This window comes from Limanda limanda, chromosome 21 (assembly GCF_963576545.1).
Source record: "Limanda limanda chromosome 21, fLimLim1.1, whole genome shotgun sequence".
In the NCBI taxonomy this organism is placed as follows: Eukaryota; Metazoa; Chordata; class Actinopteri; order Pleuronectiformes; family Pleuronectidae; genus Limanda; species Limanda limanda.
The window spans coordinates 17422668-17473303 of NC_083656.1; the positions used below are offsets into that span (position 1 = coordinate 17422668).

Consider the following 50636-nt stretch of genomic DNA (forward strand, 5'->3'; position numbering starts at 1 on the left):
TTCCGATTTATAAAACCGTGCGCACGTACAACTGAACGCAATGTTCGCTTTAAAAATCACAGTCCACTTGGAAACGTTCGTACGTGGATCTGCCTCCAAATCCGCCCTCCACACGCCCACTTTCAACCATAAATGGTCAACGCAAAGCACAGCGTGAATATTAAATGATGCTGCTGACCAATGGGTTTCCACCGTGAGTCCTGACGGAGTCACGGCATCAAGCGATGTGAAGACGAAGTGAAACTTTCTGACACTGATAGCGGGGTGTTTGTTAGTGAAGTGGAGGTGAAGAGCGACTTTATGGGACAGCAGCGATGTCACTAATAAAGAAAATACACTGATACTCTGCTGCTGCTGCTGCTGCTGATAACACACTGTGTGAGATCAGAGATCGCTGAAACCTCGCTTCCTCCTCGTCCTCCCAGTCACATGCACACATCGAGCAGTTCCCCGCACCGGTGTCACGGCAGTATTTATTTATTTAGAGCATCGGACCGATTCCCTCACATCAGTGGATCCTCACCTCTTCTGGGATATTATTTGGAAAGTTTCCTCATTTCTTATAAGTGATCTCCAGTGCGCTCTGTGCGCTCTGTGCGCCCTCTGGCTCAGTCCCGTTCACTGCAGCGATCTGATGATACACGCACAGTGTTAGAAGATATTATTAAAACCTATTAATGACTCGGCACCGTAACTCTGCTGTTAAATCGAATCTGAACATTATTTGCTTAAAGTTGTTTTATATTTTTTTAATTAAAAGGCTCATGTGGAGCAGATACGTCGCGCGAGAAAAACTGTTGGTTTTAATGTAAATGATGAATTGGATCAATAATCTGCTGCAGTTCACCACCTCACGTCTGTGTCGCCGTTTTCCCGTCTCCCCAAAACGCTCGTACAGGAGGGTCTAAGTTTGCGTAGAAATACGCACATTTTCCCGTCAAGTTTGTTTTTATAAATCCCAACGTTGGCGTGAGAAGTGGCGTACGCACGTTTCAGGCCCGTTTTGTGCGTACGCAACGGTTATAAATGAGGCCCCAGGTACGTTCCTTTATACACGTGAATCCATATTGTACGTATTCATCCAACCACTTTCCTTTTTTGCTCGAAATAGTTAGTATGAAGGGATTGAAAAATTAAAAGAAAATCACAAATGACGTACAATCGCAACAGCCACAAGTCGACTACTGAGCGCACCAAGTTCCCTGCAGCACAGATATCAAGCGAGAGGTGGCGGTGCCTCCTTCTCCTTCTACGCTCTTCCACCCCCCTCCGTGCGCCTCGCCGGTCTGCTCCGATGTCAGACCTGGCAGCGAGGCGCGTCAGCGGAGGCGGGGGAATGGCCGAACCCCTGAGAGTGACTCACCTTTCGATCGAACCCAGGTTAAGAACCACTGGTTAAGAGCTTTATCTTACAGATCATAGAAAAATACAATATTAACATTTATGTGTGATGTTTCTTTTCTGGTGCAGGACTTGTCCATGAATCCCCAGAGGTTGCAAGGAAACCCCTGGAGCCAACCTCCAGAGGGCAAACTATTGGTTTCCAGCTGCGTTGCTCGGCCTCAAATGCCATGTCTGCATGCCGCAGCCTTTTACTCTCATTCCCTTCATCAACATTATCCTCCCAGGGTACTGTCTGGGTGTTGGACCTGAGTATCAGTTCAGGTCTTAGGGTGGTAGTGACAATATCAGTCTCTGGCCTGCTCCTCCTGACCGCTCCTGGTGAGTGGAGGAGGCCCTCTCTATCCTGCAACATATCGTGCTGAAGATAAATTGTTGGCAGCATTGTAATTCACAAGAACATCAGCAGAGGGCATACTTTACTGTCAGTTCCAATGAAACAGTAAGATAAGTACAGACAGGTTGACAAGTATAATCAGATTTTAACTAGGAGCTTAGATGAAGGAAATCATGTAAAATGATGTACTCTAAAACATAATTGCAACGTATTTACCCCTCAAGCTCACCAATTGTCAAAATAGCTCTTGAAGCTGCTTTCAAAACTATTTCTTTCTCCACATGCATGCATGCATAACACAGAACAATATTGCTAATTTAAAGCAGATATATCCCCAGGATGTACTTTCTGTTGACTAAAGTTAATATTTTTCTCATTTATTCTATGAATATAGTTTAAATCAAAGGTCTTCAACAGGGGGTCCGCGACCCCCAGGGGGTCCGCGGATGTACTGCAGGGGGGTCGCGAAATCTTTGGTTGATTAGACCTTTTTTTTTTTTTTCACAAATTTAAATGTCTTTCAATACACATTAACATGCATCCAACATATTGTGAGGCTGATTTGACCCTCTGTCTGACAACCTCCATCCATCCAAGATTAGATAAGTTGTGTGCTACCCATCAGGGTCTGACATCTCACTAATGTGGGAGTATGTGTGCCATCCACAGATAGCTTGAGGATTCACTGTCTCTTCTACATGTATGTTTAAAATAAAAACATGAATCTGTGACTTACTTTAATAGCTCAGTGTTGTATGCAAGATGTACAGTGGGTACAGAAAGTATTCAGACCCCTTTAAATATTTCACTCTTTGTTTCATTGCAGCAATTTTCAAAAATCAAAAAAGTTAATTTTATTTCTCATAAATGTACACTCAGCACTCCATCTTGACAGAAAAAAACAAACGTAGAAATTTTTGCAAATTTATTAAAAAGAAAAACTGAAATATCACATGGTCATTAGTATTCAGACCCTTTGCTGGTTATACTCCTTCATTGGGGTCCAGCTGTGTTTAATTAAACTGATTGGACTTGATTAGGAAAGGCACACACCTGTCTATATAAGACCTTACAGCTCACAGTGCATGTCAGAGCAAATGAGAATCATGAGGTTGAAGGAACTGCCCAAGGAGCTCAGAGACAGAATTGTGGCAAGGCACAGATCTGGCCAAGGTTACAAAATAATTTCTGCAGCACTCAAGGTTCCTAAGAGCACAGTGGCCTCCATAATCCTTAAATGGAAGAAGTTTGGGACGACCAGAACTCTTCCTAGACCTGGCCTTCCAGCCAAACTGAGCAATCGTGGGAGAAGAGCCTTGGTGAGAGAGGTAAAAAAGAACTCAAAGATCACTTTGGCTGAGCTCCAGAGATGCAGTAGGGAGATGGGAGAAAGTTCCACAAAGTTAACTATCACTGCAGCCCTCCCTCCACCAGTCAGGGCTTTATGGCAGAGTGGCCCGACGGAAGCCTCTCCTCAGTGCAAGACGTATGAAAGCCTGCATAGAGTTTGCCAAAAAACACATGAAGGATTCCCAGACTATGAGAAATAAGATTCTCTGGTCTGATGAGACCCAGATTGAGCTTGTTGGCGTTAAGTCTAAGCGGTATGTGTGGAGAAAACCAGGCACTGCTCATCACCTGCCCAATACAATCCCAACAGTGAAACATGGTGGTGGCAGCATCATGCTATGGGGGTGTTTTTCAGCTGCAGGGACAGGACAACTGGTTGTAATTGAAGGAAAGATGAATGCGGCCAAGTACAGAGATATCCTGGAAGAAAACCTCGCCCAGAGTGCTCTGGACCTCAGACTGACCTTCCAACAAGGCAATGACCCTAAGCAGACAGCTAAAATAACAAAGGAGTGGCTTCGGAACAACTCTGTGACCATTCTTGACTGGCCCAGCCAGAGCCCTGACCTAAACCCAATTGAGCATCTCTGGAGAGACCTGAAAATGGCTGTCCACCAACGTTCACCATCCAACCTGACGGAACTGGAGAGGATCTGCAAGGAAGAATGGCAGAGGATCCCCAAATCCAGGTGTGGAAAAACTTGTTGCATCATTCCCAAGAAAACTCATGGCTGTACTAGCTCAAAAGGGTGCTTCTACTCAATACTGAGCAAAGGGTCTGAATACTTATGACCATGTGATATTTCAGTTTTTCTTTTTTAATAAATTTGCAAAAATGTCTACATTTCTGTTTTTTCTGTCAAGATGGGGTGCTGAGTGTACATTGATGAGACATAAAATGAACGTTTTTGATTTTAGCAAATGGCTGCAATGAAACAGAGTGAAAAATGTAAAGGTTCTGAATACATTCCGTACCCACTGTATGTTTATAAATGGCAGTGGCATGGCGACCCTGTACCTTGCACATGTTTAAATTAAAAACATGAATATACAAACCCGTGTAATATTTGAATAGCTTAGTATTGAATGCACAATATCAGGGTAGTTATGTTTATACATGGCACTAGGCCCAGTTTAATATAAAACACAGTAGTTCTGTGTTGAAGTAGCTCTGTTGAATAATTCAACTTTCATGCGATTGCCACCAAAGGTAAATGTCGTATTACTGAATTGTAATCCAGGCTCAAAATCTACTAACAATATTTTCAAACATGTCTGTCTGTCTTGTCGGCAAATATCACATCCATAAGCCTAGAGTACTTCAAACCAACCCTAATATCTATCCATTCCATGCTGAGACACAATATCTCTTCTAAGATATCAAGACATCTCAAATAACCCGAACAAGTAACTTTCTGGGTTTGCATGTTCTCCCTGTGTCTGTGTGCGTTTTCTCTCTAGGTACTATTTCCCCACACAGTCCAAAGACATGCTAGTTACTTGAACATTGGTGTGTCCAGGGTGTAACCCGGTGCGAGGTCATTCAACCATCTGATGTGTGTGAGAGAGAGAGAGAGAGAGAGAGAGAGAGAGAGAGAGAGAGAGAGAGAGAGAGAGAGAGAGAGAGAGAGAGAGAGAGAGAGAGAGAGAGAGAGAGAGAGAGAGAGAGAGAGAGAGAGAGAGAGAGAGAGAGAGAGAGAGAGAGAGAGAGAGAGAGAGAGAGAGAGAGAGAGAGAGAGAGAGAGAGAGAGAGAGAGAGAGAGAGAGAGAGAGAGAGTTAAAGGGGGGACAGGGGAAACAGAGACAGACAGAGAGAGACGTGCTCCAACAAAATCAAGTGTGATATAACATTGAAGAGGGCGGGGCTGAGGTGAGATCAGTCCACCACAACCCTTGCGACCGTAAGTTAGTCTATGTAAAGCAATCAAAGTGTGCAGCCTCAGTGGAATCAACCTGTTTGCTGAAGCTGCTGCACACGGCTCGTTGTTTTTCTTCTTGAACGACAGTATGACTGAAGCGGACTTGTACACGCTGTACAAAGGGGTGTATCTGCCTTCAGGGCTGCACACTCCACACAGCCTGCAAAACTACGAGGACTTCATGTTTCGCCCCGATGATATTATCATTGTAACATATCCCAAGTCAGGTAAGTTCACACCTCTGCATTGTGTGCATCAGATGCGCAAATTATGTCGACAAATTGTGTCAAAGTTGAGACTAGCTGTTTTACTCGTAACACCCCATTTTGGATACACTATTATTTGTAAGCATTCCATGAACGAACAAGAAACACAGAGAAGAAAAGTCTTCGATCAAATGCTCCTTTCATATAAATAATATATCAAAAAGGTCATCCCTTTTATTGATTTCCTTTCTTTCCCCAAATCGCATAAAAAATCAGTTATACAATAATCAATAGCAATCATCACAACATAAATATTACTTAAATAGGTCGTTTTCATATTTTTTTTCCTATTTAATGTAGTGCGTGGATATGGACAAAATTTTTTACAGGGTTTCAGAAAAGCAGCTTTAAATATAAGCAATAAGTCAACCACATCTTTAACCTTTAACCCATGTGACTTCTTAAACAGTTTACTGCTATGTTCTCTTACATTGACTTCGATTTTAAGGCTTAATACTCTTTTCTGTAATACAGTAAACAGGAGGAATTATATACCCTGGACTCTTCGCTAATTCTTTTATAGGAACACAACTCAGTGTGAATAAAACTCAGACCATACTGCGTCTTTCTGGTTTCCTCAACAAAATGGTTAATAAATGTAGAACTACTGTACCGCAGGTCTACGCCCACGTATTGTTTCTATCCTGCAGTGAGCACCATTTCTGAATGTGGAATATTCTTTGCAAATAAGACGAGAAATCCTTAGCAAATCAGTGTACATAACCGGTTCTCACCAGTTAATAAAGCAAACATTGTGGGTGATTTATGGTATCAGTGTCACTTCTCAAAGCTACTTAGCTGCAGTCGGTTCGTGTATGTGCACGCTGCTGTCAGTACTTATCACAGATAATCAGTGAGAGATCTGTAACAACTTTCTCAAATCCAAAAGAGTGAGTTATCTTCTTTCCAGAGGATCATATGATAACAGTCGTTTACACATACTAATGCAGTACCTGTTCTAAATATACCCTTTTGGAATTGGCTGTTTGCTTAGCCTGCCCTCTGAAACCTGTTTTCTTTATTTAGGCACAACTTGGTCACAGGAGATTGTCCCACTGATCATGAGTGGAGGTGATCCGGCCTCCGTTGAGTCTATCCACAACTGGGACCGAGTGCCCTGGTTAGAGATGCATCGGTCCTGGGACCTTAACCTAGAAAAAAGGCCATCTCCTCGAATGTTCACGACTCACTTCCACTACAACATGATGCCTCCGGGCTTCTTTGAAGCAAAGCCAAAGGTAAATCTGTCTTATACAGAGAACTACAGGTCAGCTGCAACTCTCACTTCTATTAAATCAAGGGTGAAGACTTAACTGTTTGCAGTTTGAAGTCCAATTGTTGCTAATTTCTTATGTTGATTTGACATTTTGACATAATGCCTTTTTTATCTTATGTGAAGCACATGAATTGGGCTGCTGTGGAAATGTGCTTGGCAAATACATTTGCCTTGCCTTACGTAGGTACCATTTCTCTCTCATTGAAATGACTTGTAATGTCAACATAGCTGTCATGAAAAAGGCAAAATACTCACTCTAGCCTTTGTACAGCCTGTTCATTTTTTCAATCATACGAGTGCTTTCATTTGCCTGATTGAACTCCCAGCTATTATAGAAACGTGATACTTCATAGCTCTGTGTATGTTCCAGTAAGAATTACAGGGTAGGTGATCGCACCACTGAAATCCACATGGTCCGGAGGTCAACCTCTCAGGTTTCAGGATTCTACTTTTCCGAACATGTCAAATCCTCTAAACTCAACTACATCACAGGCATTTGTATTTGCGGCCAACACAGCTACAGTAAATGCTATGTGAGAAATTATAACAGAGCAGATTGAAGTGTAATTTTGATATACCGAAGGTGTACTTGAAGAGTTCCATGTACCATAATTGATTAAGCAATGTCATTCTCACTACAGGTCATCTATGTCATGAGGAATCCCAAAGATGTGTTTACATCTTTCTTACATTATTCTGAAGTGGCCTCGTTCCTGGTGAACCCAGGCCCACAGGAAGAGTTCCTCCACAAGTTCCTTGATGGAAAAGGTCGGGCTAAGCGTTACACCTATGCAATACAGTATTCAAAATAAAATACAGAAACCCTCAACTGATTATAGATCATCGTAATATATGTTAAATACTTCGTATGATTTTTCTCTCCTTTCTAGTTTGTCATGGTTCATGGTTTGATCATATAACGGGTTGGCTGAATGCTGAAGATAAAGATGGCATCATGTACATCTCCTATGAAGAGATGATAATGGTGAGATTTAGCAGTACTCCTGAAAACGTCTGTCTAAAATCTCTTTACAATTTCTTTTGAACAATTCTGACCTCAGAATTCATGATAATTAATGAATTCTTGTAGGAATGAGTGCCAAGTTGGTTTCTTTTCGTTGGTGCAGGACCTGAAGGACTCTGTAGCCAGAATTGCTCAGTACTTGGAGAAACCTCTGACCACAGAGGTGATAGAGAAGATAACAGACCGATGTTTGTTCAAGAATATGAAGCAGAACAACATGTCAAACTACTCTGCTGTTCCTTGTGAAATAATGGACAGGACAAAGTCAGAATTTCTCAGGAAAGGTGTGTGTTTCATTAAATAGTACATACAGGAATGTTAGTAGATGTGTTCCACTGTCCATTCAAATAAGGACATATTTTCACAAATTGTTCCCTCAAATGATTCCTCTTGTGTGTTGTGTTTCAGGAATAACTGGAGACTGGAAAAACCAACTGACAGTGGCAGAGGCAGAGTACTTTGATGCTGTTTACACAGACAAAATGAATGATATCAAATATAAATTTGTATGGGATCAAAATAAATTTGATGAGCACACTCAATGATAATCATCCCACCATACAATAATGCACGAAATATACATCTTTCTTAGAGGCAGATCGTTAGTATTACTGCCTTTACCAGCATTACTTTCTAATTAATTATCTTAATTAGAAAGCTGCAGTCTCATCTTCTTGACTTTATTTCAAATCCTTATATATATATATATATATATATATATATATATATATATATATATATATATATATATATATATATATATATATATATCAAAGGCTTTCTCAAATATAACTTTGGCTTTCAGCATGGAATGCTAAGCCTATGTGTTGCCAAGATGACCAAGGCAGGCCATGATGCCTCAAAGCCAACTCAAAGCTAACTATGATATAACACTTCCATCTTCTGTTCCTAAATATATTCCTAATCTATTTTTATTTGCTTCCTCATTCACTACAAGACGTCTTTTAAATGCCCTGTCTGAATAGTGGAACAAAGGGATTGTGCTGGTTGGGCAACAATTTAAGATCCAATTGTTTGTTTGTATTTAACTGTATGTTTACTGACACTGTCTCCTAAGATTGAATTATAAAATGTTAAGAATGAAAAAGAGAAAGTTGAAATGTATGGTAATTATTTATTCTACTTTATAACTTAATAATGTCTGGTGCATTAAGGCATCGTGTTGTAATTTTTGTCAGATTACTTTTTTGGGTCACACAATTTAAGGCGGTTTGCTTTAGGAACTCATATTAATATGATATCTGTGCTAAAATTGTATTCTGCCATCTGAGCTTTAGTACTCGCGTGGTACAGTTTCGATTCTGTAGAAAATTATGTCACTTTGTTTTCAACACAATGCTGCATTCACGGTACCTGTGAGAAAATGTCTCTGTCATCCATCTTAAATTAGAGTAGCTCTGAAACCTGTGAACTCTACATAGTTGTTCGTGTTGGGTCCCCTTCTGTTTTACATCCATAATAAAAACATAAAATTGGGGATAGGGACTGACTAAAATTAACCAATATTTTATAATTTACCAGGAAGAAAACAGCTTTAAACGTCCACGAATCATAGGGGACAAAACAAAACTCAAATCCTCATGAAGCAGGCGTCTACATGAAGCTGAGATAATATATTCTGTGTGATTGTAATAATAATATTGATTCAATTTCTATTTTGAACGGACAATTCGGAGTGGAGTTATCGTATTTCCTATGTGCGCCATTTGCCTTGAATGCAGCACATGGTTAGCTAGGCAGTCGGCTAGCATTAGCAAACAATAGCGTTAGGTTAGCGAGTTTCGCTTCTTCCGTATCATATGGCGCTTAACCTTAGCAGTGCTAAGATTATACAACTTAGATACGGTGACAGCGGTTATTAAAAATCCCGCTGTTGACCGGTTAGTGCGATTAATGTAAAGTTAACCCGCAGCACGCCTGGTTTTGTTTGCTAACGGTTGCTAACGCTTGCTAGCACGGTCCGTCCGTTTAACGCGCTTCCGTGTTGTGGTCCCTTCAGTGCGGAGAGAAGTCAGGGACTCAGCCGACAACTGCAGCAAATGGGAGGATGCCTGGCTCAGTAACAGGTAGATGGAGGGAGTCCGCCACATTTAACTCGGGTTTAAATCAGTGGTTCAACTCGGTTTAAGGGTATAGGGAGATAACACAGTTCACCGGTACTTTACCGGCTGCTACGATTGGCTGTCACAGTAATAATATTAATACATGTTATTTATACAGGACCCTTCGTGCATTAAGTGCAACGCCAAGTGCTTTCCAATAAAAATCAAAGACATGAGTTAAGATAGATCCATAAGAACAAAGGGTTTAAAAAATAAGTTAAAAAAAGAACCGTTACAGTTACTGTCCGACAGCCTGTAGTTTGTTGTTCGTTTGACTTGATATCAGAAGTGGAGAATGCCGTTTAGGCGATAGTGAAAAACAAATGTATGGAAAAGGAGATGTATATATCCTATACTTAAATTCATGTATAGTCATGTGTGTCTGTAAATGTATTGCATGAAACGTATGACTTGCTGATGCCTTTTTGACTCTTGCTGCTGTAATACTGCAAATTCCCCCATTGTGGGACTAATAAAATAATATCTTATCTTATTGTCGTCTATGTAAAGGAGTCTGTCTAGCCAAGTGTGTCATTTCACCCCTTTTCGACCATATGTGTAAACACTGAAGCACATCCATAGCCCCTTTTCCACCTAGACACTCGAAGTGCAGCTTTGGAGCCAGTGCCTGTAAACTTTAACCAGTTATTTTGAGTTTGACAGTCAAAGAACTATCTCTTGGCCAGAAAACCTGGTTCCACTCGGACACCAGTACTTTGCTGGACTGGAAAAATAATCACTTAAGTCAGGGCCTCTGTTGAGACTCACTGAAACAACACCACCATTGTTGATGTCAGATCTAGCGTTGTAGAGTGATGTATAGAGTGATGTGTACAGCGACGTAATGACGTGGCTCTATGGTGGCTCAAACCATATTTTCAGTCTAGTAAAACCAACTCTGAACCAGTCCAGCACTACCACCAGGTTCACCCGGGTCGAAAAGGGTTTTGACCCACTTGTCATGACTCGACATATTGCAGATTCCTTTGATTGTCAGACAGAAATCCTGCTGTCAGTTGTTGTCATCATCATCATCCCCTCTTGCATGCCCCCTCCTCCTTCTCCTCATCATCTACATTGATCTCCCCATGTTGTAAGGTATGGCCCTAACAGTGAGGAGAGAGAAGACATCAAGCACTGACAACATAGTTCCAAGCTGACCAATACAAGGTATGTTGCTGTGGCTTGGTTTGTCATAAACCCTAAAGTAATACATTGTGAAAACTGTGGCCAGAGGTACATAGAGAACATGAAAACACTGCCGCTCGTTCAATTCAAAATTGCATTGAAGACACAGCCGTAGAGTGCCCCTTAAATTGTCATCCTCCCAATATCTTGTGGCAGTCATCATGTCATTGTAACTCATAGATCTGTGCAGCAAAGGGCACGGTGCCCTGTTCAGGATCAGGTTGTGAAGTCATCATTAGCTGAGTAACGTAAGGAGGACATGAAACAGCAAAATGTGCAAAATCATGCGCAGGAGCAGGGCAATAACAAAGTATGGGGGGCAGGAAGTGTGCTAACAAGTGTCTTTTACATTAATATACAATTCGTGCGTAGTACATTTTCTAGTCTGTTTTGTTTACTTAGGTTTAGGTTTGTCCTTATCAGTGACACATTGCATGGGCTGTGGCTGAAATCAGATCACATGGTTTGTTACTCAGCTGAGGGAAATGGGCGGGGACTGGCCAGGAATGTGAAACTCAAAGCTTCACCCTCACTCTCCTTGTTTTGTTTTCCCTTCTGTCTCCTTACATTCCAGCTTTACTCACTTTCATCAACATGTCGGCTGAATACTGTTACATTAAGTCCCAGTAAATATCATTTGAACATTAAAAGCACGGACATTTAGATGAATTAGTGCTTCAGTAAAGTTTGGTTTCTGCACTGCAGGTTATGAAAGACTGAGTGGATGTTGCTTGACTGCCCCCAGCAGTTTTTTGGTTGCCTCCTTTTATTGCCATGTCTGTGTGTTGTGGCATAACCATTTCCAGGAATGAGGGAGTGTGGCTGACACAATAGACTTGAATGAGCCTGCTGGTTGCTTTCAGTTTCGTTTCTCTGCCATTATGGTGAGAAGGAAACCGCAGGGGAGGGGGTGGGGTTATAAAATAGATGGGGAGGTTGTTACGGGTTCATATGATAGTTGAAACTCTGAGGGAGATGAACAACAGAACTTGTCCGTTGAAACTCTGAGGGAGATGAACAACAGAACTTGTCCTACGAAGGAATAGGTAAGATCAACCTGCCTCTGCTTTCTGCTTATTCTTCATGCAAATTAGACTCTAGTTTATCTTTGTGCTTCAATATATGCTGCTGATATTATGACTAAAGACTAAACAGATTTTAAAAGACTTAATGAATAGTTAATTCTGTTATGTAAAAGATAGGTTTGACGAAATAAAAATACAGTATATAGATTTTATTTTTGAGAAGATGTAGTGTCAAAGGACACAGGATCTTAGACCATATCATTGTAAATACTGTCTGTTTGTGCTGTTACATCTGAATGTAGTTTCATGCAGAGCTTTAGACTCCCTTGGGAAAATTCAAAGTTTTTTGATTGTTGAAGTGAAAAACATACTTGCAAATTGAACCTCTGTAGCAAACACATTAATAATGGGTCTTTCTTCAAATTTGTTTAAAAAGTAGTTGTGGCAAGTACAAGAGTTTTACCTTTGTTTTCCTTATAGCCTGCAGGGCATTTGTAACCAGAGTTTTTTTAAATTGCTGAACAGGTGACACAGTTGACACAGTGTTCTTCTTATCAAAAGCTCATCAAACTGATTGTGTTAACGTAAGTACAATGTTCGACTAGAATATCATAAATATCTGTGTAAACTCCTCCTTGTCAGACTTCTGCATCACAATGTGGTGTTGAGAACTCGGTCCTATCCAGCTGAATATAGGAAATTATTTGTGAGAGAAGTTGAATAAGAATTCTTCAACCAGCAACAATCTCGGTGCAAAACATATTTGCTAAAAACGACATTAATTCGTATGAATAGCGTGTATCCGCCTTAAGTGCCCAAAGTTTTTCAGCAGTTAAAGTCAATTATACCCTGGTCGGAGGGCAGCTCATTCTCCACATGCTCTTTTAACTGTGCTTTTTGTCAAGTTGAAAAATGTCTGGATTGGTGGGTTGTCTTGTAGTCATCTCATGGTGGATGTTCTTCAATCCCTTGCCCTAACTTGTGAGAGCTGCTTAAGTGTAACATGTCTAGCTTTTTTAATCAATGAAGGGGCCAAAGTAGTCAAAATGAGGAGCGTAAAAGTGAAGTAATATGTTAAAGTATTCTATGAATTTGGAAATTTATGGGGATTATTTTGCATTAATTAGGGCCCGAGCACCTACGGTGGGAGGCCTTATTGTATTTCGAAAGGATTTGTATTTCCCTTTTGGGCTTTTTCAGGGCCTAGACATGCTCAAATTCTTACCAAAGTTCGCAGGAAATTCAAAACCCCAAAAAGTATTTGTATTCTGGAGTAATTTGAAATGGGTGTGGCAAAATGGCTGAACAGCGCCATCTAAGGAAAAGCCGATCTTCACAAAAATCGTAACCCAGGTGTAACATGACTAGACAAAAAAATAGGTCTGAGGTGCAATGGGAGAAACAACAGAAGCCCGCCATTCTGGATTTAGTGGCCATTTTGGCCGTTTTCTAAATTGTTTCTTTGACGAAATTGTCCCAGGGTTTTCATCAGATCAACTTCATATGAACATGAGTGTCATCACAACAAGATGGAGATATAAACTACCTCGAATTTCGAGTTTTCATCACACGGTGTGATCGTGGCATGGCGTAAAAGTTTGATTACACGCCATTAAAACACAATGTTCTGTATCTCAGACATACATGGTGCAATCAACTCCAAACGATATGTAAGACAAGAGTCCCAGCTTGATGACAGCTATACAGAAATTATGAATTAAAATCACAGCGCCCCCTGGTGGCAACAGGAAATGTCTTGTTTTTGGAACAGCTTACACTTGGAAGTATTCCTCCTCATCACTGACTGCAACCATGTCAAACTGTCAACAGTGTCTCAAGACATTGATAATGGCATAAGATGACTGTGACTTTTCATCAAACGCCATATTAGTGGCGTGGCCTCAAAGTTCGTCAATTCGCTGTTAAACACGAAATTTATGAAACTCCAGTGTTCATGCTTCAGACTCCCTCAAAATACATTTGTGGAACAACAGCACCCCCCTGAAGATATTTATACGGCTAAGGAATGGGCGTGACAAAATAACTGACAAGTGCCCCCTAGAGTGAAGCCTCGGCACTAAGATTGGCCGACATGTACACAAACCGATAGGGACATTTGTCTTTTCATGACAAACAAATAAGTCTGATGAACTTGTCCTTGGGCTTTCATTAGATCAACTTCAACTTCTGTGAATGTCATCTCAACAAGATGGAGATACAAACTACCTCGGTATATATGATTTCATCACACCGTGTAACCGTGGCATGGCGTGACATTTTGATGTTTCGCCAAAAAAGAGGGATTTATTATAACTCCTCTGTGGATTGTTCTTTCAGCCTCAAACCTTATTCACACATTTACAGTCCCGCCCTGATCAGATGCATATCAATATGGACTCATCATTACAGCGCCACCTGCTGGCTACAGGAAGTGACATGTTTTAAACTTGGATGAACTGATCTTGGCTGCTTTACAATTTACAGCTTAAATGAGCTGTATATATAAAAGAACACTTCAAAGGATTCATTAAGCAAATAATTGGTTGTTGTCAGTTTGCTTTAATGCCACAGTGTCAGTGATGTTAGAATTCTTTGATGTCTTAGATGCAAAGTTCAAAGATTTATACAAGTAGTGATAGCGATAGCACTACCTACTGCCAAAAACAGGTAAGCCTCGTTTTAAAACTAAATAAGATTTAGATAAAGTTTTCACTATGGGGTCTAACTTGATGGGGTGGACCCTAATGCGTGATTAGTGAGCGGGCCTAAGCTTATAACACACAAGCAATTTCAAACTTTCATTTCCTATTTGAACATGTATGAGACATTTGCAGTTCTGGAAAATGCAAATTCGTCCTTTCATTTGTTTAATAATCAAATGTGATTTGGCAGCAATAACCTCAACAAGCGGTAGCTGCAGATCTGACCTGCAACAACATTCTGAAGGGATACATTTTTGTATACATTGCCATTCATACATTTCTTGAACAAACAAATTACATTTTTTTGGGTGCACAAAACACCTATTATCATTGTAAGTCAACTTCCAGGGAGAGTTGCCACAGAACTGAATTGTTTCCATCTTTTGACGTCTATCTAAGTGTAGGCTGATTAATATCCAGTCTTGTGTCACTTAGTGGACTCCAGGTTTGCCAACTCTTCACTCCAGTTAGCTTTTGTTAATACCAGCAGCCAAGGTGTTAAAATACATGTTCCGATCTACACTGTGTTTGAATATTTTTGTTATGGTGTGGACAAGAGCAAAACAATGATTTCTTTGTTCCTAGTTAAAATAGATTGTGCTTGATCAAAATGCTAACAGATGAAGATACGGCCAAGACAAATCTATAATTTTGATGAATCCAGCAGGTTTACTTAAGTTTTCCTGCAACTCTATATTTGCCCAGCGAATCGGTCATTCTTTAATTAGCACCAGTAAGAAAGCATTTGACTATTAATATTGACAGTTTATATTTAAAGTATTTTTTCCTTTTATCACCGTCATTTAGAGTTTTTCTGTTTTAAAAGCACATTAGTTAAACAGCAAAGGTAGCATTGTAGTGAGAGCAAAAACCTTTGCTAAAATACATTGCAGTACATTGTGTTTTCCCATTAACTGTGGTATCTTCTTCCTCTTACAGTTTTAATCAAGATGGAGGAGGTTCTGGAAAATGTAGTGGCTATGGCGGAACAGCACGAAGATGGGATCCCATTGAAAAAACTCACCCATTACTACCAGCAGGCTTACCACAGCAATCTGTGTCTTTCAACTCTGGGCTTCAACTCAACAGCTAGTCTACTAACCACTCTGCATAAGGATCTGGTTGTTGAGGGGAGAAAGGTGTTTCACAAAACCCACTACCACGCGAGGAGGGCTGGATCTGCAGTTTGCGTATACAATCCACCAATGGAGGACAAGGATATCAAGATGGTTTTGGAAAATGTAGTGTCCCTAGTGAAGCAGCAAAAAGATGGAATCCCCATTAAAAAACTGGCCGTAATTTACAACCGCACATACCACAGGAAGCTGGTTTTATTACGTTTGGGCTTTGACACCATGGCAAGCCTTGTCGCCTCACTGCATGGGGATCTGGTTGTGGAAGGGGAACTGGTTTTGCACAAGGACCATCTGTCTGGAAGACAGGGGGTAGCAGAAGCTGGAGATGGATCTGGGACATCATCAGAAACTACAGAAGACAGTGAGATGATTGAGATTGTCCTAGAAAATGTTTTGGCTCTGATTAAAGAACATCCACATGGAGTTCCTCTGAAAACGTTGGCTAAAGTCTACCGTCAGAAATATGGCAGACATATAGCATTAGCCCTTTTGGGCTTCAAAAGTATTTCAGCCCTGGTAGTATTTTTGAAAGGAGATCTAGTTTTGAAAGAACAACTGGTGTTCCATAAGATTCACCAGCCTCAAAGTCAAACGGAAAGTGGGAATTCAACGAATGCAAAGAAGAACTTTTGGTCTGCAACTCCACAGGACACTGAATCACTTAGTGGAGATACAGCCGCTACCCCGACTGTTACCATGCCAAAGGTAGATGTCAGCCCTCACCAGATGCCCCTCACTCAAGCAGGAGTCAGCCATCCGGATCCTCCTTTGCATTCCACTGCGTCTTTATTCACAACCCACTGTCTTCCTGATAACCTAGTCTTGGCTGCATCCAAACCAGCTGAACAACTGACCCAACAGCAGCTGTACCAGAGAGTCTTAGAGGTCAGTTATTTCCACAAACATATGAAACTTTGAGTATTTTTTATTCTGGTTATGTTTATTTCTAGCATTTATTCATTAAGCATACAGAATTAATATATTTGAGTACAATTACTCTATCATAAGCTCATATTTGCTTTGCTGCAGTAGCTTAAACCAAGTTGCTGTGTCTTGTGAAACACACAGTGTGATAAATCAGCCATTTCCTTGAACATAGTTTACATTTGGATATTGAATCATGCCTTTCACCTCATCTTACGTTTGAACCACCTAGTCAGTAACAGTTTATATATGTGTTCCAGGTGATGAAGAACTACCAGTTGAGTGCTCCAACAATCGACCAGCTCCAAACCCTCTATTTTCGTCAGTTTGGTGAGGGGCTTCCTCTGGCACAGTACATGTCCCTGTACGACAACTGGCAAGCCTCTGACTCTAAGAATCTGTTATCTCAAGAGGAAGCAACACCATGTCCCAAACCGGCCGTATTGCCGACAACTGCAGGTAGGATGGCAACACTCCATTACAACATCCCCCTTCTTGTGTAAAAAACAAAGACCGTCACATATCCATGCTTATGAAACAAACAAATGTCATCATGTCCTTCCACAGCAACAGGTAATCTTCCAAGAGAGCCTGAAAAAAAGCAACAGCAACCAGTCGGTACGCTTGACTTCCTCTCCGGGTCTGAATTTCCAAAACTGGGGTCAGATGTGAACTTGACCAAAGCACAGAAGAACAAAGTGAAAGATGCGTCACTGAGAGTGGACACTTTCCCTGTGTTCAAAGAAGCTTATCGTGCGCAGCTCAGAGAGGTCCATGGAGCTAATATGCGGGCAGTAGAGGCCATGGAGGGGGCTGGGGAGGAGCTCACAAGGCGGAGTAGGAACAGGGTCATGGATCCGGATACAGTCAACAGCCTGATGGAGGGTGTGATCCGAGACATCGCTGCAGAGGGAGAGCTGGTCACCGAAGAGAAGGTGAGGAGCACACTGAAGCTTCGAGGATTAGATCAACATTTTCGGAAATAAACTTACACGCTTTTGATAAAATCTTTGCTAACTATGAAGCTAAAGCCAGCAGGCAAGTAGCTTAGCATAACATAAAGTCTATAAGAAAGGGAAATCATTGAGGCAGAATGGCTCTGTCCAAAGGTCAAAGGCCTCCACCACCTCAAACAGATGAACTAATTATCATTAAATATCATGTTTGACATTACCTCTGTCCAGGTGATATCCAAGGCATGCGTGCTGATGCAGATTTCCTCTTTGAAGAACGTTAACATCAGACCCGGGAATGTTCCAGCTCTAAAAGACCTCCTGTACATCATAAGAGAAATCAACATGTTCATAGAGGTTTGCAAACATTTACATTCCCTTCTGACCCGTGTTTATCTGGATGCTTGGTAGCTAAACATTATTTTTTTCCTGTTTCTGTCAGTCCACTGAAGCAGTGACATCCATTTGTACCCTGTATGAGCTGGGTCAGTCCCTGGCTGCGCTGAAGGACAAGAAGTGCTTTGAAGAGCTGAACCTGGGGCCTCTCTGCAAACAGCCACTCATCCATCGCATGTTTAAGATTGACAGTAACACTAAGGATGATGATATACACCAGATTAAGACAATAGACATCTTGAAGGTATGACTCACATTTTTGAACGGCTCTTATTTTTGTTCACAATTGATTTGCATGTAGGTTTGAGAGTTTTATATTACACAGTAGTGTTTGGATAATTACCTGGAGAACTCAAAATTTCAGATTTACGAAATGAATGTCTCAGTTTCTAGAGAAAGTGTTTCTGTTGGATGCAAATGAAATCAAGAAAGGAAGTAAATGACCTCAAGGCATGTCATAATAAATCTATTTGACTGGTTATTGTGGCAAAATGTGAATAGTTGCGTGCAGCTTAAAGATAACAGACTGTATGAGACATGTGAACCTTTTAGAGAATGATTTATATGTCAGATGCACCGAATTCTTTGAATCAGTCCAAATCTTTCTTTCTGTCATGAAAAGTGACTGATGAAAATACCTATTTCACAGAAAAATCATGACTGAGTTGCTGTAGTTGAGAACATGTGCTTTCTGTCTTACTTTTTAACATGTCATTAACTTTTCCCTAAATGTGTCTACTCTGTTTCATTTGTTTAGCAACTTCGCATATTTCGGAAGGAGCAGAGCAAGGCAAGAAGAGTAGACCTGGCTGAGTTCATGAAGTATTTGGCTGACCACTACAACTGTGACTCTCCCTATGAACTTGGCATTAGGATACACAGCATTGGGCTGCCCATATCGGTAAGAGACTCAACCTACCTAAAGCAATAACAGACAATACATCAGGGATATTCAAATAAAATCTCCCTCCTGCAAAGGTCAACTAGTGACTGCCATATCAAAGAAAGTACATTGCGATAATATTCAACAATATTTATTGTCAGTTTCCACATTGAACTGGAGGAATTGTAAATAAGTACTGTGATATTAAAATATATATATTTTTTAAATGTGCATCTTAACACAATGCTTAATTTTAGGAAAAAATATCATAAAAAGTGTAAAAAAAGGTTTCCATTTTCCCTCTTTTTGACAACAATTTCAACAAATTTTTCGCCCTTGAAGGGCCCTAATGGCTCTTTCCTATTTTCCTCTCTTTCTATGTACTTTAGTAGAATATTTCTGACATATGATCAACCACAATGTGAATATGTCTCCTTTGCTGATGAGAGCACTGTTGAAACCTTGTTAACATAAAAGCAGTTCAGTGTAGAAGCAAGGTTACTCAAATTAACCTACTTACTTATATTTTTCTTAATTTCCACTTCTTTACACATCCTGCCTGTCCTCTCCAGACCCTGAGCAAGGTCAGTCATTCTGAGCATGCCAAATTGGCACTAGCCATGGAGGTCATCCAAAAGGAGCTGGAGGAGGAGACTCAAGAGCTGCTGAGAAAGAGGAAGAGAAGCGTGTTGGAGCCATTGCAAGGAGCAGGTTCCTTCTCTTCCCCAGGCAGCTTGGAACTCAGAAAAAATTATGCGTTCATGACAGCAGCTGAGGTAGTGCTGGCCGTATTCTCAAATGCAGTGGGGGTCTTCAGTCCCAGGATGACCAAGGTGGGTGCTAGACACTGACGAATGTGAATTTATCTTAGAAGTGCAGAGCCCGTTTTACACCTGCCTGTTTGGGATGTACTGTTGAAGTAGAAAACTTCTGCATTCATCCTACCTGGTTTATTTACAGTGAAGATTTTATAGTTAATGTTTTTTATAAAATGAAACTCAACTTGTTCAGGTTGTAACTCATCATATTCTGTGAAATCGCAGATATTTTTCATCACCATTTGAAATATTTATGCTAAAATGTTTAGAATGACACATCCCGGACACCTCCGGTCACTTATTACCCAAACCATTTTGTAACATATCTCGAGATAAAAAGTTGGAAGCATAAAGTTAAATTAAGATGGTCGTGACAGATCTCTATAATTAATCCAAATCATCTTGATCACCACCTTGTGGCTTGCTGCAGTATAACTCATTATAACCCTGTCTCCTCCACGTTAGCATATGGGACGTGGGACAGACTGAAAAGTCGAAATACATGTTAAATATATTTTCTCCATCACACTGATGTTTGTTCAAGTGTTAACTCCTCTAATAAGTTGATTCCAATTGTTATTTAAAATCAGTTGGTACCTAAATCAGCTCTCTTCAGTATGGTCATTTGTGGTGTCATGTGAGTGTCAAATGACCACATATCTGATACAGAGCTTTGTCTGAATTCCAATGCAGCACGTCCAGACCTTTCTGCTGCAGGTGTCAGGTGACCGTCTGGCAACGGCCCTGTTTCAGCTGGCCATCTGTGGTGGCTCGCTGGCTGTCCCACACGACCTGGTGCCCAAAGACAAGGCGCCCCAGACCACTGAAAAAAATACAAAAGGCGACAAACTCACCACACCCCTCCCCAGTGAAGGTATTAAACCACAACGTAGCGTTTTTGTCACATATACCAACTAACATGATCGTGTATAATGATGCATTTTTGTGATGATTGACATTTCTGCTCTGTGTCTCTCAGCCAAAGTGAAGCAGTTTCTTAAAGACAGTCTGTCCTCTCAGAACTCAGCCATAACTCTGGCGCACATTGCCTCTCTGGAGCGGAAGTTGATCAAAAACTTCAGGGTCAAAGATTTCCTTTCTTTAGAGCAAGGCAACTTCTTGGAGTTTCTGGTTAAAAACAATCAGGTACAAGTTGTTTTCTCATCTTTTTATTTTGCAGCCAACTGTCTTTTTTGTGTTTTTATTGTTTCTTAAATAAAACATCTAAGCGTATACAAAACATTTAGACTGTCTTCATCCTGTGTTACTCTGGCTGGTTGCAGTTGCTGCAGGATACACTTGGCTCCACTTTGATTGTGGGCAGTTGCAGTGTGGAACTTGTGGGCACTGGTCTCCGACCCACCAAACAAGATGTGTTTGAGTTCATCCAGCAGTGTGGCAACATAGCCTCTACTGACCCCGATGAAGTAAGTAATTTCCAGGCTCATTCAAATTTGGTTGCCTAAACATACAAATTGATGCACTTAGAAAGCTACTCATCACCCTGTTATAATTATTATTATATAATTCCCCCCCCCTCTCTTTATTCAAAAGCATGGCCTTTCTGTTTGAGATGATGACCTATTTGATTTCACCCTCACATTCAAGAAGCATTGGAAGGGTTTCCTGCACTCCAGCTTCAGACCTTACCTCACGCTGCTTCTCTCTTGGATTTTTCTTTTCTGCACTAGGAGTTTTTGTGCAACAGATCTGTCGAACTTTCCCAGCCAATTGACAGGACAGACTTGTTGCAAGAGAAAATCCAAGTGCAGAAGGTTGTGTCACAGAAGCAGCATGAATGTGAAGGAGAGGACATAGGAAATCTAAAGAAATCTAAAGACCATGCTTTTGAATAAAGATTGGAAAATAAACCCATATTATTACAGCTAAAATTATTAATAACAAGTAAATTTGGAATAAAGTTATAAATAGGTCAATTAAATTCAATGAGTTTACAGGAACAATTTCAATAGCCACCCTCCTTTTTCCAGCTTTCCCATATTGAATCAGCACTGAAGTCTCACTACAGTGTCCGGGACAGTCGTGACCTCGGCTATGGAAGCCTGCAAACTCTGGTTGGACTGGTCAAACTCCAGAGAGGCCTGGCTGGAGGAGGAGTGAGCCAGGTCTTCTATGAGTCTGCCCTCTTTGCCAAACAAGGCAAATCAATGTGAGCACTGTTTTACCACACAGATATTACTCAAGCTAAGTAAACACACTAACGTCTTTGAAAATGTCACAATGAGTAAAATAAAAAAGGAAGAGTTCTTAAACCCAGGCTACACTGGTTTAAATATCTCTTTTAACGGAGCCAACTACTGAATCAGATATATCAGAAACATCACCTGTCAGTAGACTTTACAGTTCGTATTTCATCCTTGTCTTTGTCTATATTACTCTTCCCTCCCAGGAATAGTGCTGAAGTTGGCTGTGAGGCAGTTGGGCTTCTTGGTGAAATGTCCAAGACCCAGGCCATGGCTAGCTTGCTCTCCTGCCCCCTGCTGGAGGATTTAAGTGAGTGGAGCCAGTGGGAGCTGATCTTTAAACCCCTTCATGGCTCCCTCAAAGATTTCATCGAAAGAAATGCAGGTACAAGTCAGACATGGTTCATTTTGCATGGTTGAATAATGAGTAAATTCAAATGTTAATGAAACGTATGATAGATGTGAGGTATGTAGTTACATTGCCAATTAATCATTTGTGTAGTTAATATCTCAATTACAAACTCCTTTTTATTGACTTGCCCACAGCTAACACAGGCCTGGCAGCGTTGGAGGTTAGACCAGGTCTTCTTCTCAGGATCACCACACACACAGGAGACAAGTTCTTCTCCAGTTCCGCCATGACACTTGACCCCACTGGCACAGCCGGCCATCTGGTGTCCATGGTGGTCGCTGATGGGATCGTCAATGCTCCCACTGCCCTCCTGGCCAACTACATGCAGAGCTCCCTTGCAGCAGCGTTGGCTAAAGAAGGTAGTGACGCATGAGGGCTCTGAGATTGAAGCTTTTCTTTCCTTACATTTTCAAACTGCTTCATAGCAGGAGGTTTCAAATGCTGCCTAAATCTTTCAAAGTTTCTAAAATAAAGTTTTGGTTTGTTAGATATGTCTCAGGATGAAGAGAACGTGGCATGCTACAGCAGAGTGGCCGAGTTCCTTTTGGCGTGTTTGATGAGAATCCCCACCAGAACCTGCCAGGCTCTTTTGCAGCAGGTCAGTCTCACTGCGTTGCACATTTAGATCACAGGATCAAATAAGAATCAATTATTTTTTATTTCTGGTGAGATGTTACATTGAAGCTCTGTTTGGATTTGAGAGTAGAAATAGTGAGAAAAGGTATTCCACATTGAAGTTGTTTAATTCATTCCATGGTTCATTTGGGTTGGTGGATAAATGGAATGAGGGTTATCCCGATAAGTGTAGTTATTATGTCCTGATAATCCTAGGACCATCGAAGTCTAATCATGACATTTTATAATCTGTTCATTTAGGCTTAGAACAAGACCAGTATATGTTTATTATAAGTTGCTATAAGTAGAGCAGGGAAGGTATGAATATTGATTTCATTTCTTGTACAATTTGTGTTTTATCTCCAGCAAACAGATGAAACATGACTTATTCATAGACTTACTACAGTTTGTGACGAATTCAAACCCTTGCAACTCATGTTCACTCGTTTGTTTTTGCAGCAGGTATTACAACATAGCTTCCATAGCAAAATACTTAAGGATTGGGCAATACGTTTCTGTTGTAATGATGAATAAGAAGTGACTTGTCTATTCTTGTATAAATGTGACCTCCAGGTCTTTTTGGAGCCTTTCTCCCGTGTCTTGGGCCAGGCCAAGTCTAAACAGGTCCTAATCACCGTGGCCCAGTCCGACCCAAGGCACATGAACTGTCTGCATCGTCTGGGCATCCTCCTGGGAATCACAGACTGGGCCAAAGACTACCAGAAGAAACTGATCCCATCACAGAGCCACAGCTACAACAGGCACACAGCACCTGTGGAACAGGCCAAGGTCAGAAAAATGGAAAGACTTTTCTCATTGAATCGGAGTCTAAATTCAAATGCAAAAAACAACAATAGTGCGCTCTCACTACTCAAGTGTGTGAATCATGTGACATACAGTGGAATGAACAAAGATAACTCGTGTTACATTTTGACTGAACAAAACAAAATTCACTGTCATGTTCCTCTGGCAGGTCTCCAATTCTTGGCTTGTAATGTTCTTTTCCTTTTCTTTCTCTTTCATTTTTCACTTCAGTCCAATTTGATAGACTCTGAGAGCAGTAGTCTGTCGGCGCTGAACATGAGTGAAGATGATTATTTTGAGGATAACCCCATTGACAGCAGCTTCGCCTCCTCCCAGCTCAACCAGAGCCTACATCAAGGTGGCTAAAACTCTAGCACAGGAATTGCGAATTATGCACTAAACCAGTTTTCCCTTTTGTTTAGTTTTTAATGGCTAACGTTTTTTACAGTTAATGGCGAGCAAGACGTAGAGGTTGAGGAGGATGAGGATGAAGATGAACTGTTCGAGTTTGCCTCAGAGCCTAATTGGGAGACATCAGAAAGAGTCCAGGACAAGGAAGACTCAGACATGTCTGATTCTATTGAAAATGATGCAGACGGCTGCCAATCAGAGACCAATTTATCTCCCCAAAGAACCATCATTGAAGACATCAGGTTTTTTCATATTTACCATCTGCAGATATATTCACTATGTCCATAAAGGTATCGTGGTTTGTTTAACCACATGTGGCCCCTTAAAGTAAAGCAGATCTTCGCTTACCTCTTGTGTCTTTTCTCAATCTCTGACAGGAAGAACGAGTTTGGTATTGGTGTGGAATTGACGACTGAAGGCAAGAAGCTCATGCAGATTCAGCAGGACAGGCTGGGCCGCAGCTTGGAACGCCTCTCCACGGAACTCTACAGCAAAGATACACACTTTGTCCTTGAACTCATTCAGGTGGCTTCAAATACATTCATACCCTCACAAATGCTTTTATATATGGTATTATACATGGTAGAAGCCAGGGGGAAATGTCAGCTTTTAGGGTCCAGGGACATGCCAACTGGAGAAAAGAATAAACAAAGGGAGGGAGGGATGACAGACAGATGTACTGGGATGATACTTATTAAGAGTTTCATGTCTTGTTTAAATCTAACTATAACTTATTCTAATATTATTTCAGAATGCTGATGACAACAGTTACCCATCAGATGCCGGCCTCATTCCATCCGTGGCCTTTGTGGTGGAAAAGAACTGCATCACTGTCCTCAACAATGAGATCGGCTTCCAGGAGAAGAACATCCGGGCCATCTGTGATGTGGGTCGCAGCACCAAGGGCAAACACAAATATGGATACATTGGTAAGCTTGTCTATGGTGTCTTGAGCACTGCTTGAATTTGCAAATAGTGTTTTAAAACTTGATGTTAGTCTCATAACAGCAATATTCATAATTCTGATACTTCTCCTTACAGGACAAAAGGGCATCGGCTTCAAATCAGTGTTTAAGATCACAGACTGCCCTGAGATTCACTCCAATGGCTTCCACTTGTGCTTTGACAAGACTTGCGGCTTATCCATGGGATACATCCTCCCCCACTGGATTGAAGATGAGAGGCCTCTGGATGCAGCGCTGACGAACCCAAACCAGATCAGGTTGGAAGAAAATAAATTAGATTGTCTTTTTCTTTTCAAAAGGTAAAACACAAGTATTACAAATAAATATAAATTGATGATGTACGATTCATGTCTCCCAATAAGCCATGACAATTTGGCGGTGAGCCAGCATTTACAACACCATGACCCCAAAACTGAAGCAGCAAAATGGAATTCAGGGACAAATCTTAAGTAAAAAAAAAGGCAGTCCAGGTTAATTCAAAAAGATGCAAACCATAATTCAGCTCTATATCATCAGCAACTCCGGTTTTTAACCACATCAGTAAATGTGGTACCTCAAACATATAGTACATCAGAATTATAATATTCAGCCATATTTGTACAACATTTGTATGTTTACCTGATTTTTGAAGGGATAAATGATTTTTGGCCCTTTGAGGGCAGCAGAACAACCTCTAAGCACAACATGTTACCACCTTATATTTGCTCTGGGGAATGTGTCAGTAAATCCATTTACCCTTCCTGACGAAACAGATCAACATTCAAAAAAATAAATATAATTTTTTGGCCACCAAACTATTAACAATACATATCAACATTCACTCTCACATTTTTACTTTGTTTTTAGTTATAAGCATCATCATTTGTTGCTTGGCAGGTAACAAACTGTGGCTTTATCAGAGCCACACTGACAATTGTCATTCAAAAGTTGTCAGTGTGGCTCGTTCCAAGTGGTGAGAGTCAACCAAAATTGTAAATTAATCATTAGCTAACAGCTGAAAGAACTTACAGTTAAATCCATAGCTAGTTGAGCTTTCTTAGTTTATTACGTTGCGGCTGTGGCTCAGGATGTAGAACAGGTCGTCCACTAACTAGCGGGTTGGCGGGCAAGATACTGAGCCCCATGGCCAATTTACATAGATTATTATTATACTATGCAGCCTATTACATATAACATATAACAGCTTTGTCCTGATGTTTTGAGTGGAAGAAGAAACAGAGGCCTTTATTCATTATTAAAGCTGCATATTTGATCCACCAGTTTTCTAACTGCATTATGGAATTTGATTGCTCATCAGTTGGACCACCAAGATCTGCCTTCCTCTGCGCTCCGAGAGCCATCAGACCAGGAACCTGTTCCATGATGTGCACCCCTCCCTGCTGCTCTTCCTGCACCGCCTGCGCTCTATCAGCATATACAATCAGGTAGCTCTTGTACTCACACTCAAACATTCTAACACACTCAGAGCTAAAACCATTCTTTCAAAGCTAAAAGAAGTCTTAATCTATTTCCTCCTGCTGCTGTCTTTCTTCAGAGTGAGAACCGTCTCGTGACCATGACTCGAAAAGATCTGAGTCATGACGTAGTAGAGGTGCAGCACACAGAGGGCACAGAGCGCTGGCTGGTGGTCAAAACTACGCTGCAGCCCAAGAAGGTAATAAACACGCAAGCCTCCACGGCTCATTCTGTTGTTTGTTTTTCATGCACATGGTCAATATAGATTTTAGTTTTTACATTCACATCAGTCCTGAGCAGTAAAATTCATTTTCATATTGCTTTGGGTTTCCCTGACATGCTCCTGTGTTTATTCCTCATAAATGTTCTTTGTCCTGCTTCACAAAAGTCCAGCTTTCCATTTCTTGCCAGCCTCAGTGAAAACTCACGACGACAACATCTGGCCTAATAATTTCTCAATGGAATCCCTGTAACTTTGCTCATCAAAAAAAAATTTTCCCTCCAGTTTCCCAGTGGCAGTCGCCTGTTACCTGTAGTTAGGTTCTGTAGGAGACAATGTGAATCTGACTAAGAAAACATATGTTGAGACATTTGTTCTCATTTAATAGGCACCTAGACCTGTTTTTTGTGAGTCCGTCTATTTTGAGCTAATGCATCTATGTTGATACTGATCTGTTTCCCCTTCAGATCAAAGAGGACGTTGAGGCGACTGAACTTGCCCTGGCGTTCCAGCTTGGAAGCAACAACACAGGAGACCACATTGTGTGTCAGCCTCAGAAACAACCTGTGTTTGCCTACCTGCCACTTCGCAGTTTCGGCTTCCGTTTCATTGTCCAAGGTGAGAAGAATTATTTTAGTAATTTTTGGAGCAATCCAGTTATGAAAGAAGGAATTTGACACTCAATTGACACTGTTCTCCAGGTGACTTTGACATCCCTTCCTCTCGTGAAGACGTGGACAGAGACAGCTTCTGGAACCAGTGGCTTCGATCTGAGATACCTCAACTTTTCCTTCAGGCCATGGACGTCTTCACTGTAAGACAGAATTTTATCGTGGGATTAATTCACTGAAATTTGAAATTAGAGAAGATTTTACTCTGATGATCCCTTCAAAGAAATTTGATCATATAATACAAATAGATTTGTCTGTTAGAATAAAACAGAAGACATTGTGAAAAATTAGTTACTTGGTAAATTCAGTTTCATACACCTTTCCTCAGTAACTTGAATGTCACTCAGACATACAAATAAATATGTCTGAATATTCTTATCAAGATCCATTATTTACACTGGATCTGTCCCCTGATCTGGATCTGGGTTCTAACCTGACAGTGTTATAATCACTGTTACAAATATACAGACCTGAGACTCTTGACAGTTGCGGTCCATAAAAACTTCACTACCTGAGAAATTATGCATTAAATAAAATGAATAAAAGAATAACAGGATGTCTAGAACATGATGTAGGGATAATACCCATTAGTACTTAGTATGCAGTAACCATTGAGTATTGTTTGTCTTTTAACTAGTGTCCCGTGTGTCCCTCTCTCCAGGAACACCCAGAGTTCAGGGGGCTGAATGGCCTCTGCCAGTTCCTACAGTTCATCCCCCTGCCTGATGAAGTGATGGACTTCTTCAAGCCTGTTGCTGGGCAGATTATCCAACTGCTTAAGGGCAAGGCCTTCCTGCCGACACTCAGCTCAGGTGTTACTCACAAATGAAACAAACACACAAAAACAGCATTGGCAAGAGTAATAAATACAGAGCTCATAGTTGTTTGTTTTTTTAAACCTTCGAATGTTCCTCTCCATGCTTTGTGTCATAGATGGTAAGGTTGTGTACAAGCTGCCGTCCCAAGTGGCCGTCTGTCGGGATGCCGTGATCCGCGAGGTGATTGGCGGAGACGAGCTTGAAAGACATCTGTCTCTGTCCTACCTCCATATGGGTTTGAGCCCAGCCCCACCCTCCTCCCTGCTCACTCACCTGGGAGTGCGAAACCTGCGGGGATCAGATGTTACCACGGTAACCACAGCCATGGCCAAGGAGCTGATGAGGGAGGAAGGCATCCATTCAGGTGTGTGCACTTAAGAGTGTGTTTGAAGAGACAAAGAGGAGGACTTGTCAGATTATGATGTCGCACAAATAACTACAGCTGCTGACACACTACATGTGCACTGTGTAATGTGCAGTTTACAGTCATTACTAGTATGCTTATATTACATATATGCTGGTATGTCACATGGTTAAACAGCAACACAATACGGTTAAAGTTAACAGAACCAAAGTTCAATACGTCACAGTACTGAAAGTCCATATACTACAAAGTGTTTCCCATTAATAATAATTTGGTTTATAATAACCAAAATACTTTTTACATCCCCAGTGTTTTCCATATTTTGTTAGTTGGACTGCCATAATATCAATATTGACCACACATAAATAGATAAAAGTAAAAAAAAAATCTCCATGATATCTCCATCTCTCTCTCTGCCTATCTTACCGACTCACAAACACATTGACAAGGCTTGATTTGCCGGTGTTGGACTGACAAAAGTCCAGCCTCATCAGTGAGCCAATGGACTGTAAAATTATCCACAACATTTTTACGGGTCCTCTCATTATTTTGTTGCAACTCTGAATTTTGACTTAACTTAACTTACTCAGCCACTCAAGGTTATTAGCATCTATTGCTTATTTCAGTCAGTTTTGGAAATTGTGCCTGTGTCTTTTTCTTAGACGGCGGTCTGCGACAGTTGGCCAAGTTGCTGGTTTGCAACTTTCGAGCTCTGGAGTATGGCTACGGAGAGGCAGACGCCATCTTGCAGAGCCTGAGGGATCTACCCATAATCCCCCTGGCTGATGGAAGTGTGGTGGCATTAAATGGAGCAGGAGTATTCTTTCCAATGGAAGAAACCAAGACTAAGAAAAATAAAGCTCCAAGTCGGCCAGGTAATTTCATGTTAACATATACAACAGCTCACTTACATCACACTCTTGCATTAATTATTATTTATTCACTGATGGAAAACAAGTAAAAATCCCATTTATTTTCTGAATAGAGATTTTGATTTTCAGTCATAATATTGCAACCTTCCAAGGTAGACTGAGCACAAGCTACGAGATTTTGAAACGATGATAAATGCTAGAATGCACAGGTCTGTATGATATCAACTGCGTTTTATTCACAGAGAAGAATTAAACTTCTGAAAATCCTCCAGTTCTTAATGGTGGAGCTTGCTGTTACCATGGAAATTTTTACCATTACCACTAAAATCTGCTCAGATTGAATCGTTCTGTGTTACAACAATGATTTCCTACTCTAACATAACGTGAATGTTGGGAAATGAGTAAAAGGGGGAAAAAGGAGGTGAAAATCAAAACAGGGATCATTAGCAATCGTTTATGGGCTGCATAGTTCCTTCACTCAGGGTTCGTACGGTCATGGAAAACCTGGAAAAGTCATGGAATTTTAAAATGTGTTTTTCCAGGCCTTGAAAAGTCATGGAAAAAAATAATCTCCCAAAAGTTTTGGAAAAGTCCTGGAAATTTGTTCTATTCTTATTTTCATGTCATTCGTTTTAGGGATGGGCATAATTACTCGACTATTGATTAATTGATCATTAAGAATTTCATTGATGACTTTTTCATCAATAAACTATTGCATGTTCGCTATGTGGCAGGAGGTCGGAATATCCGAGTTGCCCTGAACGCAGCACAGCGTGTCTGTTAGCAGCTGGAGGAAGCAGCCCGGAGTTAAGCCTCCGCGGCTCGGCTTCATGTCCGCACACGGACCGTCAGTCCAGGCGGAGGGTAACCCGGACAGACCCGGGTCTGGGTGAGGGGTTCCGGGAGTGAGGGCGTTACAACGACCGGACTGAGAGGTCGAGAGCCGTCAGATCGAGCTAGCTCTCAGCGGCTAGCTGCTCTCTCTCGGGGCTCAAGATTACAGCAGCGCATATTTTCAAGTGTAACATTGAACGGATCCCGTTTAACTGCCACAAGAGTTGTTCATCTTGTAATAAAGATCTCAATGAGGAAACACGCTGTTTTTTCTATTTTCACTGCATTTTAATATAGGCTATAAATAGTGAATTTTAATATAAAAATATGAATGATTAATCGAAAAATCGATCGTTAATTCTTCCGACGATCGATTAAGACAATTTAATCGAATGCCCATCCCTAGTTCATTTACGCTGAGTTTTAAATAATTCATATATTTTTAAAGAAATATGCTCAAAATATAAGCAGGCATACTTGGGTTTGTGTAATTTAAGGTACACTGTATGCCTTGGAATTCTCATTGTTAGTTTGAATACTACATTTTGTCACTTTTTCGCGTATACACCGAGATTTCACGAAATGTTCGGTCATGGAAATTTGGTTTAAAGTCATGGAAAAGTCATGGAAATCCATTGGTCAAAATGTGTATGAACCCTGTTCACTCAAAAGAAATGATGTACACAGTCTTATACCTTTGTCTTTTATTCCGTTTTCCAATATTTGTTTTGCTCTGAATCAAATATTTTGTGGTAACAATTTATCTCTTAGGTGGTCGGCCTGGTTACAGACTTTAAAATGTTTTTATAAGGATTTTCTAAAATTTCAATGGAGAAAACAAATGTATGTTCATATGCATCACCTCAGTGATGATGAGAGGTGCACATGTGACAATCTGTGCCCAGAAACCACAGCAATAATACTGGAAATGATTGAGGTACTTCATGTGCTAAATAAATACAGCATTGAATTCTGATTCATCTGAAGCAAGATACTCTGGTAAACAGACGTGGCTACTGAGACTAAAACTTTATTAATAGCAGTTACAGAAACAGAGTATGTGCCAAAGTTCTGTTCTGTTAGAAGTCGGCACATTCACAGACGATGAGAGCAGAGAAGTAGGTGTACGACAAACTTGACCTCTCTTTAACGATATGCAGACATACTCCCTCACATCACAACACACACGCACACAAAAGTGGACGAACGCCACGGGTTAGATGCGTCATCACATTCACAGACAGTACCCAGAGCAGAGGTTTAGAATGACAGACATGAATAATTGATTTTCACACTCTGATGTAAGCATCCTGCCACTGCACTTTGCTGGTTCAAATAATCCTGTCTGGTGTCTTCGTAATCGACTCAGAATTCTAACGTAGGACTTGGATTTGGTTCTGCTTCACCTTCATACCTTGTTCTAGGTACTCACTGTTTATCCCAGTTTATTAGTGCTTCACACAAGCGCATTCATGGCTTAAATTCCTAAAACTCAGTCAAGATTAGATCTGACAAATATGCTTGTTAAACTTCATTTACTTTCTTTTAGAGGTCAGATGGGAGTTAGTGATAAGCGTTGAACTAAATGTGAGCTAACATGCTAGATTTTCTACCAAAACTGTTTATTAATCAGTGAATCGGTTGGTCTATGTAGTGTCGAAACACTACATAGTGTTTATCTACCTGCCAATTCTAGAAACGCAGGACTGTCAGGCCGTCTGTCTGTGGATTGCATAACTTGCGATCAGGTCTTCCATTTGGCCCAGGGAAGTGCAGTATCAAATCTGGACACGTGATATGTTCAATAATAATAAAAATGGAATAAACAGGTAATCAGCGCTCTGTAGCAGTCAGTGGGGCGGGGCAGTGTGCCTTCAGTCTGTGGACCATGTTAAACATTTCATCTTAGAAAATCTATCAAAAAACACTGAAACTAAAAACACAAAGTAGCCTCTAAAATAAATGCAAGGGTTGAGTCAGTTGTAGCTCCAAAGTGAGGTGAGTTTTTTTGTTTTTTTATGTTCATGTGAACCCAGAGGTAGGTTTCTGCATTTTAGCACCAAACCAGTACTAAAGACAAATAGTCAGGAAGTCTGTCTTTCGTGAGGCACCTGACTTTTAGTTCAAATACATATGTTACAGCAGTTACATGTGGTTGACAACACTATTCACAGGTAGCAAGTGAACAAAGAAGTAGGGGCAGTAGATACAAGTTCCTGGTTGTGAAACAGCTTTCTTTTAACATACCGTCTTTCCACAGGACCTCTGTCTGCACTATACGAGGATGTAAAGGTGGTGCATCCCTCTCTGCTGAGCTGTGTGGAGCCCCTGGAGAGTCAGCAGGTTCGAGAGCTGCTGAAACGACTCGGAGTTCATGAACTGGAGCCCCAAGAGATGCTGGAGCAGCACATCTACCCCACAATACGGAACAACAAATGGAAGGTAGTGTTCTAAATGGATACATCTAGTTTTACCATCTGCATCTAAATTATATCATTCAAAAACTATATTATGCTTGTTTCACACAGCAGGTTTTCTATCTCTCCCCTTGTAGTTTACCTAAATGTCTTTCTTTCTTTCTCTGACCCCTTTGACTGATTCATCATCATCATCAGTCAAAGCCTGATGCAGTGGTGGTGAGCTACCTGGTTTTCATCAAGCAGCACTCCGCCTCCAGCCACGAGTACTTGGACGTTGCAGTTCCAGTCCTCACCAGCAGGGAGCTGCTGTGCCCAGGGCAGGATAAAGTGCACTTCTCTGAGGAGTACGGCAACATCAACCTGCCAAAGACACTGCCTGGTACAAACACACAGACACAAACCCCCTGCTGCTACTGTATTTCCATTTTCTCATGGAATAATTTTTTTCAGCTTGTGTGTGTGTACATGTTTTTCCTCTGTGGGGAAAACGCTTTGAGATTATGTTAGGGTTTTTTTCCTCCATTGTTATGGTTAAAGTGTGTGTGTGTGTGTGTGTGTGTGTGTGTGTGTGTGTGTGTGTGTGTGTGTGTGTGTGTGTGTGTGTGTGTGTGTTGTAAGTGGTAGCGGACCAGGACACTTGGCCTGAAGAGGAGCTCAATTCACAACCAAGTTTTAACACGTTAAAAAAAATCCCTTAGATAATTTAAACCTAGTACTTTTACATGATTTAGGATGTTTTGATCCATTGTGCTCTAGTTGTATTAAGGTGCGCCTGATAATGTATTTGTCTTGCTGTTGAGTTAATGCCCAATCTATTCTTGTCCAATACATACAAATTTTCTGAAAACACAATGCCATCTTTAAAAATATAATACTAAAACCACATTGTCACACTATAAACTATACAAAACTATTTATTGTGCAAACTATAGAAACATTAGACTTTCAAGTTACAATTTCTCTAACTTTTCTGGAATAACTTCGAAATCCGTGAAAATTATCCCAAAAAATTGAGTGCTAGATTTGCCAAAGAAAACTGGTACATCACAAATCACTTGAAAACTATACTTAAGTGGACTTGCTACTGTATCATCTGATATCTCTGACACATAGCAGAAAAGTATGACTTTATTCTCATATGATATCTTCATTGTTGTAAATGTACCATTTTTGACTCTTTACGTGAACCAAATCGAAAAAATTTAACAGTGCTACGTTTCCCTCCACCAGGCTATGATTGGGTCCTGCTTAGTCCCTGTTATGTGGAGACTGACCATGATGTAGAAGGATGGAGGGAGCTGTTCAGCAGACTGGGAGTCAGAGACGGTTTCATCATCCGTAAAGAGACACAAACACTCACTTCCAGAGAACTGGTGAGGAGAACATCGCTGCACCGTTACTTCAGCTTTTTAGGAAAAGCACAGAAGACTAGATCTTGGGCAGTGACAGCCCCACTTGTGGGCACAGATGCTCAAAGGCTACGGGTTTGTTGTGTTAGGAGTAGGACACAATATTTACCGGTTGCGTGGACACCCGAGGCATTACAAAGTAACTGCCTCATCATGATGAATCAGGTCGTGATTAAGGGATGAAGACACTAAAGATTAAAAGGACTACAGAGATGAATAGCTACTTTAGGGATGAGCAGAAAAAGCAGGTGAGCAGTGGGACATTTCACAGACAGAGCTGGGCTGCACAGGTCAGACATTCTTGATGCCTGTTTTAGCCTGAGCTAAAGCTACGAGGGACAGTGTGTGGATTTGTTGCGATGAATTTTATGACTTGTGCTGCCCTCACAGGCACCATTTCGGCCCAGCAGGAAAAGCACGGGTATAAATGAGATAGATTACTGAAGCCAATGTTAATTATTGCTCATATTTCCCTCCGACAAGGAGGTTATGTTTTCACCCGAGTCTGGTTGTTTGTGGGTTTGTATGTATGATTATACAAAAAAACACAGGAGGGATTACCACAAGAGAGTGGAAGGGTGTGGAATGTGTCAAGTAGGAACCCATTCAATTTTGGGACAGATCCAGATCCGGGGGCAGATCCACAATTTGCCCTTTCAAAAGGTCTAATCCAATGTACGTGCACTAGTTTTCAGTTCACCATTTACAAGGTGTCAAATCTGGAAAACAATGATGCACCGGAACAGTGACATTTGGAAATTGATTGGGGAAACTTTCAAAAGAAGGAAAAGTCATACAACATAATCTTTGCAGAGAAATAGTTAAAGAATAATTAAAGCACTGAAGAGCACTGATTGAACCCATGAGGGGGTTGCAGTATGTTTGAAAATGTAGATTTTTTTTTTTAAATTTTTTAATTCAGGGGATGGAAAACAGACAAAATCTAAAAGCTATAGAAATAGTGAAATAGAATCTGATAGGCAACCAGGTGCTAGCTAAATAGGTCACAGTGATTACTTTGAAGCTGCCTCTGGTGTGTATGGGGAGCCTGACAGAGAATCAGGGTCATTGTATTGTGATCAAATCCTTTAGTTCTGGTTGGAGAGAGAGACTCCACTTCATTAACAGTGTGTGTTTTGTTTAATCCTGACTCTTCTGTCTTTTGGCCCTCCTCCAGGCCTCCAGCCCCTGGTCAGCTGAAAGTGCAATGTGGCACCAGAGGCCTGGGGAGGACTTTGTGCTCGATGACTACCCCTGCGAGGAGTTCCATGCCCTGGCCACAGCCCAGTTGCCTGGCTCCCTCCTCCTGCAGCAGAGAGTGAACTTGCTGAAGCTGCTGGCGACCAACTGGGACACCGGGTAACACGCACATTCATTGTCACAAATTCACTTACATATTTCTCCTCCTCTGTCATGCTCTGTGCAGTGGGTACTGTTCCATTTGAGGACAAGGTGCATTCACTGGGTGTCTGTTATTTTCGGAAATTTAATGGTTAGGTTAATGGCATTGATGTTGATGTTAGTCGGGGTCGGGTACTAATTCCTGTTCTGTGACCATTAAGTGATGACAGGAAGTAAAGTGGAGTTATTGTTCGACATTTAAATCAAACAAAAGGCAGTGGCACTCTAGCCTTCTGTTTGTGTTTGATGTTGAGAGTCATCTGTCTGGAGATTAATAATCTGGATTTAGCTGCTTTTTGAGCTGGCTCATTTGGTGAGTTACCGTTATAGTTGTTTTAGATTAGAGCACAGCTGCTCAGCTTGAGTGAACCACTCAAGCTCACAAACTCATAACAACTGTTTTTGCTATTATAATATTTTTTCAATGACCTAATGTGTCGGTTAACGACAACCTCAGGACCGTGAGAGATAGTCTTTCTACATGTTCCTTTGGAGTTATTCAATTCCAATTTATTTGTATAGCGCCAAATCATAACATACATTATCTCAAGGCACTTTACATAGGTCAGGATCTTAAAACTTATAGAGAAACCCAACAGTTCCCACAATGAGCAGCACTTGCAACTGTGGAGAGAACCAGACTCAAAGTGGGCAGCAATCTACCTCGATCACTTGGGGTGAGCAGAGAAAAGTTACCATTGTCAGCGCTGACCACTGGCTAACGAAAGCTGCTTTCAGACAAGAACTGAACTCCAAAATCTGGAAATTATCCAGATGGGCTGTATCGAATGCAAATGTCAAAGTGAGAGGATCTGGACTTTCTCCAGTTTTTCCAGCCAGCCCCCTAGTAATATCTCTGGAAAATGTCCTCATGAGATAACGGCAGGATGACGTTTCAATCACTCGACAGATGCAAAACTGTAAAAAGATTAAGAGAAAGAATAAATAAATATAGATCTAACAATATAGAAAAACAAATTAAAAAAAAAGAGAGCCATACACGTAGAAGACACTGCTTTTAGTGATAAGGGCTGACTTCAGCGTTGATGAACTGTAAACAAAAACATGTGATCTCTGCAGCTGAATGAATACGTTATGTCCTGGCTCCTGTATGCTGCACCACCACTCACCTGTGAAATCTGGAGATTTCTGTTTTGTTGTGATGGCGTCTGACTGCGGATTCTCCCTTTGCATCATTCATATGTGAAGACAAACTCTGGAGAAAGTCGAGACCAATTTGTTTGGACAATCTCCGGAGTTCTAAATTTGACAGATAACTTTGCTTTGACAGATATGATTAATATCATATAATATAAGATATCACTTTTTATTCTAAATTTTATTTCTAAACTTGAATCTGGGTAAAGATAACAATGGAACTGTTATGACCTGGTCACATTTACATTTTACGGTCTACAAGTGGCTGTTAGCTCTTACATTGCATTGCTTCTAGTACCCTTAAAAATGGCACGAAATCATAAGGAGATATTAAAGCCAGGGAAACACTGAATTAGGTTGTGCGTCTATCACAGGGAAAGTATGACGACATTATATTTCCTGAGGTCTTAAGGAAAACATAGAGCATAACTGTCATCCATTACAGTTATTAATTTGACATGAGTAGATTTTTCTGCAGAGCATGGATCAGAACCTCTCAGTGCATTTAACGTTGAACATTGACCACGCGCAGTGCTGCTGAGTGCAGTTGGCATGTAGGTCACACAGTGCTGCCACTTTGTCGAGTTGTCATGAATGACATCAAGATCACTAGGCTCCAACTGAAGATGCACAATAATCATCTGTGAAGTTGTATGATAGTGTATCTTGTCAAAGAAGTGGTCATAGTGTGGTATTGCCTATTCCTTGACTGTAGGGACTGTTGGAAATCTCTCAACCATTTCTGACCACAACCCCTCTCATTCTTTCAGACACAAGTACTCTCAGTACCTCACAGCCCAGCTGGTCGACAGTGATGGACGAACAATCAAAAACACCAATTCATCCTTCTATTACTCCTTGTGTCGTCTTGAATGGGTGCCAGCCCATCGCCCGCTGGAAGGAGGAGAGCAAGAGAGAAAGTACCTCTGTCCCAACTCAGTTTACCTGACCTCACCTGAGGTCAGCAAACTGCTGGGGACTCATGTCTATTATGTGGACATAGATGCCAGCGAGTTCAGCAGAGCTCTAGGTAAAGATATGTCTTCTATGTTTGAGATCTCTTGTTAGTTTTAGATATTACAGAGGACGTTATGTTTTCAAATGCGTTTGTTTGATTGTTAGCAGAATTACGCAAAAACCACTGAGCCAATATCCCTTAAATTTTATGTAGAGCCGATATATGGCCTTAGGAAGAACCCTTTAAAATTGGGAGGTCAGAATTTTCTTTTTCATAATCTTTGCAGTGTTTCCCATAGAAATAATTAAATGTATGGAATGTAGCAGGGGTGCAGATTCTGAGTGACAGTGACACAGACTTAAGAATGAAAGAAAAGTTCTGGTGCGAGAACGAGAACTGCATTGCATGCCACAACTGTAGCTAAAACTATGAGGTCTGACTGTCTGCGTGGATGGAAAAAACGTTATGGATGATAGAGAGACGTTGCTAAACTGCAATTAGTGCAGCAAATACCTCTTCAATGCATCAAAGGAGCAAAACACAGAATTACAGATCTGTTATTTTATTTTTTATTCCTTTTAAAAAACTGTGATGGGACAAGAACTAGCCTTGGCGGAGGTATGAGCTCTCACAGCGCCCTACTCGTTATCATGTATTTACACCAGGTTGTTTTAAGTCATTCACATAATGGTCCGTCGTCACACTTTCTTTCTCTCCTTCAGGAATGAGACAGAGTATCACAGTGGAGGCTCTGATAAACTACTTGAAGGAATGGTGTGTCAAGCCAGTGGCGGATGACCAGGAGCAGAGACCGCCTGAAGACGAGTCAGAGGGAGCCAGTTTCACATCCACAGTTCAGCACATCCACAACGTGTACACCTATCTGCATACCAACTGTCCCCAGAACAGCCTGAAGGAGCTGTTCCAGCATTCCCCTGCTGTATTCATCGAGTACAAAAGGTACATAACTGTATGCGCATTATTTCTCATGTTTATTTCAAGATTTAAACCGCAGAGGTCACAAGAAAAATTTGCTTCCCCAGGCACGACAAAGACTGGTGTTCAGGATGCTTCTACCACCTGAAGGAGGTGTGCTGGAGTGACACGACGACAATGTTCCTGCGCTACAAACTGCTGACTCGCAGACCTGACAGCTGTGTTCAGGAGCCAAAAGTCCTGGCTCCGTTCTACCATCAGCTGGAAGGCATGGAAGACTTCTTCACCAGAGTACGCTGCTTTGTTACCGTTCACCTGAAACACTTCACTAGTTTTAATTTAGAATTGCAATCCGGAAAAGGGGTAAATATACAGATGATGGTTATGTACAGTAGCATCATGCTGAGGCTAAAGCTGCATGTCCCAGGCCAGAAGTCAGCATCTTCACCACATGATCCATTTCAAAGACATGCAAGTAAAGAAACAGCATTGCTTGTACCCTTCAAAGTTACAAAAACATTAACATTCTATTCACATCTTTGCCTTAATGTTATACCATCTCAAAGGCCATATATAATATTCACATCAAGACAATAATTTCAAGTTTCAGTAATAAAGATGATTACTGACAGAAGCCCATTTTCAGACCAAACTTCCCCATTGCTGACACCACACACGATGTCTGATTACACTTACTATACTATCTTATTTACAGCTGCTGAATGTGGATCCCAGCCCCAATATGAAGCAGTACGTCGGTTTGTTGGAACTGATCTGTTCTTCATCCCCCATACCAACTGCTGATGTGCTACAGGATGTGTCAGTGCTCTACGCCAGACTTGGTGAGGACAATCAGATTGCCATTCTTTGTTTCATAGACTTTGTTCAGACGGTTATCCGTAAGTGATCAGAGCAGAGTGTGTAATCCTATTGGAGCAGCCAGAGCACCCATACTGTACACATCTGTAAAGATCAGAATCACATTTTAGACCAACTCCAAATGTGGTTTGGATCTGATTTACAAGGATTGCATTTGCTGTGTTTTTTTTAAGCTGTCCAGACATTCTACAAAACAATCTAGATAAGCATTTGGTCTCAAGAAGGCCAAACGTTTCTCACTTTTCAGCCACACGCTTTTCCTTATTCTTCATGTCCCATCTGCCTGGAGCTCTTCATCTCTCTGCTCAACAACTGTTCTATTTCCCTTTTGATTAGCTTTACAAGTTATAATGTAAGATGATCTCTGTATCTTCATCAGCTCAAAAGTGCAAAATTCTAGTGTCTGGCGAGCAGGAGCACAGCCCTCAGTTCGAGCCGAATTCCAGCTACTGCTCCACTTTGAAGGGTGAGTAAAGTTCACACCTTTCACACCGTTATGAACACAATCCACTTGTCACTGCCTCTTCAATCTGTGCGTCAGACTCTCTACTCGCCTCATCTATTTATTGCAGATGAGCATCATCCACCACCTGTCAGTATGACACATGTTTAGAGTCACATAGCTTACTGTACTGCAGTGCACGTGTTTGGAGGTGTGGCAGCAGGGCAGTTATTTACAGTTCTAATGGGATCAGGGATCTCAGAAAACACACAACCTGAATGTGTGTATTCTCAAAGATAGTTTAGTTCTTTTTTAATTGAATTCTAATGGATGAGCCGCAGGGAAGGCTCAGGGGGAATTGTGAGACAAAGATGCCGCATGGGGTGAAAGGCACAGTTGCATGCCGATGTTCTAAGAACAGTAGGAACTTTGTTGTTGTGGTTTAGCTCACTGATTTGCCCCATTACCCCACACTGTCAGCAGATGCTGCAGCACTTGCTGTGACAGAGAGCTCATGAAAGCAATTAGTAAGGCGCCCAGTTGCTGCAATTTGCATCATACTACAGTCAGACATATTTTTAGATTCAATGTGACTTACACTATTCCCAAGGACAACTTGCCAGAAAATCATCATGTTTACACATTACTGGGTATTTTGCAAACAAGAACTGCTGATTTGAATCACTTATGTATACATTCATACAGTATATATGTGCTTAAATAAAATTGGGCTAAAACTGTATGCCACCATGAAGAAATTTGCTGTACCATCTGACTGATATTCATTATTAAACATTTTCAAATTCAATAAGGTTCTAGTTAGTCATTTAAAGAGCCGATATAACCGATATGCTGTAAAAACTGAATCTGCACAACCGACTGATGGTTTTCATTTCTCCCTTGTGTCCAGGTATGGTGTCTGATAAGAGGGTCTTCCCCACCAAGGATAACACCTGGGTGAGTCTGGCACGCAAACCTATGATTGCTGACAACAAGGAGCTGGAGAAGATCTTTAAACCACACGATCAGGTCTGCCTGCTCAACCTGCCACCAGCAGAGAAGAAGGCTTCTCCCAGAAACTATACTGGGAACATGGGTACAGCACTGCCATATTTGTTTTCATAAACATGTGTTTTTATACCCAATTGGCGTTTTTGCCAAACCTACACTAATATAATGCTGTTTGAAATCCCAGGAGAGCGAGCCAACAGCGTGCCTACCTTCAACGAGGGGGACCGATCTTTGTTCATGGAGATCTGCCGTGTCAGCCCCCTGTCCCTGTGCGTCAAGACTGAGCCTCAGACTGAGAGCCTGAGGCCCAGTCCATCCATGCAGGCCATGGTGCACTCCGTCATGCCCTACATCCAGAGGTTCCTCTACCACCACGAGGACCTAGCTGATCTCTACTCACACCTGGTCGAAAAGAACATAGGAGGGAAAATCAAACGTCTAACCTTTTGTCAGGTCAGAAGATCACAACTTAAACTTTAACGTTGTTTGGAACTTGGAAGTTTCTTGTTTGGATGTTTTATAGAAGCTGGGAATATTGGACTGTTTCATACAACTGTACAAAGAAATATTGTGTACACACCATGTAACACACAACTTTGTGAGAGTAGAAAACAGCAATGTGTCTGGACACAGTCTCACCTGGAACCTAGAGTGTGTACAATTCAAAGTGACGTTTGTTGTTTGTGTCCAGGTGGGTAAGCTGTACATCCGCTACCAGCTGGACGTGGCCGACAGCGATGAAGCTGTAGTGGAGATGCAGGACGTCATCTGTCTGCTGAAGGACGAGAAGGAGCTCTACATCCAGAAGGATCATCTCTCAGCCAACCTGGACATCTGCAGGTACACAAACGGACAATTGTGTTAAATTATGAACTACAATGGCTACTACTATGTGTCTTGCAAGTTATCTTACAATACCTTGTGTTCCTGTGTGTGTGTGTGTGTGTGTGTGTATTCCAGGGAGCTGGTGAAACTGTTCTGCACAGAGAGCAGCCACAGGAAAGAGCTGATGCATTTCCTGAGCGCCCTCATAACCTCACTCGATGTAAGTGATATACGATCCCTTCAAGCATTGATCACTAATCCATATCAAGTGAGAGGGGTCATTGCATACTCGTGGGCTTTCATCCCATCCCCTTGTCTTTTCCATCACACACTCAAACACACACAGATACACTGCCACCACCATGGAGCTGACTGTAGCTAGAACTAATAGGCTGTTTCCCTGGAGGGAGTCACGTTTACATTACATGGCAACTCGCTCTCATCTCTCCAGCAGTCAGAGGTTAACCAAGCCGATCTTCCCTAAGGCCTCAACTTTGAACTCTATTGAATATGTGATCTTGCTTTTTTTGTGTGCAGAAGCTGTTTTGAGACATGCAGTTATATTAGGCCGCATTATAGTCAATACTGAATTCGGGATAAGACGCAACTGACTGTTTGATTAAAGTTCTGTGTCTGGTTTTGCCAAGGTCAATAAAATGGAATTTGCGATTCTTTGATTAAGAGTTTTAATGATGTGACTCTGCAGCATAACAGCCGCTTAATACACTGGAGTCAGACAGAGGCAGATGTGAGAGGATCTGAGGAAGCTTCTTACAGATCTGCCTCCTCTCTCATTACATCCACTTAATACTTTCACTTTTATATTATGCCAGGGAACTGATCACTCACTGGCAGCACATGTTAATTAGGTCATGGACATTTTGATAAGAATGTCTGCCAATGTAAGCGAGAGAATCTGAGAGATGAAACCTAAATCCTACCCAGCTCAAGTGTTGTTATGTAACTCTTTTGAGGATGGGATGCATCAGTCATGTGTCTGTTATGTAAATACATTTGAGAAAACCATATAAAACAATATGATTGCTTTAACTCTGCACAGTATGGGTACCACACTCATTACCTCTGTTTGTGTCTGCAGGACCCAAGAGCTCTGAAGCGACTGTTGGATAAAGAGGACATCAGAGAGCTGCCCACTGACCAGGAGCTGTGGGAGGTCCCAGAGCCTCCCAAACCAGAGTTTCACCTGGAGAGAGGTGCGCAGGAAACGTACACTGTCAACCCATCCATTGTCAACATTCCCAAATAACTAGGCATCACTGCACTAAAAGACAAACCACTGATTTAACACGGAGCATGTTTATGGTGTTGGGGAGTATAACTGCATATTTCAAAACTTTGTATAAAGCCTTCAATTACTCCAAAGAGAGCCATGTAAAATCTGATAAACTGTCTGAAGTAATGTCGCAAATTAAGAAGTAAAGTTAGAAAAAAGTGAGTTTATCAGAATAACAAGCTGATAAGGTCTCTTAATCTTTAAATTAGCAGACGTAAGAGGATCTAGGACTTAAAAAAGAAAATAAAGCTCAAATATTCATAAAACTCCAGATCTTTATCCAGAGGGGCTCTATGTGAGAAGGAAAATGTCCGAGTCAGTTGCTGTGGATGTTTTTCTGGAGTGTCTCCTGCAAGCCCCTTAGTTTTAACTCCAGATAATGTCCAAGTAAGCATATGTGAGATCAAAACAGGAAACAAAACAGGATTTGATCGGGCCTGTTGATGTTTCTGAAACGCGACAAAAGACAATTTAAAAATCAATACAATTATCTCTTGATAAAAAAGAAGAGCCAAATATTAGACACAGAAGAAGATCAACATGGAAACCTGAGAGTCATAAGTCTTGTCCTGGGGCAGATCCTAATTGTTTTAAACTAACGTTACTGACAGTGAAAAGGGAACAGCGTATTGTTGGGGATTATATTCGGTGGTGGATTAATCCAAACGTGGTACTGTAGTAAATATTTCCAGCAACAGATCAGTGTGGGACTCAAAATATTAATTTTAATGAAAAAACATGTTAGACAGTATCACAAATATTCAATGGACTGCATTTATAATAGCACTAGAAACTCTAGTTATAATGACCAATCAAAGTACTTGTCATTCAAAGTCACATTATATTCACACATTCATACTGTGCATCGGTAGTTATGTATGTATTTAGCCTTTTTAAAATCAAACTTTGTATTTTTGAGTTCTATAAGATTGATATCTTGGATAAGGAGCCTGGGCCGGGGGAGATAAATCAAACGTTCACACGATAGTTTAAGTGTAAAGATTGAAAGGAAAAAACGTTCAGTGTTAATGTGTGAAATAGTCACAGTTTGATGCAGAACATCAACAGTAACTCGCTGCTATAACTGGAGACTGAGATGAATTCTAACAAGACAGTGCAGCTTTTTCTGAGCCTCTGTCAAAGTGAGATCTTCCTTCTGCAGTTTCTCCAATTCTCTGTGTGACATTCGGCCTGATTGCCATTATCATTTCATAATATTCAAAGTGTATTTCTTCTCAGTCACAACCCTGCACACATACACTCCTTCTACACACGCGCACACAAACGGAAAGATAAACTAGTGGGTTTCTCGCATATGCTAATTTGGGTTTGTTCACGGTTGTGTGTGGCAGCATAAAAGAGCAGCTGTTGCCAGGGCTCAAAGAGCGAGAGGAGCAGATATCTCATACGCACACATTCATACGTCTGCAAGGAATAATATGATCAAAAGACTTCTCCATTACCAAATCTGCTTTTATGACATAACAGCACTGCAACAGGCCTATACTGCATGTGTTGGCCGTTCTACAGCTTTTACATTATCCTCTGTTTCTCCTTGTTGGTTTTAACTCTTGAATATGTTGATCTTCAGTCCTATCAAGGAGCCACTCCTCCATCAGCTCTCTGGAGGAGCCACCACGCCCTGCACAGCAGGACGGGGAACAGACACTAGTCTGCTGGCCTCCTCGAGCATCCTTACAGAGCAGTGGAAGCAGTCGCACAGGTACTTTGTCCAGCTACGTTTTAATGTCCTGACACCTAAAGACCGCAAATCCCTTTTCTCACAATTTCTATGTGCCAGCAGGTCAGTCAGATGGAGGCGTAGTAGATGCCATCATGAAGATGTGGCCTCCTCCTCCTGGCCCTAAAGACAGAGGCCCGGAGAGAGAAGGCGTGCTCAGAGAAGGAGGCCACGTCCCCCCCCAGAGTCCCAGCAGTGAGGGACACCAGCCACTCAGGAGCGGCACCAGACCACCAGACCAGCCCGCGTTCCAGAGAGTCCTCGGCCATCCAGACCACCCGAACCCTGCTGCTGGGACCACCAACACCAACACGGCGCCACGACTACCAGGTGACACACTCAACCATCTCCTGTCTCCTGCTGCCTTTGGTTGTTTGTCATGGTTTAGGATGAAATAACAAAAGACAAACCCCAGCACCAATGAAAACATGAGTTAGGGACCACCTGGAAAAGAAAGTTGAACTGCAAACCTCATGTTTACAGATGTGTATGCAGACATTTTGTAATTTTATCAACTTGGTGAGGGAGCTATCGGCCAATGCCAAATGTAAGCTTGTTCTACAAAATGAATCTTAACAGTTATCATTTTCGTTTTAATTTTATATTTGGGGTGGCAGCATTTAATCGAGGCTACAGTTCACATTTATCATGAAAACATTATAATTATGTCAAGTGGCGTTATCGTCAAATTCTACATGTGCAGCGACTCCTGTAAATGCTTAAATCTTTTATTTGGTCTCGTGTGTTAGGAACAGAGCGTCGTCAGCAGGCAGAGACGACTGAGTCTGACAGAGCTGAGAACGGAGAGAGCAGCGCCGCATCCCCCCCCCCAGCACAGCAGAATCCTCCATCTGCACAGGCCGCTGAGACAGCCGGCGACCAGAGCGCTCCCAACAGCCTGTAGGCCTCTCCCACTCATCTCACACAGTCTGAAATATTCACGCAGAAAACCAATGTTGATTTTTTACTAAATACACTTTGTAATCCCACTTGCTCCCCCCCCCTTACCCCCCACCTCCTCCACTCTCCACACTGATCCATTCTTTGTCTGTCAGGGTCGTCCCTGACGCTGTGGTGCTTCCGAGTGTGTTCCAGGGGACGGCAGACACTCCTCGTCCTCCCCTGCACCTGGACTTCCCCCAGTGGAACAAAGGCCAGGCCCTGGAGGACCTGACGCTCACCTGCCAGAAACCCACCACGGTCAGTGCCCTCACTCCACGTGACGGTTTCCCAGCGGTTTTGAGTGTTAGCGAGCTTTTTCTAAACCGGTCTTCCTCTCCAGGTGGTGATATCCGACGACGCCATGGACATGGCGGAGATCGGCGAGTGGGGAGAGCAGCTGGTCAACTCCTTCCTGTGTCACTGGAAGGACAGCGGCGACCCCAGGTGCCCCACGGACATCGTGTGGTGCAATCAGAGCGGCGAGAGCGGCCAGCCGTACGACTTCAAACTGAGCTTCGGAGCCGCAGGAGAGGCGAGGGTGCTGTACGTGGAGGTGAAGTCCACTATAAAGAAAGAGAAGTCGTTCATCCACCTCTCCGCCAACGAGCTGGACTTTGCACTGAAAGAGAAAGAGCGTTACCACATCTATCGGGTTTACAGCGCAGGAGACGCTACCAACGCTCGACTGTGTCGCATTCAGAACCTCGCGCAGCATCTTCACACCAAAGATCTGGCCCTTTATCTGTTTGTATAAGTTTCAGTTTCTGCACTATAACACACACCGTAAATTGTAAGTGATAAGCTCAATATGCCTTTTAAACATTATCATAACTGCACTGACTTTAGTTTTAAGTGTGGCCATGATGCAAGCTACTGTTTTCTTTAGTATGCTGCTCGTGAGCCAAAGTTTGCACATTCCTTTTTTCATCTCTGTCCACAGTGATGTTGTTATTGCCAGCAAACTGCACACACACGTTTGTGTTTTGTAGTCAGTGTTCAGCAGAAAATCTGAATGTTTTAACCGTCTTTTATTACCTCACTTGTACTCTAGCATTCCTTTTAAATAAATGTTTTCTTGTTAACTCAGTGACTCCCAATGTATTTGGCTCTGAACACTGGATATGAACAGACACGGTTTTCAATAAGTTTACAGACACATAGCAATGGCCGACTCTGTCACCTGATCCTCTGACAGATGAAGTTATTATGGCTGTGGCTTCAGTTAAATCAAACAGAAGGAGAGCAGACTGGAAAGGTCCCTTCCAGGCTGCCATCATTCCTGGTAATTGCACTGTCACAGTGAACAGGCCGCACTTTGATTGTCCACTTTTGATACAAGTATCACTCTACATGCCTTTTGTACGCATTATCTTAAGAATCTGTCTCTTATCTGCATTCACTCCCAGGATCAAATGACGCTGCAGTAGACGTGGGTTTCCATGAACGTGACATCTGACTGCACTAATTTGTCGAGACAGCCTAGTGAGAGAACGCCTCAGTTGTTCACAGTTGTGACGTCAAACATGACAAACCGGGGGAAAAAACTGAATTGCCTCTTCTAGCAATATAGGAAGGGAGTCAATCTCTTTTTTTTTTATTCCGGTCTTCCAGCATCTAAACACCCTGCGTATTCCTGCTAATTTTGGTGTGAAAGAAGTATAAAAACATGTCCTTTTAAATTTGGCACAATTGTTCACTTAGACCCACATATTAACTGATAAGATTTGCAGGTGAAAGGTCAAGGTCACGATGGCCTCAGAATATAGTTTTTTGGCCTCTTGAGCACATCATCTCAATTCTCAAAAACGTCTTCATATTTTGACCAGTTGTCACTTGGACTCAAACATTAACTGACTTTCAGTGGTCAAAGGTCGCAGTGACCTTTGAACTGCACTGGTCGGCAAAGGCATACAACCACATTAAGGTAATTCAGGTTTTATTTCCTTTTTACTTTCTCCTTGAACTTTACTTACAAGACAAACTAAAGCATATTCCAAAGAGGGGAAGATACTTGTAGATACATATTTGTTTTTCTTTTCATCACTAAGGACCCCCGGTGCTCCCTGGGCCTCACTGTGAGAGTTCAGTGTAGACCTTATAAGATGGTAATCTGTGTAAATCAGGCCATATTACTGTCATGTGATGAGTGCTGGTGGAGATATTAGAAACAACCTCCAGGGAAAGCACCTCCCTATTTCCACCGTGTGATGCAACCTCTTTGTAACCACAGGGCTGCTTTCTGCAAAGGATCAGTCATGAGGGAAGACACAGTCACAGAGACACAGAAAACACTGAATGAGCAAATGACAGCTTGTTTCTAACGGGAGCTCTCCAGTGGGAACCTGCAACAAAATGCTCTGCAGTATATTACAGTGCATTTTGTAGAACTAGAAAACTAGATGTCCTCACGGAGAAGATAAACAAACAGCATCATGTCAGATCAGGTCACTGCAGTGTCTTGGACCACAGATTTAATATCGTGCCGATGTTCGGTAGGAAACAGATAAGCGATAAGGAGCCGCAGTCATGTGGCAGAGCAGAGATTAGCACCAGGTGATGTTTGTTTTTTCTTCTTTTTATATGAGTTGAGAGACATAGATGCCCCCTCTGTTGGATTCATGAGGCATTCAAACTGCCTTGTAAATCTCAACTTCAGAATCAGAATCAGAATTCAGAATCAGAATTCTTTTTATTTGCCAAGTATATTTGCACATACAGGAAATTGCCTTTGTGTGGTTGGTGCACTCTACATAAATAACAATCAGACATTAAACAACAATATAAGACAATATAAAACAAAACATGATATACAGTAAGAGAGTTATGGGCACGTACAGTGCTAAGGTGCAGAGATTTTCTGGAATAGGTGGTGACCGGGACTTAAAAACAAAAGAAGTTGATGAATGTTCAGAGACTTGAGATGTCTCTCTCTCTTCAACACCCATTCGAAGCATGTTGGACACGTGTAGATGTGACCATGTGTCCATTGTGCACTTGTCTAGTGTTCTTAAAGGATTGAATCATCTGATTTCGGACAGACAAATACAGTGACAATACAACAGACTGCAGGAGTTGTATGTTCTGTTAACTGACCTCTTTATGAGATTAATGTAGAGACCTCATGGTATTCTACTAAAAATGAAATAAATAGAGAGAGAAGGCCACACAACTCTGGAGTGACGAGAACAATGTGCATGAATGATTTTAACTTGGCTAGAACCTTCAGTCACCAACATGTGGAGACTTGTTGTGATGTAGTCATACACATCAACTCGTCATAATCAGGGCTTCATAAAAAGGTGGCAGCGACCAGCAACCTCTACATGCATCAGAAGAGCAGCGTGACTTCAAAATAAAGCCTTCACTTCTGTCTGCACAAGGTTTATGATATGTTTCTCAGGTCAGATAACTGGATATTGAAATTGCCAACAACTTTCATTGTGTTTCACTGAGCCGGAACTATATCCACGATAACTGCAGGTGTCTTGTTATTCAGCATTCAATAGTTTGAGTGGAGCTGAGTGATCTGAGATTCCAAAAGAATCAAGGTAAACCGGGGATCATAAAAACATCTTTTGGAGATGACCTATGCTTAAAAATCAAAAAACAAACACATGTCATCTGCTTAACAATGACTTATTAGTCAATGATACCCTGCATTATTAAAATGATTAGTAAAAGTGGGCCCAGCACTGACTCTTTAGGCCATTTAAAGCTAGGGTTGATAATCCTGGAAAAGCCATCAGGCTACAGTTGCAACAGATACGTCAGGGCCCCTCCCATCAGCCCACTCATCAAAACCACGCCCCCAAAACACATGCAGGTACCCTGACTGACAACTGCTGGAAGCTAACTTCTTTCTTCTTTCCTCTCCTCCTCAGTTGTATATCTCTCTCCGGCTGAAGCCAGGCAAGTCAGTTAGTAGAAGGCAGGTATGCAAGCGAACCATTTAAATTATGTATCATAGTCCTACGAGTGCAACAGACACACTTTTTTTGGTGTGTTTTTTTATATGTTTTCCAGACAACTTTATTAATTTATGGTTATAAAATTGGTTCAAAAACAAATTACCAACTGCAAGGGAAATGTAACATTTGTCCTAAATATGATCATGTTTATTCCCCCTTTGATTGATCATGATTGAATCTCATACAATGTAACCTTGATCATGCTGTATCCTGTACTACTGAATTAATCCTGGCCTGATTGCTATAACTAGGCATTGTTATTTTTTCATGTCATCAGAAGACCCCAACCTTTGATTTTGCCACAACCCCAGCCAGAGTGGGAGGGGTGAGCCAAATGTATAAAGACAAAGAACTGCTTCCACTGGGGGGCATATTACAAACTTTTGTCGTATGCACCATGCTCTGATCATTAAAGTGTGACAATACTGTAAGAGAATTGTGTCTCTTTCCTGGTTGTTAAAGAGGATTGTAGAAATTGCCACAACCTTTAAAAGGTTGCGTAACTGCCAGAGGTTTCCTCCTTTTAAATGAGTTTCTTTTCTCGTGTTTAGGAACTGTTGGGTTTCTCTATAAAATGGCAACGTCTCAACCTCACTATGTTAAGTGCCTTGATGTATTGTATGACTACAGCCAGCTTCATCACTTCTTAGGGTTTCTTTTTGTTTGCAGCGTGTTTCTGTATTCGCAGTGCGTTGAGTTCTCTCGGCCGCTGAACGCCATGAAAATTGAATGGAATCAAAACTAGGCTCTGTCTTTTAAGGGGACAGATTATGAAAATTACACTTTTGTAGTGCTTCTACACGTTAATTTGGGTATCTAGCATGTCTACCGTCCCAAAAACTCTGGAAAAAACAACTCCCGCGATTTGTTGTGGTTCCTCTGCGTC

The 50636-nt window shown here is 41.5% G+C and overlaps 2 protein-coding genes across 5 annotated transcripts; both read left to right on the forward strand.

Annotated features, from left to right (window-relative positions):
• The first annotated feature begins 4870 nt into the window (after nucleotides 1-4870).
• Nucleotides 4871-10189, forward strand: LOC133028019 (sulfotransferase 2B1-like). 2 transcript variants are annotated; one of them, XM_061095212.1, is made up of 7 exons: nucleotides 4871-4989; nucleotides 5095-5234; nucleotides 6300-6511; nucleotides 7191-7317; nucleotides 7440-7534; nucleotides 7677-7857; nucleotides 7982-10189. In XM_061095212.1, exons 2-7 carry the CDS (start codon nucleotides 5096-5098, stop codon nucleotides 8116-8118), a joined length of 891 nt encoding a protein of 296 aa, XP_060951195.1. In that variant the 5' UTR covers nucleotides 4871-4989; nucleotide 5095; the 3' UTR covers nucleotides 8119-10189. The 2 variants fall into 2 exon arrangements, with proteins under 2 accessions (XP_060951195.1, XP_060951194.1); XM_061095211.1 differs by having other exon boundaries at nucleotides 4871-5234.
• wu:fj29h11 (uncharacterized) lies at nucleotides 9605-46864 on the forward strand. 3 transcript variants are annotated; one of them, XM_061095208.1, is made up of 48 exons: nucleotides 9605-9660; nucleotides 10795-10866; nucleotides 15551-16632; nucleotides 16932-17130; nucleotides 17239-17606; nucleotides 17856-17981; nucleotides 18067-18264; nucleotides 18778-18921; nucleotides 19476-19736; nucleotides 20415-20595; nucleotides 20701-20867; nucleotides 21005-21148; nucleotides 21713-21891; nucleotides 22132-22310; nucleotides 22472-22696; nucleotides 22826-22935; nucleotides 23526-23741; nucleotides 23988-24114; nucleotides 24205-24409; nucleotides 24545-24692; nucleotides 24919-25096; nucleotides 25209-25389; nucleotides 26430-26556; nucleotides 26667-26786; nucleotides 27275-27425; nucleotides 27509-27621; nucleotides 28140-28290; nucleotides 28412-28660; nucleotides 29323-29535; nucleotides 32627-32808; nucleotides 32982-33165; nucleotides 34017-34159; nucleotides 35373-35554; nucleotides 37525-37784; nucleotides 38435-38672; nucleotides 38756-38939; nucleotides 39364-39490; nucleotides 39907-39993; nucleotides 40880-41065; nucleotides 41165-41433; nucleotides 41672-41820; nucleotides 41941-42025; nucleotides 42905-43019; nucleotides 44691-44822; nucleotides 44904-45170; nucleotides 45590-45740; nucleotides 45896-46040; nucleotides 46123-46864. In XM_061095208.1, the coding sequence occupies exons 3-48, from the start codon at nucleotides 15562-15564 to the stop codon at nucleotides 46534-46536; spliced, it is 9231 nt and encodes a 3076-aa protein (XP_060951191.1). In that variant the 5' UTR covers nucleotides 9605-9660; nucleotides 10795-10866; nucleotides 15551-15561; the 3' UTR covers nucleotides 46537-46864. The 3 variants fall into 3 exon arrangements, with proteins under 3 accessions (XP_060951191.1, XP_060951193.1, XP_060951192.1); XM_061095210.1 differs by lacking the exons at nucleotides 9605-9660; nucleotides 10795-10866 and adding exons at nucleotides 11887-11930; nucleotides 12435-12493; XM_061095209.1 differs by lacking the exons at nucleotides 9605-9660; nucleotides 10795-10866 and adding an exon at nucleotides 11890-11930.
• The last annotated feature ends 3772 nt before the right edge of the window (nucleotides 46865-50636 follow it).

What these genes read in the sequence shown, in the direction of transcription:
- LOC133028019 (XM_061095211.1), top strand. Translation starts at nt 5,096, where the DNA reads ATGACTGAAGCGGACTTGTACACGCTGTACAAAGGGGTGTATCTGCCT. An exon ending in TGTAACATATCCCAAGTCAG is followed by an intron (nt 5,235 to 6,299) that starts GTAAGTTCACAC and finishes TTCTTTATTTAG; the next exon opens with GCACAACTTGGTCACAGGAG. An exon ending in TCTTTGAAGCAAAGCCAAAG is followed by an intron (nt 6,512 to 7,190) that starts GTAAATCTGTCT and finishes TTCTCACTACAG; the next exon opens with GTCATCTATGTCATGAGGAA.
- wu:fj29h11 (XM_061095208.1), top strand. Translation starts at nt 15,562, where the DNA reads ATGGAGGAGGTTCTGGAAAATGTAGTGGCTATGGCGGAACAGCACGAA. An exon ending in AGACAATAGACATCTTGAAG is followed by an intron (nt 18,265 to 18,777) that starts GTATGACTCACA and finishes TCATTTGTTTAG; the next exon opens with CAACTTCGCATATTTCGGAA. An exon ending in CTACGCTGCAGCCCAAGAAG is followed by an intron (nt 26,787 to 27,274) that starts GTAATAAACACG and finishes TTTCCCCTTCAG; the next exon opens with ATCAAAGAGGACGTTGAGGC.